The following is a 60,948-nucleotide window of genomic DNA, read 5'->3' on the forward strand; positions in this document are numbered from 1 at the left end:
ATAAAACCAAAATTGAACTTTTTGGCAACAATGCAAAAAGTTATGTTTGGCGTAAAAGCAACACCTCATCACCCTGAACACACCATCCCCACTGTCAAACATGGTGGTGGCAGCATCATGGTTTGGGCCTTTTTTTCTTCTGCAGGGACAGGGAAGATGGTTAAAATTGATGGGAAGATGGATGGAGCCAAATACAGGACCATTCTGGAAGAAAACCTGATGGAGTCTGCAAAAGACCTGAGACTGGGACGGAGATTTGTCTTCCAACAAGACAATGATCCAAAACATAAAGCAAAATCTACAATGGAATGGTTCAAAAATAAACATATCCAGGTGTTAGAATGGCCAAGTCAAAGTCCAGACCTGAATCCAATCGAGAATCTGTGGAAAGAACTGAAAACTGCTGTTCACAAATGCTCTCCATCCAACCTCACTGAGCTCGAGCTTTTTTGCAAGGAGGAATGGGAAAAAATGTCAGTCTCTCGATGTGCAAAACTGATAGAGACATACCCCAAGCGACTTACAGCTGTAATCGCAGCAAAAGGTGGCGCTACAAAGTATTAACTTAAGGGGGCTGAATAATTTTGCACGCCCAATGTCGTTCCACTTCATGATTGTGTCCCACTTGTTGTTGATTCTTCACAAAAAAATACAGTTTTATATCTTTATGTTTGAAGCCTGAAATGTGGCAAAAGGTTGCAAAGTTCAAGGGGGCCGAATACTTTCGCAAGGCACTGTATATATATATAAATATATATATATATATATATATATTTAAGTTTAAATTGCTACACACCTTTACAGTGCCTTCAGAAAGTATTCACACCACCTTGACTTTTTCCACATTTTGTTGTGTTACAGCCTGGATTAAAAATTTATCAAATTGGTCACTGATTTTTGGTCACACAACACCCAACAATGTCAAAGTGGAATTATGTTTTTCAAAATGTTTACAATTCAATTATAAAACTAATATAAGTATTCAACCCCTATGCTATGGCAAGCCCAAATAAGTTCAGGAGTGAAAATGTGCTTAAACCTCCTAGAGTCGATCTAAGCGCCCCGTGGAAATCTAATTAGCATAATAATTCAAATCCCCATCAAAATCCATCTGTTTAAACTAGAGATATCTGTTTTTCTGCATGTGCTGTGTCTCAATCCACCGCATCCTCTACGACCCCCAAAAGTGTCACAGGACTCGTCTGATGTCAGTACCGCCGATCTGCCAGGTTCTGTCTGTAGCGTCCAAACATTTTGGGCTACACAATGAAGGCACACTGAAGGTAGCCAAGTGACAGTTTAAAAAATGAATGGTGGTATACACTGAGTATACCTAACATTAGGAACACCTTCCTAATATTGATTTGCACCTCTTTTGCCTTCAGAACAGCTTCAATCCATCGGGGCATTGACTCTACAAGGTGTCGAAAGCATTCCACAGGGATGCTGGCCCATGTGGACTCCAATGCTTCCCACAGTTGTGTCAAATTGGCTGGATGTCCTTCAGGTGGTGGACCATTCTTGATACAGTATATATTGGAAACTGTTGAGCGTGAAAAACCCAGCAGCGTTTCAGTTCTTGACACAAGCTTGTGCACCTGGCATCTACTACCATACCCTGTTCAAAGGCACTTCAATATTTTGTCTGGCCCATTCACCCTCTGAATGGCAGACGTACACAGTTTATGTCTCAATTGTCTTCAGGCTTAAAAATCCCTCTTTAACCTGTTTCCTCCCCTTCATCTACCCTCATTGAAGTGGATTTAACCCCCTAGAGTTGATTGAGTCGATTAAAAAATAAAAATGTGTCAGTTTAAGCTAGAGATATGTTTTCTTGCATTGGATGCGTCTCAATCCACCGCATGTGCCAGTGTTGCACTTCCACATCAGAGTTGAAAGGTGGCAGAGTTAGAGCGGTGTTTGTCAGACCATGAGACATTCCGAAATTGGTCTCCTCATGAAAATATCTGTAGTGTCCGAACGGTTTGTCCACTCTATGGAAAGGGGAGACACTCACGAACACAATGGTGGTCTCCGTTTTGCTCTACCACCCCAATGGTGGTCTCCGTTTTGCTCTACGACCCCCAATGGTGGTCTCTGTTTTGCTCTACGACCCAAAAAATGTCAGGGGAATCTTCTGTAGTCGGTATCATCGATGTTCCAACTTCTCTTTGTAGCGTCCGAACCGTTTCGGCTACAAACTAATGTGTCACAGGACTCATCTGAAGGTAACCGGTACGGTATTTTAAAAATGAATGGAAGTATGAAGGTAGTTGTGTGTCTACCCCAAAAAAACAGGTTAAATATGTCTAAAAAATGCATGGTCTCCCTCTGTAGCCCACACATACAATTGTCTGTAAGGTCCCTCAGTTGAGCAATGCATTTCAAACACAGATTAAACCAGAAAGACCAAGGAGGTTTTCAAATGCCGAGCAAAGAAGGGCACCTATTGGTAGACAAGTAAAAAAATAAATACAAAAATATCCCTTTAAGCATGGGGAAGTTGTTCAATTACACTTTGGTTGGTGTATCAATACACCCAGTCACTACAAAGATACAGGCATCCTTCCTAACTCTGGTGACTTTAAAACAGTTATAGAGTTGAATGGCTGTGATAGGAATAAACTGAGGATGGATCAACAACATTGTAGTTACTCCACAATATTAACCTAATTGACAGGGTGAAAAGAAGGTAGCTTGTACAGTATACAAATATTCCATAACTTGCATCCTGTTTGCAATAAGGCACTGATGCAATATTGCAAAAATGTGACAAAGCAATTAACTTTTTGTCCTGAATACAAAGTGTTATGTTTGGGGCAAATCCAATACAACACATTACTGAGTACCGTACCACTCTCCATATTTTCAAGCATAGTGGTGGCTGCATCTTGTTATGAGTATGCTTGTAATCGTTAGGGATTGTTGCGTTTTTCAGGGTAAAAATGAAACAGAATGGAGCTAAGCACAGGCAAAATCCTAGAGGATTCAGTCTGCTCTCCAGCAGACACTGGGAAATGAATTCACCTTTCAGCAAGACAATAACCTAAAGCACATGGCCAAATCTACACTGAAGTTGCTTACCACAAAGACCGTGAAAGTTCCTGAGTGGCCAAGTTACAGTTTTGACTTAAATCTACTTGAAAGTCTATGGCAAGACCTGAAAATGATTGTCTAGCAATGATCAACAACAAATTTAACTTAGCTTGAATAATTTTTTTAATAATATCGGGCAAATGTTGTGCAGGTGTGAAAATCTCTTAGCGACTTACCCAGAAAGACTCACAACTGTAATCGCAGCTGAAGGTTCTTCAACAAATAATTGACTCAGGGCTGTGAATTATTATGTAATTAAGATATTTCTGTATTTAATTTTCAATAAATTGGCAAATTTTTCTAAAAACATGTTTTCTCTTCATCATTATAGTGTATTGTGTGTAGATGGGTGAGAAAACCAAAAGTTATCCATTTTGAATTCAGGCTGTAACACAACAAAATGTGTAATAAGTCAAGGGGTATGAATACTTTCTGAAGGCACTGTATAGGGTTAGGTTTAGTGTTCCCACACAGCTATATCTCCATGTTACATCATTTGTTTACGGAAGACCTAGGCGGCCACTAGTGTTAATTTGCTATCCAGCGTGCTCAGAACACCTGTGTGTAAGCATAACTGGGGAGGAAGTGCAGTTTGTTAACTGGAGGCACACACAGCATGTGGATCTGTGCAAAACTGCTACAGTAACTATGCATTTTTATTTGAAAGATTATTTCTCGCTGATATGAAAGATAAGGTAGACATCAGCATATGTTTTTTTTAAACGGTTTAAAAACAATTATTATTGCTGTTTATAAACTTTAAAACACAGCATCATAATTGTAGTTCACATGGAGCTAACAGTGGGTGAATGTAATCACTAAAAACCCTACATACGGAGAAGACATGTTTTTGAGAGCTAGTGGCTAACTAGCTAGCTAGATGACAGGTATTGTGTACATTTAAATCTTGCCCAAGACAGATTTCAGAATCGTCTATTTAAACCAATTTAGACAATTTATTAATTACTAAGTGTAGCTAACATCAGATAGTTCATCCAGATATTCTTACCTTTGCCTGTATTTGGCAAACTTGTCAAATCAAATCACATTTTATTGGTCACATACACGTGATTATGTCACACAGCCTGGAGTGGTGGGTGCGGAGTCAAGCGCAGAGAGCAGAGGATAATGGGGTAAACCTGACTTTATTGCGGCATCCAACACAAACGCCCAAAACAACAGGCGAATATCAAAAAAGTGTCCAGCCCAAAACAGGGCACAAAAAGACAGGGAACACTACACGCAACAACCTCGACTAACAGATAACAAGCCGGCACAAAAACAGGTGGGCCAAACAGGCTTAAATAGTCCTGAATCAAAACTAAAACAAGAGACAGGTGCAACCAATAAGACATAACAAACAGAAAAGGAAAAGGGGATGATCGGTGGCAGCTAGTAGATCGGCAACGACGACCACCGAGAGCCGCCAGAACAGGCAGGGGAGCCCCCTTCGGTAGGAGTCGTGACAAATTAGCAGAAGTTGTTGAGGGTGTAGCGAAATGCTTGTGCTTTTAGCTCCGTCAGTGCAGTAATATCTAACAAGTAATATCTAACAAATTACACAACATATACCCAATACACACAAATTAATTAAGACTATATACATATGGACGAGCAATGTCAGAGCGGAACGGACAAAGATACAGTGAATAATATAGAATATAGTAAATACATATGAGATGAGTAATGCAAGATATGTAAACATTATTAACTGAATGAGATACCATAGAATAGCATAGGAAACAGTATATACATATGAGATGAGTAATGCCAGATATGTAAACTGTAATGAGGTGCGTACTGGCGGCAGAGAAGTCAGGCGCAGGAGAGCGAAAACTGATTTACAATGGTGTCGTTTAATATCCATAAACCACCGTCAACAAGACAATACATGAAATGGGTGAAACAAAAACCCGGTAATACCAGCATACCGTGCACAGGCACTACCAGAAACAATTACGTACAAGGACAGGGGCCCCCTCGATGGAACCTCCCACACATCAGACTCCTGGAGCGGGCCAGCCACCTCCGGCCTGAGGAGAGACACATGGAACGAGTGGTTAAAACAGTAATCGGGTGGGAGCTGTAACCTATAACAAACCTTGTTCTCTCTCCTCAGGACTTTAAATGGCCCAAACTACCGGCAGGGCAGGCGGAGGGGCAGGTTTCGGTTCGATGGCCAGACCCAGTCCCCCGGTGCAACCACCGGGGCCTCACTGCGGTGGCGATCTGCATTCTCCTTTTGGCGCATCACGGCCTGCTGAAGGTGAACACGGACAGCTTCCCATGTCTCCTCCGTGTGCCTGAACCAGTCGTCCACCGCAGGAACCTCGTCTGACTCTGATGCCAAGGCGCCAGAACCGGCTGGTAACCCAGTATGCACTGGAAGGGAGAGAGGTTAGTGGAGGAGTGGCGAAGCGAGTTCTGTGCCATCTCGGCCCAGGGCATGAACGCCACCCACTCCCCCGGCTGGTCCTGGCAATAGGACCGCAGAAACCTGCCCACATCCTGGTTCACTCTCTCCACCTGCCCATTACTCTCGGGGTGAAACCCTGAAGTAAGGCTGATCGAGACCACCAGACGTTCCATGAACGCCTTCCAGACCATAGACGTGAACTGGGGAGCCCGATCAGACACTATATCCTCAGGCACCCCGTAGTGCCAGAAGACGTGTGTAAACAAGGCCTCTGCAGTCTGTAGGGCTGTAGAGAGACCAGGCAGAGGGAGGAGATGACAGGACTTAGAGAAACGATCCACAACGACCAGGATCGCGGTGTTACACTGTGGAAGATCCGTCAGAAAATCCACCGACAGGTGCGACCAAAGCCGCTGTGGAATGGGTAAGGGGTGTAGCTTACCTCTGGGCAGGTGCCGAGGAGCCTTACACTGGGCGCACACCAGGCAGGAGGAAACATAAACCCTCATGTCCTTAGCCAAGGTAGGCCACCAGTACCTCCCGCTCAAGTCCACGATCATCTCTTTTGTTTTGTTGACGTTGAGTGAGAGGTACCACACTCCCAGAGCCCTCACCTCCTCTATGTAGGCTGTCTCGTCATCGTTAGTAATCAAGCCTACTACTGTTGTGTTGTCCGCAAACTTGATGATTCACTTGGAGGCGTGCTTGGCCACGCAGTCATGGGTGAACAGAGAGTACAGGAAGGGACTGAGCACACACCCTTGTGTGTTGAGGATCAGCAGAGTGGAGGTGATGCTTCCTACCTTCACCACCTGGGGGCAGCCCGTCAGGAAGTCCAGGACCCAGTTGCACAGGGCGGTGTTCAGACCCAGGGCCTCACGCATAATGATGAGCTTGGAGGGTAGTATGGTGTTGTCCAGATCATCATGGCCCTGGTGCGTGACGTGAAGCTTGTGACAGGCATTTGTAGTTCTGTATGATAGCCATATTAGCAGCTATTTAGCATTTCATTTTTGGGAGGTAAATACAGGCAAATACATCATGCCAGGGTAAGCCTACATGAAACACAGACCTTATTTTAAGTGTTGCTAAAATCCCCAATGGAAAAAATGAATGCTAGAAAAATTATTGCAACCATTTCCGTGTTTGGCTAGGTTTTATGGGTATTATGACTCATACTGTGGTACCACAGCGTTTCTAACCCCTACTGTAATGCCTTTGGTGATATTCTATAAATGATTCACAGACAGTGCTGACATCATCTTGCGTGGACTTACCGTTTGTTGTGATCTTGCTGCAAGTCTCTCTTTCAGGACATCCGCCTCTCTGCAAACTGTTCTTAAGGTCTTGGACCTCTGGTCAGATCGTCCATTCTTTTGTTAGTTGAGTCCACCAGTATTTGAACAAAGCTCTTGAAGCTATTTTCCTGTTTCTGTAACAATTGCTTTTGACATATTTTTGTTGATTTAAAAGATCATGCACCTGTGACAGCAAAACACTGTCCTCTCCATTATTCCAACCCTCTTTAGCTTTAGTATAGTATCAAAGTAGGCTAACGCTGGTACTCCACAAAATTCCAGCCAGCACAACTCACAGGGCCGATGGAAACAACAACAAACAAACAATCCTGCAAGAGTTACTTTTCAAAAAAGGAGAAATTGAATATTTAAAGAGGACTTGGGTTAGAGAGGCCTATGCTGCCATCTACTGTAGTAACAGCAGAGGTGTAGGCATCCTGATAAATAAGAATACACCCCTTTCCCTTATATCCCAGCACACTGTGTCACTCCCTGACCTTAGTTATCTTTGTTTTCTTTATTATTTTGGTTAGGTCAGGGTGTGACGAGGGTGATATATGTGTTTTTTCCTGTCTAGGATTTTTGTATGTTTATGGGGTTGTTTCTAGTCTAGGTGTTTTTATGTCTATGGTTGCCTAGATTGGTTCTCAATCAGAGGCAGCTGTTTATCGTTGTCTCTGATTGGGGACCATATTTAGGTAGCCATTTTCCTTGGGTATTTTGTGGGTTATTGTCTATGTATAGTTAGCCTGTGTCTGCACTCGGTTTATTATAGCCTCACGGTTGTTTTTGTAAGTTTGTTAAGTGTTCTTCACGCTGCGTTCTTCACTCTGCCCTTTGGTCTCCTTACGGCAAACGTGACACACTGACCAAGAAGGCAGTTTTCTAATGTTGAATTGTACCTTACATGGTGAACAATGTACATTGATTTCATTGTATATTCCACCAGGGGCACATCTGGTGTTTTTAGACAGAATTCAAGCTATATTAGATCAAATACAGAAAGGTACTATTATTTTAGCAGGTGAACTAAATCATACATTCGATAAGATTGACAGATTCAAGGAACCTCCAAAGAAGCTGAAAAATGCCATGTCTACAAATAATTTACAGGACACCTGGAGACTACTACTCCCAACTACAAAAGACTACTTATTTTTTCTCAATTCAGAAAAGCTATTCAAGAATTCACTACATTTTTAAAAATTTTAAATGCTCAACAATTTACTGGGTTAAAAAATCCATGACATAGTGATCTCGGATCATTCTCCGTATCATGCTTAATTACACCAACAGAAAATACACTTAGCGACAGAATATGAAGAATGAACACAGCGTATCTTCAAGACCCGACATGTATTAAATAAATGATAATATTTAAACCTTTACCATTACAAATGTAGACATAGAGAAAAGCCGACACTCAATATAATTTTGGATACTTTTAAGTTGTACATTAGGGGAATGATCATACTCAGCAAAGGTTAAATCTGATTTAGAAATTAAAATGAAAGAAAAATGAAATAATTCACTATTTTAGAAAAAAGGCCATGAAAAATCTTTACCAAGTAAAGAATAACATTTAATTGCTGAATTTGAGCAGGAATATGATATTTTACTTTTGAAGAGAGCCAACAGGTTCAACTCAATTAAAGCATAGGCTACTATTAAGCATACTACTTATTGGCAAATAAACATCTTGCAGCCCTCTCACAAAACCAATACATCGAACCACATCAAATCATTTTAAAAGGTAAAGTTACAAATGCGTTATTTAGAATTAGACAACAGTGAGACTGATCCTACAGTCTTTTTAGACTCAACAAACAACAACACTTTCAGTAGACTGACTATAGCAGCCTTGGAAAGTGGTCCAACTCACGACATTCTCAATAGTGGAACAACAGCTGCATGAGGCGCGCGGTGTCTTTAAGGTAATCCGGGCATTTTCTTATGGTCTGTGCTGAATGACATCATTGATATTGTCAATGGTGTAACTGAGACGAGAGATAGGGGAATAGCTGGATTTCTGAGTTTACACCTAAATATCTGTCATTCGCATTGCAGACTAGACCAGAGTATACCGCGGGACGCTTACATCGGGATCAGCAGGGCGGTGAGGAATGGTTCGTCAAGCGCATCGGCCGTCTTTCGCTGTCCATGGTGCTGTTTGAATGACAACGTCCTGATCAGCACCTCGGTGGAAGGAAGGCAGCAGTCCCTGAAGAGCTTGATCAAAAACGGTGAGCAACGGAGGGGAGGAAAGGCACGGGTCCATTGGTAAATAAGGGGGAATTGTGTTTGTCTGTTTGGGGTTTGTACAGGGACCCAAACAAGAGAGTGAGAATCCGAAGGTAGGGACGTAGGGTTTTTCTCGACCGAGAAGGTTTTCCCAAGCCAAGGGTGCGGCTTTGTGCAAATATTGACAATAAACACTGAACGTAAATTCGAATGTGTCTAATATAGGCCTAATTATATTGATTAGACTTTTGGATAGGTTTAATCTAGCTTCCCAGCTCTGTCGACTGGATGATTTACTATTTTAGATCTGCAGCAAATGACGTGGCCCCTGGCATCTTGCTATGGAGCAGCGCTACAACCTTGCTACAAGAATAGGGCTCAATTTTGTAATAGGCTTATAGGGTAGGCTACTTACCTAACACAAACGTGAGCTGTTTCGTATATGCATTCATTAACAAGAGTTTGACCTTAACTGAGACGGGTTTACAGTGTGAAATGATCATGGTAAGATTGCATGTAGTTCTTGTCATTTACCTTGCTTCAAAATGTTCTATCTCTGTTGGGATTTATCCCATCTCATCCACCACCATTATGTACGACTGTAGAATATGTATTTTTTAATAGAATAGAATTATATAATATATTCTAACTTTATTAGTTCATTTTTAATAATATTTTTAGTGTTCCTCAGTTACACATTATATTTTGCTCTGCTCCCAACCTTTACAGACTGGACACCAGCAGGCCATCCTGAGTGCACTGCCCTTACAGAGCATGAATATAAATGCAAATTAAAAATATTTACCATCTTTATAATCAGTCTGTCTTTTCTATGTATGTATTTCAACACAGCCATTTTCACATCACAGCCATTTTCCAAAGTAAACCTCTTCCTGTATTGTGATGGGAAAAGCATGCACGCAGCATGCTGGAAGAAAATGTGTTTCGCTTAATTTAATTTGGGACTCTGAAATGATGAGGTTATTCTAAATATTTGTTTATGTGCTGGTTTCCTTTGAAGTGAGATGGAGTGTATGAGATGCCAGCTGGTTCAAAGTGCTGGATTTATTAAATCAGATTCACACTGAGTTTTCCCCTGCACATGCCCTCTCAGAGAAGCATAGTACACAGCTTTTTCAAATCCATAGTTAAATCATCCAACTTTCGTATAAGAAGTTAAAAAACGTATTTTTTTTAAATCAACATTTTAACCACACTATTTTACACTCCCATTCCAATTATTTTGGCTTAAATAATGTTTCCTTCTTTCTCCATCCCTGACTTGGTCTTCATTTTGTCTTCTCTTGTCCCGTTTCTTATTTTGTAACCAATTCTCCCATTTGTAACATCTTATTTGAGTTGGATCCCCATGAGATTGAGATGGAACTGGGTTGCGTCACAACGTCCTTCAGCTATATCGATCTACAGTTTGATTGAGGACAGGGGGCAGCAGGTAGCCTAGCAGTTAAGAGCGTTAGGCCAGTAACCGAAAGGTCGCTGGTTCGCATCCCTGAGTCAACTAGGTGATAAATTAGTTGATGTGCCCTTGAACAAGGCACTTAACCCTAATTGCTCCTGTAAGTCACTCTGGATAAGAATGACTAAAATGTAAATGTATGTCCTCCTGTATGTTTGCTCCCTCAGTGAGTTGGGAAGAACAGCAGGAACCATGGAACTGAGAGTGGGGAACAAGTACCGCCTCGGCAGGAAGATAGGGAGTGGCTCTTTTGGAGACATTTACCTGGGTAAGACCTTTGTTTTAATGTAGCTCTAACTCTACTTATTCTCACAAACCTCTAAATAAACATATTCCAGAGTAGACTGCCTTCCATACTAACTTTAAAGGGATACTTCAGGATTTTGTCTACTTTTATTTACTTCTTCACAGTCAGATGAACTTGTGGATACAATTTTTATGTATCTGCGTGCAGTTTGAAGGAAGTTGCTAACTAGTGTTAGCACAATGACTGGAAGTCTATGGTAACTGCTAGCATGTTAGTAGATACCATAGACTTCCAGTCATTGCGCTAACGCTTGTTAGCATTCGGCTGCGGAACTACCTATAACTTCTTTCATACTAGAAGTTAGAGATAGAGAAAGGGTTTCATTGCCAAAATCCCAAAGTATCCTTTTAAATTCTGTCCGAACACATTTCATCATTGAACACATCAAAGCTGGCCATAAAAAGAAAAGACTGTGTCAGAGTAGACCATGGTGATTGCATCATCAAAAAGGTGGTCATGGTATGTGTCCCTTCCTGTGTCTCTGTCAGGCATTAACATCGCCACAGGTGAGGAGGTGGCCATTAAGCTGGAATGTGTGAAGACCAAACACCCACAACTCCACATCGAGAGCAAGTTCTACAAGATGATGCAGGGAGGAGGTGAGAGAGGAGTAGGACAAGAGGGTGTGGTCAGGGGTGGGGGTAGTGGGCGACTATGTTGGGAAACCCTAACCTGAAACCTGAAGTTTTGCATGAGTTTTCCAAGCTAATGCCTAGGCTTTAACTTAGAAGGCTTACTCTGGACCTGGGTTCGAACCACAGTAAGTGACACTAGCTTATAAATCACACTCTCCCTTCCCTTCCCTATAGTGGGCATCCCATCCATAAAGTGGTGTGGAGCAGAGGGAGACTACAACGTGATGGTGATGGAGCTGCTAGGCCCCAGTCTGGAGGATCTGTTCAACTTCTGCTCCCGCAAGTTCAGCCTCAAGACTGTCCTGCTGCTGGCTGACCAGATGGTACAGCACGCCTCCTCCTCCTCCTCCAAAACCTATTTTTATCATATCATATGCTTCTCTATATGCTTTATTGTGCTGGCATTTTCAAAGAATACCCTTTGATTATATATAACGTTATTGGCTTTAACCAAGAACTGGAACTGATAATGATAGTCAACCAGTCCCTCTCTCCTTTCCCCCTCTTCCTCCACTCCCTTTCTCCTCTCCAGATCAGCCGTATTGAGTACATCCACTCTAAGAACTTCATCCACAGAGATGTGAAGCCTGACAACTTCCTGATGGGCCTGGGCAAGAAGGGCAACCTGGTGTACATCATTGACTTTGGCCTGGCCAAGAAGTACCGCGACGCCCGCACACACCAGCACATCCCCTACCGCGAGAACAAGAACCTGACCGGCACAGCACGCTACGCATCCATCAACACACATCTGGGGATAGGTACAGTACTAATTGTAATATTAACCGTGTGTGTTCACATTTGTTTGACCCTTCATCGGCTGTGTGTGTAGTGAGAGAGTCGATAGATTTTACGTGATTGCGTCGGTATTGATCAGGGGTTGATTCACAGAACTACTGCAGTAGGAGTATTGACCCTTCTTCATCTCCTCTCTCTTCCTCCCTCCCTCACTCCTGTTCTCTCCTTTCCTTTACTCTATACTCCCCTGTCTCTCCTTTCCTTTACTCTATACTCCCCTGTTCCCTCCTTTCCTTTACTCTATGCTCCTCTTCTCTCCTTTCCTTTACTCTATACTCCTCTTCTCTCATTTCCTTTACTCTATGCTCCTCTTCTCTCATTTCCTTTACTCTATACTCCTCTTCTCTCATTTCCTTTACTCTATGCTCCTCTTCTCTCATTTCCTTTACTCTATACTCCTCTTCTCTCATTTCCTTTACTCTATGCTCCTCTTCTCTCATTTCCTTTACTCTATACTCCTCTTCTCTCATTTCCTTTACTCTATGCTCCTCTTCTCTCATTTCCTTTACTCTATACTCCTGTTCTCTCCTTTCCTTTACTCTATGCTCCTGTTCTCTCCTTTCCTTTACTCTATGCTCCTGTTCTCTCCTTTCCTTTACTTTATGCTCCTCTTCTCGCCTTTCCTTTACTCTATGCTCCTCTTCTCTCATTTCCTTTACTCTATGCTCCTCTTCTCTTATTTCCTTTACTCTATGCTCCTCTTCTCGCCTTTCCTTTACTCTATGCTCCTCTTCTCTCCTTTCCTTTACTCTATACTCCTGTTCTCTCATTTCCTTTACTCTATACTCCCCTGTCTCTCCTTTCCTTTACTCTATGCTCCTGTTCTCTCCTTTCCTTTACTCTATGCTCCTGTTCCCTCCTTTCCTTTACTCTATGCTCCTCTTCTCTCCTATTTCTCCTCTAAAGGTATACACGTTATTGTTTTTTTGTGTGTCTAAATAAGATCAGTATAGTGTCTCCTCTCTCCATGTCTCCTCTCTCCCCCCACAACCCCCCACTCTTCTCCCCCTCCCTCTCTCTACAGAGCAGTCTCGTCGTGATGACCTGGAGTCTCTGGGTTACGTCCTGATGTACTTCAACCTGGGCTCTCTGCCCTGGCAGGGCCTCAAGGCCGCCACCAAGAGGCAGAAGTACGAACGCATCAGTGAGAAGAAGATGTCCACCCCTATCGAGGTGCTCTGCAAGGGATACCCCTGTAAGTAGCTAAAGTCTGTTTCTTTATCCTGGGTTTACAACACTAACCATGAGTGTGTTTGTGTTAGTGTTGTTAGAAACACACTTCAAGTAGTCTTTCAACGCCAAGCTAAATTAATGTGCATTTGACCCAAGTCTTTGGTGACACTTTGGTTACCCTCTGTCACCCACTCTATCCACAGCTGAGTCTCTCTATCACACACTATCCACAGCTGAGTCTCTCTGTCACCCACTCTATCCACAGCTGAGTCTCTCTGTCACCCACTCTATCCACAGCTGAGTCTTTCTGTCGCCCACTCTATCCACAGCTGAGTCTCTCTGTCACCCACTCTATCCACAGCTGAGTCTTTCTGTCACCCACTCTATCCACAGCTGAGTCTCTCTGTCACCCACTCTATCCATAGCTGAGTCTTTCTGTCGCCCACTCTATCCACAGCTGAGTCTCTCTGTCACCCATTCTATCCACAGCTGAGTCTTTCTGTCACCCACTCTATCCACAGCTGAGTCTCTCTGTCACCCACTCTATCCATAGCTGAGTCTTTCTGTCGCCCACTCTATCCACAGCTGAGTTCTCCACCTACCTGAACTTCTGTCGCTCTCTGCGGTTCGATGACAAGCCGGACTACTCGTACCTGAGACAGCTGTTCAGAAACCTGTTCCACAGACAGGGCTTCTCCTACGACTACGTCTTTGACTGGAACATGCTCAAGTTTGTGAGTACTGCATCCCTATTAACCATTATTATTACACTATTAATAATTTATTAACAATATATCTATTTGTTGACCTTATTTATCATTACATTTTCATTTTAAATGCAATTATACATTAGTGGATTACATGTGTATTATAAATGTATAATATATGACGTTTACATAGTTGATTATAGAAACGTGGTTCCCTATGAGTTTATTTTGAATCCCTGGCACCTTCCTAACCTGAACATACATCTTTCTGCTTCAGGGGGCCAGCAGGACAGCCGAGGATGGGGAGAGGGAGAGGGAGAGGGAGAGGAGAGAGGGAAAAGAGGGGGATGAGAGGATCGGCGGGGGACCTAGGGTACCTCGTGCCCTACCCCCGGGCGGCAACCCCCCGGGTGGTGTAGACAGGATCAGAAATGGCCCCAATGCAGCAGCCTCTAACCCTGCTTCCAGAGGAGTCGCACAGTCAGGTGAGTCATGAGGCAAACAGTAGTTGAAAAGGTCTGCATTCTTAGAATGAAAGTGAAATATCAAATAAAATGTTTATTCCATTTGGACTAAAACAAATCTAAGAGTCCGGACCTTCTCTTTTTCTACTACTGACTATTTCAGATCTATGCACCAACTATTTAGGTTTTTTAAAGAATCTCTCTTAAAGAATCTGTTGTGTTTGGACTTGGCTGAGGAAACTTTGAGGAAAGTCCAAGGTGTGCAGGCATTTGTTCCAGCCCAGCACTAGATTCCATTTGACCAATAATGTGTGTGTGTGTAGGGAACCGGTCCCCACAGGCCGTGTCCCGTGCGGAGCGAGAGAGAAAGGTGGCCATGAGGCTCCACCGTGGCGCCCCCGCCAACATCTCCTCCTCTGACCTCACTGCACAGATGGGCCAGTCACGCATCGCCACATCACAGGTAATTTACCTACCATTGTATCTCTCTCTATTTTGCTCTCTCTTTCTGCTATCGTGAACCCCACTGCTCCCCCACTCTTCCTCTTCTGAAAGGGATTGAAGTTTGTCTGCCTGTGTATGTGAATGTATAATATGTCTGTTGAATGCACAGCACCTTATACTAAGCCTATGCTTTCTGTTAACCCCCTCTCCTCTCCACCAGGTCAGTGTGCCATTTGAACACCTGGGGAAGTGAGCTGCTCCTCTCTGGCCCTCTGGACTGGCAGGTAAGGACACGTCAGAGGGACAACACTATGTGAACTATGGACCAACCCTAACCTGTAACATCATTGCATGATTTACTCATGCTAGTGAGTTGCATGCACAGATCTCAAGTTCGAATTTGGCCCTAAGTATGTTTATGCTTTCTTGAATGACATTTTTTGAAAATGTGTGTAAAAAGTGAAGTAAATAATATTAATATTTTTTTGCAGCCATGGCATTGTATTAAATACCTACTCAAGTACTTTTGAAATTGTTGGATAAAAAAGAAAGGAGTGGGTCAACAACACTGAAGAGGGATGAAAGATGGAAGAAAAAAGGGGAAGGAATGAAGGATTGAAAGAAAGTGTGAGAAGTGAACTCCTGTCCACTATGACTGTAGTTAACTGGAAGAAATTGTGAAAAGATGAAAGATTGACAACTTAAAGACACTCTCATGGTCTAGGCTTGCTTCCCGGGCTTGTAAGACCTTTGCCTCGGCTGGTGAATGAGACTTCGGTACTACTGTCCTGGTTCACTCTCATTACGCCGGCTATATGATCAGTGGGACCATACACGTCTCTCAGAAGCTCAATGCGCATAAAAACATGCACATGTCAGTGCAAAATGGACAAGCTCTGATTGTTCTAGATGTTTTCACCGCTGAGGTGGTTGTGTGGGCTCATGTGTAGCTTAAAAAACACAGTCGAAACCGTTTGTCTCACATTGAATGTCCAATTTATGACAGCTGCATTTACTGCTAATGGTGTATGTTTATAATCAACAACAACAAGAACAAAATCAGAGGTTTCCTGTGGTCAAGTAAAAAGGATTTATTCACTAGTAGGCAAGACGATCTCAGTTGAGAGGAATTGTGTGCAAATGAAAGAAAGAGAGATAGGAAGAGATGTGGTAAAACATTGTTCAGGAATGGGAAAAGATGAATGTGAATGAATGTGAAAGTGTTTGCGTCAGAGTTGCTTAGAGAAGTGGAAGTGTTTGCATCAGAATTGCTTCGAGAAGTGGGTTTGCATATAGTCAGTGTATGTCAATGTCTTATTGTCTTACTGTTTGTTTTTCGTACTTTTGGTTTTAGCAAGCCAAGGACCGACCAAGAGTCAAAGGAGGAAGGGGATGGTAGGAGACTTAGAGAGATGGACTGTCACCCATTTTCTCTTTACGTCTTCGCTGTTTAGGAATTCCAGGATAAGAATAATTATGAGTAGATTTTAACCTAGCGTTAAATGAGGAAATTTTGGTTCTACAACACTTACTGTTAAGATTATTGACACATTTCCATTGAGGTTCCACTCCCCTCTGCGGTGTATGTGAACACAGTATTGTATTACATTTGTCAACAACCAAGAGCTAAAAATGCCCCTTCAAATGATGGTGGCTCATATAATAAAGAACCGTTTCTTCTTATCATTATGTGGAGGAAATTAGTTATTTAATCAATTGATTGTTTTTGTTCTGGTGTTTTTGTCAACTGGTAAGTCAAGGCAAGACACTAACCTCTCATGCCAGGCTTCGCAGAAGGGAGAATAATGTTGAACAATACCTGCGTTCTTGGTTATTATGATATTAAGAAAACAAGCCGTATTATCCTGGCGATGCGAGGAGGAGCATGGGAGAAATGGGGAGGATGGATTTCAAAGTTATATGCTCAATAACTTTTTTTAAATATTTTTTTATCTCTTTAAATATGTTTTTGTGTAAAGCAAAAATGTGCTAGGTTGTTTGTTTGAAGATGTCAATGTAGTAACAGAGATTTATTGACCTGCAGGAGGGCTTGGTTAGGTGCAAAGGGAGTCAAATGTAAGGTAGGCCTACACCTGAGCAGGCAGATAATAATAAAGATGGAATATATGGTTGTGTGGGTGCACTGATATCTTGTACATTTCTTTACCATGCTTAGATTTTATTACAACAATATTGTGTATTATAATAATAATAATAATAATTAATAATAATAATTGTATTGTGTCCCTTTCCATAAAGTTGTCTTGTTGCATCTCAAACTCAACAGCACAGCATCACCACATATAGTGCATAAATACATAGATACATACAACGATGTAAATTACGTGCAATAATGCAACAAAAAACGACAGATGTGGATAAAGTTTACGGAATAGGCCTGCGCTAGTTCATACCATTTTGATTCATGGGAGGGGGGCTATATTTAATGAGTCAATAAAAATATGCACAACTTATAATATTGTCTGTTGTGTGTGTGTGTGTGTGTGGATAATTTATTTTAGAAGTCATTTTGATAGTTCTTAGATACATTTTCAATTCTTACCTTCGCTGTTAGGATGGAAAATAATGTAAAACTATACTGACCTAGGATCAGCCCGTAAATGCGATTCGAGTCAAATTAGACATGCGCATTGCCACATATCACAACCAGAGAGAAAGAAGCTAAACGAGAGATTTCGCTCGCCAAAATTGTCCAATATAAACCCAAAGCTTTTCTCTGGGTTTATTCTGGACCTACAGTAAACGTGTCGTCTGCCTTCGAGCCTTTTGGACAACGACTCCCATTGTTAGGGTGGAGACATGAGCATCTCGTCATTATAAACTCATCTCTGTCACGACTCTGTCCACTTCCTGGTGCTCGGTGTTCATTGGCTGTGATTGGTGGAAACAGCAGGCTACATATCATTCGAGAGAACCTACGGAGAGTACCGAACGGAGTTGATCAATGTAGCTAATCCTAGAAGATAGGGTCTGTTACAAACGCCGAGGTAGGAAAAAGGAGAGAAAGGAATGACGGAGTTTATAGAACAGGACAAAACTGATATTTTACCTGTATTGTTCATAACGGAATGAAGAAAGGACCAAGGCACACTAAAATGAGATTAAAACCTTAAACTGAGATTTTTAAAAACGGATTTAACTCTTGGTTAGAATTGAAAGATTTCCAATCGAGCAGGACTGGAAAATAAACATGGATGTCGAAGTAACGATCGCAGTTTTGTGGAATTAAATACATTTTTCTCTCATTTCTTGCTTTAAAACTGCACTCGCCGACTAAAGTTTGTTCAGAAACCATCAATTGATGAAAGGTAAAATTATTTTACTTGCTCGTTTGAATGCAAATAAATCAGATTAAAGTTATGTCTAAAATAACAATCGTTTCTAGTTGTCTACCCTTTAAAATATAATTAGAATAAACGTATGTTTCAGTTTTTTTTCTCCAAATCCATTCTTCAGACAGACGTCATCTTGATTCAAGTTTACCTATAGATAATCGACTGCAAAGGTGAGAGTGACTGTCTATATACAGTATGCGTCTGTTTACCACCCTGTCATTCATACATTCATTGTCGAGTTCTGCTTACATTAGTGGCTACTATGTTTCTCTACTGCAAACAATGTTTTTCTGCCAGTTTGCTTGAATGGTTGCTGCTGTGTGCTGGTAATCACTCGAGCTTCCTAATCTCATTTAATCGTTTTACCTTTAAATAAATGTTTTTTACCTGACAAGTAATTGAAGTTAGTAGCATTTGTTATGGATTATGTTTTGAAGCGTTTAACCTTTTTTGATCGTTTTTAATATTATTAGCTTCCTCACAAACCCCAACACACACACATTCCAGTCATGTGTCTCTCTCCCTGTCTGTCCTACTGTCTGCCGTTGATGCATTCAACCCAGCCCTATTCTACATGTTAATTTGCTGATTCTCTGCAAACCAATACAAATGACCCCCATCACACACACACACACAGAGAGAAACATGCACATTCATAGACATTCATGTGACTCAAGCTCCAATGCCCACACAGTCAGAGACACAAGTCACATAATCAATGTAATTGGATTCATTTAATTTCATAGGTGTAGTGAGACCCAGGATTACACCTGTGTTTGCATGCCTGTGTGTGTGGAAGCAACATAATACTGCCTCAGTCTGTCATGCTGCTGTTAATATGACTTGCTATGCGGTTTGGCAGCCAAGCCATGATATGATAGGTCAGTTTAGACATGTCCTATAACATGCTGTCCACTGTTGCTGTCTCTGATTTTGCTTGAGAAAGGCTTTGAGTCACAGCGGGCTATTTTTAGTCTCACTGTGTGTGTTATTGTGTGTGGCCTTTGAAGTGGACAGTATTTCTTATTTTTGTTCTATGATAATGTCAATGACAGCAACAACTGGCATTGAGGTTATCGCGTGGCAGATACAAACATGCCAGCAGGATATCTGATACTAAATTCTGTTTTGAAATAGGGATTCATAATGACTAAATAGAAATGTTTACAGATGCCATTTTTGGCTTTTCCTTGTGTTTGGTCCCTCTTCCATAGAAAAATACTGTAGTTAACCAAACCGTACTACTCTATGCACAAGAACAACTTAAAAAAATGTACAAAAACACATTTACTTCAAGGACAGTGCAGATGCAAAGTTTGGTAACAGCATGACAGTTTGTGCCGTCATTCTGTTACCACACTTTGTGTCTGCACTGTTCTTCAAGTAAGTGTTTTTGGAGAGAGAAATAAATCTGTGGAAATTATTCAAAGTAGGCCTTGTGTATAGAGTTGAATGGTTTGTTTACTTTGCAATCATTGACGTACAAAAAGCATCAGTCTCAGCAGCACTCTTTTATCGTGAAATTGCCCATACAATACATGCTTTCAGAACAACCTGTTTAACACAAAACTGTCAAAAGAAACTCAATTATTTTAGGCAGGAAGGAATGCCCTGTCTATCAGTAGCTGTGCATTGGTTTCCCTGGTGATTTTACCCATCACTATTCCAGCACAATTTCAACATAATCAAATCCCCTCTGCTTAATCTAATATAGTGACAACTAAAAGATACACAAAAATGATTTAGTCTAATCAACGTAAGCTAAATACAGTTGAAGTCGGAAGTTTACATACACCTTAACCAAATACATTTAAACTCCGTTTATCACAATTCCTGACATTTAATCCAAGTAAAAATTCATGGTCTTAGGTCAGTTAGGATCACCACTTTATTTTAAGAATGTGAAATGTCCGAATAATTGATTTATTTCTGATTTTATTTATTTTATTTATTTCATCACATTCTCATTGGGTCAGAAGTTTACATACACTCAATTAGTATTTGGTGGCATTGCCTTTAAATTGTTTAACTTGGGTCAAATGTTTCAGGTAGCCTTCCACAAGCTTCCCGCAATAAGTTGGGTGAATTTTGGCCCATTTCTCCTGACAGAGCTGTTGTAACTGAGTCAGGTTTGTAGGCCTCCTTGCTCGCACACGCTTTTTCAGTTCTGCCCACACATTTTCTATGGGATTGAGGTCAGGGCTTTGTGATGGCCACTCCAATACCTTGACTTTATTGTCCTTAAGCCATTTTGCAACAACTTTGGAAGTATGCTTGGGGTCATTGTCCATTTGGAAGACCCATTTGCGACCAAGGTTTTACTTCCTGACTGATGTCTTGAGATGTTGCTTCAATATATCCACATACTTTTCTTTCCTCATGATGCCATCTATTTTGTGAAGTGCACCAGTCCCTCCTGCAGCAAAGCACCCCCACAACATGATGCTGCCACCCCTGTGCTTCATGGTTGGGATGATGTTCTTCGGCTTGCAAGCCTCCCCCTTCTTCCTCCAAGCATAACGATGGTCAATATGACCAAACAGTTCTATTTTTGTTTCATCAGACCAGAGGACATTTCTCCAAAAAGTACGATCTTTGTCCCCATGTGCAGTTGCAAACTGTAGTCTTTTTTTTATGGCGGTTTTGGAGCAGTGGCTTCTTCCTTGCTGAGCGGCCTTTCAGGTTATGTCGATAGACTCATTTTACTGTGGCTATATATACTTTTGTACCTGTTTCCTCCAGCATTTTCACAAGGTCCTTTGGTGCTGTTCCGTGATTGATTTGCATTGATTTCCCACTGGAATTGTGATACTGTGAATTATAAGTGAAATAATCTGTCTGTAAACAATTGTTGGAAAAATTACTTGTGTCACGCACAAAGTAGATGTCCTAACCGACTTGCCAAAACTATAGTTTGTCAACAAAAAAATGTGTGGAGTGGTTAAAAAACGAGTTTTAATGACTAAGTGTATGTAAACTTCCGACTTCAATTTACGTGGTTGTCCATGGTTCTGATTTCTCTCTCTCTCTGTGTGTGTGTGTGTGTGTGTGTGTGTGTGTGTGCGCGCGTTCATGCAAGTAGAAAAACATGTTGACTCACCATACTTGTAGAGAAATGCCAATGCCATCCTCTCTTTCATGTTGACGAAATGGTTTATCACTGTCATATAGTACACACTGTATGACAGTGTTGTCCTAGGCTACCTGGCTAAAATGCTTGCAAGCTAGCTTAACTTGCATTCATGGGCAACGTTAGCTAGTTAACATTAGCCTTCATCATTTATCTACATATTGAACTTCCATCCTCTCAGGCCAGGGGCACAACAATGTATGACATAGTTGGATCAGAATTGCCATTATAGTCATTGGTCAGTACGGAGAATTAAGTAAAACCCCAAGTCCAAATTCCTATCTCCATCCATGGCTAATTTAGGAAAGGGACAATTTTAGCTAGCTGGCTAGCTTGCTGCCAGAGGACAACAACACAACGAGATGCAACAATTAAATGTTTCTATCAATGATGTATGCTCCTAATGGAATTTGATAGGATTGACACCAAATCCAAGATGGCTTCCCTTGACACTTTTTTTTTTTTTTTTTTTTTTTTTTTTTTTTTGGTGCACCAGGACCATTCACAGTTGAGATCGCTCAGTTTAGCTCAACGCTGATTGGCAAAAAAATGTTCTACTTTTTTTTGTCAAGGGAGGTCAGATGCTTGCTGGCTTCCCTTGCTTTTAATGGTACAGGCGGCAACAATGTCATACTCGTTAGAACCAGGCCGCATCAGATAGATGGCCTACACGTAGAGAGACAGAGGAGCACTGTTTCACTTGCTCGGATGCTTTGTCCTGTGAGAAACATTCAGCCTCTTGCAAATTGAAGGAAAATTATTAAACAGAGAGACAAAATAATGTATTCTTTATTTTTTTTTGGGGGGGTCAATATTTTTGGGAAGCCTGGGTTTCCTTGGCATCCATGAACACATGCCACTGCTGTCTATACAGTCAGTAGCCTAGGAGGGGGAAACATTGGTTTGACTATCAGAGATTATACAGTTATCTCCCCCTCCCACTCTGGAATCTATTGATTCCCTCACTCTATTCAGTAAACAGTACAACACACCTGACTCATTGTCTCTGCTCTTCCTTTATCAGATGCTCTCATCAACATAAATTACATTATTGATAGCTGTGGTTGATGGTTACAGTATCTCCAATAATGCTCTGGAAAGTATCAGACTGAATGTCTGCACTGTTTTATGCACGGTATCATTAATGTGGACATAAAGGATATGTTTTCTCTCTGTACCCTTTTCTCCAGATGAGTCGTCTGTGGAGGCGTGACGTGCCCCTGTCTGAACGACTAGGTGTTGGTGTTGGAGAGGAATACCCCCTGGGTGGGGCCCCTGGTCCCCCTCCCACCATGGACTCCCCGGGCCCCAACATCTCCTGGTTCCCAGAGACCCCCCTGCTGACCCTGGACCAGCCCACCTTCCTGATGACCCCCGCTGCCCAGGCAGTGTCGGGCTTCTTCGTCTGGACTGCCCTGCTCTTCACCTGTCACCAGGTAATAAAATACATATTACACACGCACACACAGATGCACACTTCCCCACATCTCAAAACACACTCATTCCACTAAAACTGAACACCATTTAGAGTTTCTATTGAATCTCCAAATGGTATGCCCAGGCTTGGGGGTCTAGGTGTTGTCTTCCCCTGTAGGCCCTACAGTGTGAGGAGCTTATTCAACCAGAGGTTCCACCTGGGGTGATTCTGGAGGAATAGATGCATCTGCTCGGTGCTCAGTCAGAGAGCATAGGTTGCCTAGCAACAACACACAATCCCTGTTTGTTTATCTGAAAAACCCAACACACAACTACACCCACCTTATGCAAGGTAATCCCTGTCCTACTGTCTGAAATGAGAATGTCTGGTGGCTTCTTTGTTTGGGTAGAGAAAAGGGGGCTAAACTGAAATGATGCCAAGGATGGTGTGTAGACCATATAATTAGGAATTTGAATGCTAGAATGAACATGAACCTTTTTATGGCGGTCCAAAGATCAGCCATGTTGGTCAGGGAGTTGGCCAACCATGGTCTGCCAGTGCTGTGATAAGATATTGTGTAAAACAATGAATGCGAAGAATTTAGCTGCACTATATGTCTGTTAGCTAGCCAGACCGTTTTAGAGGAATGATTCCATATATTTTTTTAATGAACTGCCAATATTCCAACATTCCATTCAAACAATCCTGTCAATCCACAGCCATAGCCTGGCTCAAAAAAGTATTGACATTGTATCATACACTGCTCAAAAAAATAAATGGAACACTAAAATAACACATCCTAGATCTGAATGAATGAAATATTCTTATTAAATACTTTTTTCTTTACATAGTTGAATGTGCTGACAACAAAATCACACAAAAATGATCAATAGAAATAAAATGTATCAACCCATGGAGGTCTGGATTTGGAGTCGCACTCAAAATTAAAGTGGAAAGCCACACTACAGGCCGATCCAACTTTGATGTAATGTCCTTAAAACAAGTCAAAATGAGGCTCAGTAGTGTGTGTGTGTGGCCTCTACGTGCCTGTATGACCTCCCTATAACCCTTGGGCATGCTCCTGATGAGGTGGCGGATGGTCTCCTGAGGGATCTCTTCCCAGACCTGGACTAAAGCACCCGCCAACTCCTGGACAGTCTGTGGTGCAATGTGGCGTTGGTAGATGGAGCGAGACATGATGTCCCAGATGTGCTCAATTGGATTCAGGTCTGGGGAACGGGCGGGCCAGTCCATAGCATCAATGCCTTCCTCTTGCAGGAACTGCTGACACACTCCAGCCACATGAGGTCTAGCATTGTCTTGCATTAGGAGGAACCCAGGGCCAACCGCACCAGCATATGGTCTCACAAGGGGTCTGAGGATCTCATCTCGGTACCTAATGGCCGTCAGGCTATCTCTGGCGAGCACATGGCCCCCCAAAGACATGCCACCCCACACCATGACTGACCCACCGACAAAACGGTCATGCTGGAGGATGTTGCAGGCAGCAGAACGTTCTCCACGGTGTCTCCAGACTCTGTCACGTCTGTCATGTGCACAGTGTGAACCTGCTTTCATCTGTGAAGAGCACAGGGCGCCAGTGGCGAATTTGCCAATCTTGGTGTTCTCTGGCAAATGCCAAATGTCCTGCACGGTGTTGGGCTGTAAGCACAACCCCCACCTGTGGACGTCGGGCCCTCATACTACCCTCATGGAGTCTGTTTCTGACCGTTTGAGCAGACACATGCACATTTGTGGCCTGCTGGAGGTCATTTTGCAGGGCTCTGGCAGTGCTCCTCCTGCTCCTCCTTGCACAAAGGTGGAGGTAGCGGTCCTGCTGTTGGGTTGTTGCCCTCTTACGGCCTCCTCCACGTCTCCTGATGTACTGGCCTGTCTCCTGGTAGCGCTGACAGACACAGCAAACCTTCTTGCCACAGCTCGCATTGATGTGCCATCCTGGATGAGCTGCATTACCTGAGCCACTTGCGTGGGTTGTAGACTCCGTCTCATGCTACCACTGGAGTGAAAGCACCGCCAGCATTCAAAAGTGACCAAAACATCAGCCAGGAAGCATAGGAACTGAGAAGTGGTCTGTGGTCACCACCTGCAGAACCACTCCTTTATTGGGGGTGTCTTGCTAATTGCCTGTGTAACAGTATAACTTTAGACCGTCCCCTCGCCCATACCCGGTCGCGAACCAGGTACCCTCTGCACACATCAACAACAGTCACCCATGAAGCATCGTTACCCATCGCTCCACAAAAGCAGCGGCCCTTGCAGAGCAAAGGGAACTACTACTTCAAGGTCTCAGAGCAAGTGACGTCACCGATTGAAACACTATTTAACTAAGCTAGCGTTTCACATCCGTTACACTTATAATTTCCACCTGTTGTCTATTCCATTTGCACAACAGCATGTGAAATTTATTGTCAATCAGTGTTGCTTCCTAAGTGGACAGTTTGATTTTACAGAAGTGTGATTGACTTGGAGTTACATTGTGTTGTTTAAGTGTTCCCTTTGCTCAAAAAAATAGTGTATAATAGCACTCACAGCTTTCCAAGAAAACAACATTTGAGACATTTATGGTCTGTTTACATATATTTTAGAGGCTACTTATACAGAAAATATGTATAAAACCTGTATTTAAAATTTTACACTTATTGTACAAAACATTAGGGACACCTTCCTAATATTGAGTTGCACTCCCTTTTGCCCTCAGAACAGCCTCCATTAGTCGGGGCATGGACTCTACAAGGTGTTGAAAGCGTTGCACAGGGGAGCTGGCCCATGTTGACTCCAATGCTTCCCACAGTTGTCAAGTTGGCTGGATGTCCTATGGGTGGTGGACCATTCTTGATACACACGGGAAACTGTTGAGCGTGAAAAACCCAGCAGCGTTGCAGTTCTTGACGCACTCAAACCGGTGCGCCTGGCAACTACTGCCATAATCCGTTCAGAGGCACTTAAATGTTGTCTTATCCATTCACCCTCCTGAATGGCACACATACACAATCCATGTCTCAATTGTCTTAAGGCAAACGCCTTCTTTAACCTGTCTCCTCCCCTTCATCTAGACTGTGGATTTAACAAGTGACATTCATAAGGGATCATAGCTTTCACCTGGATTCACCTGTGTCATGGAAAGAGCAGGTGTTTCTAGTGTTTTCTACACTCAGTGTATGATAATATTTTAGGTTGAATATAATTCCATTACACATTTTCAGATGCATCACATACTTTAGTTTTCCTGCATAAGTAAAAGCAGGAAAAGCATCACCTATGGCACTACTGTCATTCATTCCAATTAGACTCATTTTGAATTTCTCCCTGACCAAGATGGCTGCCATTTTGCCCCATTTTGGAACGTTGGAGGGTTTATGACCTAGTCCCTCTAATTGAATAGGATCTTTGTGGTGTAGGCATCACTGTGTTCTTCTGTGAATTCCCACTGCTCTCACTCCCATTCCTGTCTCCCTCAGAGATAGGATGTTAATTAGTAACAGGTTTAGAAAGTATGCAATACTGCTTTTGTGTCTTGTAAAATGGGACAATAGAAATTGATGTAAACATTAAACTCTATCCCTCTCTATTTGTTTCTCTCTCTCATGTATATATATAATCTCCTTTCCATCCATCGTTGCTTCTCTCTCGCCCTCTCAGATCTACATGCACCTGCGGTACTACAGTTCTCCTAATGAGCAGAGACACATCGTGCGGATTCTCTTCATCGTGCCCATCTATGCTTTTGACTCCTGGCTCAGCCTCCTCTTCTTCACTAACGAGGAGTACTACGTCTACTTTGACACCGTCCGGGACTGCTACGAGGGTAAGAGACTACACATGAGTTGAACAGAAATGAATGGCTTTACCATGCCGATCAGCTTTGTTGTGATACTTCCTCACCCAGTGAGCCAAACTGGTTGAAAATATGTCTTTTCAATCAGTTTTGCTCCCTGGGCAGGCTGTCTTTGGCCTCCAATGTCCACACATGTGGCTGTTTATCTAATCCACAAGGGTGTGTGTGCGTGTGTGCGTGCGTGTTGTTTACCAGTGTGTGGGAGTCATGGTGCGGCCCCATGGACAGATGGCTAACTGCTGATCTGCCTCTGTGCTGCCTCTTGTTGTTCTGGGGCCTGCCCAGATTTCTGGGTAGGAAGAACCTGTTGCATAGCAACCGTGTTCACTGCACAAGGCAGCCCTAATGATGAGGTCTCACCCAAACATGCTGGTACACACACAGAGAACAGAAGACAGAGTCAGCTGTTTATCTGATATGGCTTATGCAATATTCATAGTCACAAGGGATACAATGGTGAATATCACACATTTTATAAAGGCCTAATGTACTTGTAAAATACCTTTCAACTTCTAGATACTGGTACTCTGTTATCTATGAATTTGGTCTGGCAGTCTGTGTGGGCTAGTCTGGTCTAGTGTGTGTGATGTGGTGTCACCCCAGGTCGGTTCTGATCCTTAATGTCTATGGTTCTGTCTGTCTGTGCATGTGTTAGTAGAGCTGTGCTGCAGAGACAAACAGAGAGTGAGGGTGATGATGAGAGTGAGAGACAGGGTGCGAGTGATGGAGAGAGATGACAGAATAGCTGATGCCAGTGCTTCTGCTGCAGAGAAGAAGGTGTGTTTGGCAAATGGGATCTCACAGCAGCTCTGTTCCCCTGGGTGTACAGGCTAAATATAGAGCTGTACACTGTAACACACACTCCCACACATTCTCATGCAAGTACCATCACTCACTACACAGTCACACACACCCTTACTTAACGCTACAAGTCACCAACATCCACTCTGGCACATACCCTCCAATATGTTATACACCAACACACTCGCTTACTGGTTCAATACACACACGACACACACTCTCACAGAACTGCTGAGCAGGGAATGAGAACTTTAGAATCCCCCTGCAGGGGTTAATAGAGAGTATAATGGTGTATTAGTCATACAGTGAGTGCCTCAGGGTTGGACCTTTCCTCATCTCAGTCATACTAGTCACATTGATGCAATACAGACAGACACATACAGTAGCAGTCAAACGTCTGGACACACCTACTCATTCCAGGGTTTTTCTTTATTTTTACTCTATTCTACATTGTAGAATAATAGTGAAGACAACAAAACTATGATATAACATGTATGAAATCAAAGTTTTAAACAAATCAAAATATATTTTATATTTGAGATTCCTCGAAGTAGCCACCCTTTGCCTTGATGACAGCTTTGCACTCTCTTGGCATTCTCTCAACCAGCCTCATGAGGTAGTCAATTGGAATGCATTTCGATTAACAGGTGTGCCTTGTTAAAAGTTAATTTATGGAATTTCTTTCCATCTTAAATCATTTCAGCCAATCAGTTGTGTTGTGACAAGGTAGGGGTGGTATACAGAAGATAGCCCTATTTGAAGATGGTCTCTTAGCAAATAGGGCTAAGTCCATTATGGCAAGAAAAGCTCAAATAAGCAAAGAGAAACGACAGTCCATCATTACTTTAAGACATGAAGGTCAGACAATACGGAACATTTCAAGAACTTTGAAAGTTTCTTCAAGTTCAGTCTCAAAAACCATCAAGCGCTATGATGAAACTGTCTCTCATGAAGACAGCCACAGGAAAGGAAGACCCAGAGTTACCTCTGCTGCAGAGGATAAGTTAATTTAGAGTTACCAGCAAATTGTGGCCCAAATAAATGCTTCAGAGTTCAAGTAACAGACACATCTCAACATCAACTGTTCAGAGGAGACTGCTTGAATCAGGCCTTCATGGTCATATTGCTGCAAAGAAACCACTACTAAAGGACCGCAATAAGAAGAAGAGACTTGCTTAGCAATGGACATTAGACTGGTAGAAATATGTCCTTTGGTCTGATGAGTCCAAATGAGAGATGTTTTGTTTCCAACTGCCATGTCTTTGTGAGACGCAGAGTAGGTGAACGGATGATCTCTGCATTTGTGGTTCCCAGAGTGAAGCATGGAGGAGGTGGTGTGGGGGTGCTTTGCTGGTGACACTGTCTGTGATTTATTTAGAATTCAAGGCACACTTAACCTGCATGACTACCACAGCATTCTGCAGCGATACGCTATCCCATCTGGGTTGGGCTTAGTGGGACATCCTTTTTTTTTCAACAGGACAATGACCCAACACACCTCCAGGCTGTGTAAGGGCTATTTGACCAAGAAGGAGAGTGATGGTGTGCTGCATCAGATGACCTGGCCTCCACAATCACCCGACCTCAACCCAATTGAGATGGTTTGGGATGAGTTTGACTGCAGAGTGAAGGAAAAGCAGCCAACAAGTGCTCAGCACATGTGGGAACTCCTTCAAGGCTGTTGGGAAAGCATTCCAGGTGACGCTGGTTGAGAGAATACCAAGAGTGTGCAAAGCTGTCATCAAGGCAAAGGATGGCTACTTTGAAGAATCTCAAATATGAAATATATCTTGATTTGTTTAACACTTTTTTTTTTTTGTGGTTATTTTATAGTTTTGATGTCATCACTATTATTCTACAATGTAGAAAAAAGTACAAATAAAGAAAAACCCTGGAATAATGAGTTGGTGTGTCCAAAACTTTGCCTGGTACTGTAGGCCACAGACATGCTATTGGATGCATACTGTAGGATGTCGGTCAAAGGTGAGAATAAAGCACATCCATATGTGTTTACTTTTATTGTTGTTCCTTAAGAATAAAGCGAGTTGGTGTGCGTGCGTGTGAATACATTGTGTGACTATACAGTTTCATAGAGCCCCTGGTGTAGTGAGAGTTGGTAATCCCTTCCTGCTTTATTGACCTGACACAGCCCATCAGTCACACTGCAGACACACACACACACACACACACACACACACACACACTGCGTAGAACAGAACGTGCACATCCGGAACACAGACTGCAAAGTCACTGCCACCTGCTCCAGTATGACTGGTCTAAAGACATGACAATTATCACTCCCCAAGGAGGGCAGACACTGCTTCTCAGTCACTGGTTATATCATATGGATGGGTCAATGCCATTGCTAGTAGTGCTGGCAGGCCACTCAGATGATTTATAGCTCAGTGGGTCTGTGCAGTATGCACAGAGATCCTATAAGCTTTAGTATCTTGATTATACTGAACAAAAATATAAACGCAACATGTAAAGTGTTGGTCCCATTTTTCATGAGCTGAAATAAAAGATCCCAGAAATTTCCCATACGCACAAAAAGCTTATTTCTCTCAAATTTTGAGGACCAATGTGTTTACATCCCTGTTAGTGAGCAACTTTCCTTTTCCTTGACAATCCATCCACCTGACAGGTGTGGCATATCAAGAAGCTGATTAAACAGCATGATTATTACACAGGTGCTGGGGACAATAAAAGGCCACTTTAAAAAATGTGCAGTTGTCACACAACACAATGCCACAGATGTCTCAAGTTTTGAGGGAGCGTGCAATTGGCGTGCTGACTGTAGGAATGTCTACCAGGGCTGTTGCCAGAAAATGTTATGTTGATTTCTCTACCATAAGCCACGTCCAACTGGCCTCATGCCCCTGCACAGTCATGTGAAATCCATAGATTCGGGCCTAATGCATTTATTTTAATTGACTGATTTCCTTATATGATCTGTAACTCAGTCAAATTGTTGAAATTGTTGCATGTTGTGTTTATAATTTTTTGTTTAGTGTAATTCTATGAGTGTGTGTGGTCTGGTCTGATCAACCAGTTAGAACAACACATCTCCTGTGGGCAGGAAGTAGAGGCCTCTCTTGGGTCTGTGACAAAACTCAGCACAGGAAGTCAACGAGTGGCTGGGTGGTCTGGTGTTTGTTGCCTTTTTTTCCCATTGCCTTTGATATGACAGTCATTGGCTTATCTTGTCTCTTGGGGTAATGGAAGAGTGCTGGGTTTTAGATCTTTTTCCATGTCCATATTAGGTGGTTAATATACTGTACACGATATTTAGATGTAAAACATATGTCTGAGGAGTTGACTTCTTAAACGGCCCTTTATTGACTGTGTGTGTGTGTGTGTGTGTGTGTGTGTGTGTGTCTCCTGTGCAGCGTTTGTCATCTATAACTTCCTGAGCCTGTGTTATGAGTACCTGGGAGGAGAGAGCGCCATCATGGCTGAGATCAGAGGAAAACCTATCGAGTAAGTCTCTTCTTCCACTCTGTGTGTGTGTGTGTGTGTGTGTTCAACATGTATTTAACGAGCGTTTTCCTGCGCCCCCAGGTCCAGTTGTATGTATGGTACGTGCTGTCTCTGGGGGAGGAGTTACTCCATTGGGTTCCTGCGGTTCTGTAAGCAGGCCACGCTACAGTTCTGTGTGATCAAACCCCTCATGGCCGTGGTCACAGTCATCCTGCAGGCCTTTGGAAAGTACCGTGATGGAGACTTCAAGTAAGCCACTGCTTCTTGTTATGCAATCGTTGACTATCTCATACAAAAACAATTTATAAGATGTATACATCTATTTTTTTATTAAAAGACTTTGATTACCAAAACATTCAGTGCTTCTGTGTAGATGGTTGCAAATCCAGTGATACAGATTTGTCCTAATGTTGGTTTACTCTCAAATCTAATCAACAGTCTTGTCCCTGTCTGTCCTCCTAGTGTGAACAGTGGGTACTTGTATGTGTCCATCGTCTACAACATCTCAGTCAGCCTGTCTCTCTACGCCCTCTTCCTCTTCTATTTCTCCACCCGGGATCTGCTCAGCCCCTACAGACCCTTGCTCAAATTCTTCATGGTCAAATCTGTCATATTCCTCTCTTTCTGGCAGGGTGAGAAGCACAAATAAACACACACACACACACTAAAACATCTAAATACAGATATAAATGTTTAGGTCATTGAAGCACTGTAGGCAATTTGAATATGAGTAATGTCATTCATATCATATTACATGCCAAGTCAATATCATTATACTATAGTATTGTAGTCATTCTCCACATATGTTTATTTACCATCAGGCATGTTGCTGGCCATCCTAGAGAAGTGTGGGGCCATCCCCAAAATCAACTCACCCGAGGTGTCAGTGGGAGAGGGAACGGTTGCCGCCGGTTACCAGAACTTCATCGTCTGCATCGAGATGTTCTTTGCCTCCCTGGCCCTGCGTCATGCCTTCACATACAAGGTCTACATGGACAAGAGGCTGGACTCTCTCTCTCAGGGTAAGGAGACTGAGTTTTAGCTGTATTAAATACTGTGGTGACAAATTAATACAAATATTTCATTGAACCTTTATTTAACTGGACCTACTCGACATTGGTCCAGCTCATGGTACTCATATGGTATAGTATCTTTGCAGAACTTCTGTAGATAATATGATCACGTCTTCTCTTTTCACTGACTCACACTCCCTTTCCCTCTATTCCCTTGTCAACATACATTTCCCACTTTGTCCTCCTCCTCGCCGTACCCCTGTACTTCCTATGTTGTGGCACTTTTTCAAATCTTTGTTTCCTTTATCTCCTCCCATTCATCTTTGGTTTTGGAATACCTCCTTTTCCTCGTTCTTTTAAAAAACTCCCTCCTTGGTTCATTGGTCATCCCTCTTCGTATTCTCTGGGTCATTTTGTCTGTCTTATTCGTCCTTCCATATCCTTGTCCCTTTGTCTTTCCCCATGCTGCGTTATCAAGGCCCAGTTCCTATATACGGAGAGTATGGTAGGTCTACCACTGATTGTTTCTTCACCATCTTCATGGTTCTTTCTACTTTTTACAATCCTATGTTCAATGTTGTGCTCCTTTTGTCTTACTTTGAAGGAAATGTTGCTTTCTGTGAAATCAGTGGTTGTTATTTTTGCTGTTTTTACATTAAATGTAGCAAGCTTACAAAAGTGATTTTCCACTGTTTAGGTTTCACGTTATTCACAATTACTACACAACTCTTACTTTACCTTTTTAAAATATTTTATATATTGTTCTTTCCTCCACACCCCTTCTCCCAGGTCGCTGTGCCCCCATGAAGAGCATCTCCAGCAGCCTGAAGGAGACAATGAACCCTGGAGACATGGTCCAAGATGCTATTCATAACTTCTCCCCGGCCTACCAGCAGTACACCCAGCAGTCCACCCTGGAACAGGGTCACTCTGCCCCGCCTGTGTCCCGCACACACAGCACCATCAGCACCCGCGACAATGAGAAGACTCTGCTGCTCAGCTCGGACGATGAGTTCTAAGTTAAAACACACCAATCCCAGCCAATCACCTCTTTACTGACTGTTGCGGTAAGGTACTACCCCCTGGTCTTCCTCATGTAGTACATGTCTTATGGAGGATTGGCAGGGGATGTAAGGTGTGTTAGGGGTTGGTACGTCAATACAGGACCATGTGACTTAGCCTGGTCCATTTTAATATGCTCTACTACACACATACTATTTGCACAAAATCAGGACTATACAGGAACTATTGATAGAGCACACACTTAGTGGGAACATGCTGAGGTACATTTTGGTTGAAACCATTGTCTAGAAAAAAAACTTATAGGAATTTGAGGATTTTCTGAGACAGAATTGTACACTTATTAGAGATTTTATTTGGTGTTTGGATAAAATGGATTGTATGGTTAAAAAATGTGTGTGCTTATTAGCTAACATCCCCTGAAGAAGACAGCCCATACCAGATTGATATTAGAGTACTCTAGCTATGTGTGGCATTTGATTTGGCTTATTGGTTTTTAGTTTTAAGACCAGGCCATTCTCAGAGCTCTGTGGTGGCCATGTTTACAGTGGGTTTTAAATGGACGGTGTGAGGGGGTGGTTTAGGGCAGAAGCAGCTCTGTGGACTGGAGAATGGTGGTGTTGTCATTGATTCACTAGGGACATGGGATGGATGGGGGATGTGAGGGGAGGGCAGGGATAGTGGTTGGTTGGACAGCACTTGATCAGATTACAGATGAAGAGAGACCTGCTCCAGTGTGTAGCAGACAGGCAGGGTGAGGGCAATCGAGCAGCATGGTAGTCTGGATTATACTGTTGTAATTGGGGCATTATTCGTATGGTGAGGATTAGGCCATGCTCTAATCCAGCAAGGCTCATTCTGCCAACCAACCTCTCCTGGCCTCTAATGTATGTTAGGAAAAACACCTTTAGTGATATCTGTGCGATCAGAGTACGTAGACACCGCAGGAATATAGGTAAATGCTATTTTTAAATACTTACAATTCCAGTTGGACAATCTCAGGCAAAAAACGTGTAACTGGATGCAAAAAAACAACAACTAAAGATTCAGCTTTGTAATGAAGTGTGGGTCAATTTTAGACTGACTTTTAGTGTCAGATAGACGTTTCCATTACACAGAAGTGGACGTTAAGTGCTTACAGAGAAAAGGTATTGCGTTATACATAGTTTAGCTTTGAGGTTATTGTAGTGAGTCATACGGACAGGCTGCCATTATACAGTAAAGTCATAGTGAGTCACTGCTGCTCCATGCTCAATCCTGCCACCAGAGAGCAGCAAGGAGTCTATTATATTTGGTCAATTTATAGACACACACACCCTTATCTATCAAACACAGACCGATCATGGTCACACATTATGTTTGTAGCCTACACATTCTGTCTGCTAGAGAAAGGAATGCTTTATCTCAGTGGAGTCCCAGCCTCAGTCTATGCTGACCCCTCCCTCAACTTATACTGTGTGTGAGACAGCTAGGCCCTATACATGTAGGCAAGACATTGTCCAGAGAGGCTAGTAACTATTCGGGGTGTCAATATTTCCCATTAAAGTATAGTCAGAATGTCTGCGTTATTTATATTGTTGAGGCCAGTATGTACCGTGTTCTGGAACCACACTTATTATGGTTTGTCTACTGTAGCATTCTGTTGAATCCTTTGCCATGTTGAATAAATTATGAGGGTTTGGCCTCATCCCCAAACATTTCCAGTTTCTGGTACAAAGAGAAAGTCACCACAAGACCATTTCATTCTCCAGTTCTTCTTTTTCTGATATCTTCTCTCTCTGCGCTCTCTTTATCTAGGCCTAGGGTGTATTTTGAGATGTATAAGACTATTATTGCTAGACATAAGATGATGTACATACAGTTTGAAATGATATACTGGAGAAATATTTAGTGATGTTGATGTAATAATGACAATGATGTAAAACTCTGATTAAAAAGGCTTAGTTTTGTACTGTCGCTCCATAAACCATTTAGAAAATGTTTTTGATGACTGCTTTCTTTTGTCTAGTTCTTTTGTATTTTGTCAAAGCTGCTGATATGCTCCTATTTTTAGTCTAAATGAAATTCAGACAAAATAAAGATATTTAGTCTTGTCATATTATTCTATTTCATATTAAACGCAGGCTTTTTAGAACCTGGTTGTCTTTTAGATGTCATGATTATCTTAAATATAGCTCCAAATCACACATGTGAAAGGGTAGGATACCTCTCATGGGAAGATTTACTCATGTCTGCAAAGTTTTGCATGTTTGCTATTCTTCTCATTTTTGCAAGTACATTTTACATAAGTTGACTGTACAGTACATATTGCTTATTTTAACCTCCCCTACTCATCAGTATTTCTAGTTCCCTAAAGAAAAAACCTATCCCTGCTAATGTACACACACACTTCTCCTTTCTGCTTCCCTCTCATACATTGTAGCCTGACAGTTCGGAAGAACTGGCCAAAACAGCGTGATCAAAAACTACAGTGCATTCGGAAAGTATTCAGACCCCTTGACCTTTTCCACATTTTGTTACGTTACAACCTTAATCTAAAATGAATTCAATTGATGTCCTCATCAATCGGCACACAATACCCCATAATGACAAAGCAAAAACAGGTTTTTAGGAATGTTAATTTATTTCAAATATTACATTTACATAAGTATTCAGGCCCTTTACTCAGTACTTTGTTGAAGCACCTTTTGGCAGCGATTACAGCCTCTAGTCTTCTTGGGTATGACGCTACAAGCTTGGCACCTGTATTTGTGGAGTTTCTCCCATTCTTCTCTGGAGATCTTCTGAGACTGTCAGGCTGGATAGGGAGCGTCGCTGCACAGCTATTTTGAGGTCTCTCCAGAGATGTTCTATCGGGCTCTGGCTGGGCCAATCGAAGACATTCAGAGACTTGTCATGAAGCCACTTCTGCGTTGTCTTGGCTGTGTGCTTAGGGTCGTTGTTCTGTTGGAAGGTGAACCTTCGCCCCAGTCTGAGGTCCTGAGCACGCTGGAGCAGGTTTTTATCAAGAATCTCTCTGTACTTAGTCCCTGATGCTGAAAAACAGCCCAATAGCATGATGCTACCACCACCATGCTTCACCTAAAATGGCGTAGCAGTGCAGATCTTTGTCGTTCTCCCGTGTACATTTTTTTCCCCTGTCTTTCTTTGTGAAATATATCTATTTTTCCATGTTTTAAATTAAATATACCTTCCGGCCACCTGCCTCACCCAATGTGATACACCATATGCGCAAACTGTATATAGACTTTTTCTATTGTGTGATTGACTGTACCTTTGTTTATTTCATGTGTAACTCTGTGTTGTTTGTGTAGCACTGCTTTGCTTGATCTTGGCCAGGTCGCAGTTGTAAATAAGAACTTGTTCTCAACTGGCCTACCTGGTTAAATAAAGGTGAATTTAAAAAAAATAGTGATGGTGCCAGGTTTCCTCCAGACATGACGCTTGGAATTCAGGCCAGTTAAATCTTGGTTTCATCAGACCAGATAATCCAGTTTCTCATGGTCAGAGTCCTTTTTGGCAAACCCCAAGAGGGCTGTCATGTGCTTTTCACTGAGGAGTGGCTTCTGTCAGGCAACTCTACCATATAGGTCTGATTGGTGGTGTTGCAGAGATGGTTGTCTTTCTGGAAGGTTCTCCCATCTCCACAGAGGAACTCTGGAGCCCCAGAGTAGCCACTTATGAAACTCAGTGACCACCAGGCCCTTCTCTCAGGCCCGTCTCCCCCAATTGCTCAGTTTGGCTGGGCGGCCAGCTCTAGGAAGAGTTGGTGGTTCCAAACTTCTTCCATTTAAGAATGATCGAGGTCACTGTGTTCTTGGGGACCTTCAATGCTGCAGAAATGTTTTGGTATCCTTTCCCAGATCTGTGCCTCGACACAATCCTATCTCAGAGCTCTACGGACATTTCCTTCGACCTCATGGCTTGGTTTTTGCTGACATGCACTGTCAACTGTGGGACATAATATATATATATATACAGGTGTGTGCCTTTCCAAATGTCCAGTCAATTGAATTTACAACAGGTGGACTCCAATCAAGTTGCAGAAACATCAAGGATGATCAATGGAAACAGGATGCACCTGAGCTCTTTTTGCGCTTTGATTATTGGGTATTGTGTGTAGATTAAGGAGGACAAAAAATATTTAATCCATTTTAGAAGGCTGTAACATAAGTAGGAAAAAATCAAGGGGTCTGAATACTTTCCAAATGCACTGTATACAGTATAAATGATAAATCACACCATTTTATGTACAATATATACAACATTTATTTCAATTATTAATATATAAAATAGACAATGTACTTAATTTTCACCATAGAAAAAATACATGTAATAAATACAAAGACCATTTTTGTTTTGCGGTATAACAAAACATCCAGCACAATTTGACAATAATCTTAGATGAGACATTAGATATTACTGAGGATAAATGCTATGCAACATTGATATTGAGCAGATAGCTAAATATATCTTACAGAAGTAATCAACACAATGTCACTATTGACAATTTAAATCATATTGCTATTACTTTCCGAACATTAAGTCAACCCCAGTCTAATAAGAGTCAGCAGGGGTTTATTGATAAATCATGGATGTTACAAGGTTTTCAATTGAATTAAGCACCACCTCATATCGGTCCTCTTCTCCTTCCTCATTCACCTCCCAAATCCTCTTCTACCACCACATCTTTCCTTCCTATCCTGTTATCCCTTTCTTTTTCATCTCTGCCTCATTCTTTTATTCCTTTATCATTCTTTTCCTTCGTTCTTTCTCCTTACAGTGTTACTCTCCCTCTCGAGCCATTTCAGAAAACAAACGTGAAATAAAATGTATCATAAATAACAATACGTATCATCACCTTGGTACTTGATAGAAAAATAATATCCCTACAACAAGCCACTCGACTCACTATGAAATTAGTACAAATATGGTGTACACGCATACTAAAATCATCTTACAGCAACATGACCATCGGCTTTTAGCATATCTAAACAGCTCATTACGACAGTTAAACATTACACAAATAATCGTCACACACCCAGTACAACAATTAGACGTGAGAATTTCCCCAAACTAGTCATACGCAGGTATTTGAAACATACATTACACCACAGCACTCATTAGCTTTTGTAATATCTATTCTTTAAATACAAATAAAATAGAATACCTCTGAATAAATGTTCGCTCAAACATTTGTCTCTTGTATAAACATTACAAAATAATATAAAGGAATGTATCAATAGATTTTTGCATTGACATAGTATTCTACGAGATGTGGATTTTTCAACTGTTTCCAGCAATGACCAACTACAACCAAAGCCGTTTATAACAAACCAAAATGTGCACTGTGCAGTTGAAATACACCCATGTAGCCACTACAAACGGCAACACAGTGAAGCACAATAGTATCGACACACAAGAGTACAGATGAACAACACTCCAAGACATGTACAGATGTCAATTGTGATGCCGTTTAAAACGCAAAGCTTGCATTGGAAGAAGCTGCGGAAGAGTCTGATTAACCCAGACATTGTGTAGCGGGGCTAGATGCCATGCTAGAAGGCAGAGCGCTAGCCGGCTCAGCCTGTTGAGTAGCAGTATCAGAGAGCACCAGCAGCAAGACTGGCTTTGTCGAGGGGTGTTGTCTATGTCCCTGTTTTGCACGCCTGTCGTGCCTCAGCCGGACTCGTCAGCAGTCATGTTTCCTCAACTGCACATCTGTATGAGTCTGTATGTGTGATGGCTGGGTTTAGAGTGAGTATTTGTCACTGACTGAACACCTTATTTGTGTGTGTGTGTTTGTGACAGGGTTTCCGTTAGCCGGTAATAGCCGGCTTTTGGCCGATAACTAAAATTGCCGCCGGCCTATTGTCCTGGAGAAGAAGGAAAATTGCATTGTGAAAATGCATTTTAGCCTATTTATTGATTGAAATACCAGTCGATGTAGCGCAAGAGCTGCTTCTACAGCTCATCAAACAGCTTGTTTGTTGCTGCTGGAGTGAAACGTGCTACTATAAGCCCAATCACTGCACAACAATTCTATATGCAATCTTGTGTTAAAAACAGTTTTGATGGTCACGATTAAAAAGAGCTACTATTTTTATTTATCAACTGTTAATTGAAGCGCACTTCCCATTCGCCATTCAAGTGCATAGGCAAGGCAGGCTTCAGCGTGTCAACACACCACTTTGCAATGAGCAGGAGGCAGGTATGTATTTTGAAAACATATACTTAATTGTTTGAAACCGGAACATTTAACTACACATTATGAGGCATGTCTTACCTTGCTTCAAAGTAGCCTAGCCAAAATCCAACCAAACGTGCAGGCAATTATTTTCTAACGGCTTCCATATTCTATTGAAACCAGTAGCCTATTTCTCATGTTCTACTGGTTTTCAGATCAACCTTCTTTCATTGTCCAGTAGCCGAAAGGCACAATCCTAGTCATATAAGCAGCCCATGCTAGTTGTTGCACCTTTAGAGGTCCACTCTTTCTAAATTTCTAACAGATATTTTCAACTCTGTCTCATGAAACCGCTCGCATGTGTGGTGTGCTTTTGACAACTATTTTTTCCTAACAATTGTATTATGGAACGAATATTCGCACATAGCCTACTGCCTTGTGTGGAATTTCTGTGCTTATAATGTGAAGAAATTTGTTTATGAACATTTTAAGTTAAACTTTCAGATCTGTTGCATGAGCCTCATTGCTTTAAAAATTGGGATGTAAACTAGGCCTACTGGTTATATGAATTTGGGATCTATCGTCCCACAACTGTTCCAGTCTGTTTGGAATAGACTATGTTCATTACTCATCTTGTTGGCTGAGGAAAAGTAAATGTGGACAGTTATTCTAACATCTTCAAATTGCGCATTGGAATTCGGTAAGAAGTATTCACATGGTTGCACCCTCGAGTTCCATGTCCCGTTAAGAAGAATAACCATAATCGAAATGTGATTTGTCATTCTGAGCACCGTGGGTGGACGCACTAATCAGGTTACACACCCAATACATATGAGTCCGGTAAACATCTTAAATGTCCGGTAAATTAAAACACTGCCGTTCAAAGGTCTGGCGTCACATTTTCCTAACGGAAACCCTGGTGTGCGAGTGTATGTGTATCATCCTAAGCGCGTGAGTTTCATAAGTGCCTATTTGTCTGTGTTCCTCCAATCCTCCTGCGCTCTCCATGTGTCTGCCTGTGTGTGTGTGTGTGTGTGTGTCTGTCTATATGAGAGTATGTACGTGCATGAGTCCCTCCCCAGCCCGATCGGTTCCTCCTAGGAGCCCCCCTGCTCTCTTTGGACGTGGGCCTGTGGCGGGGTCTTCACTATGGTAATGACAGAGGCTGTGTTCAGTCGTGGGGCCGTAGCCAGGATGTTACCTCCTCCAGACTCTAACCCACGGGCGAACCTCTGCAGGGCAGCCAGCCTGGCCCCCAGGCCCTCCAGCTCTCTCCTCATCCCAGCGTTCTCCACACCCAGCCTCTCCACCTCCCTCTGGAGCTCCTTTTTCTGCTGCTCCAGGGCCTCACGCTGGGACACGCGCTTCACCCGGCAGCTGGCCGCGTAGCCACGGTTCTTCAGGGTGCGCCGGCGCTGCTTGAGCTTCTGGACCTCCTCGCGGGATAGACCCCGTAGGTGGAGGTTGAGCTCCCGTACAGACAAGGACATGAGCTCGCTGTCCGACAACACCGGAACATTCTCACCACACTCCCGCTTCACCTGGAGAGGGATGGAGAGTTTGACCATTTTCTTTGCAAAGTATGTGTAAAATGTACTTTCAAATTGAATAAACTCCCAACTTAAATGTTTTGTAATTCTACCTTCAGGGCTTTGCTGCTTCTTTCTGATGTCATGGTCTGGCTTTATCCTCTGTCTCCGACACCAGTAAACACTGATTTACAGACAATCTACAAGAGAGGGAGTGAGAGAAAGGCCATTCAATTAAGTTGAAGCACTTGAGAAATATTATTTCCCCTATATACTGCTTGGTATAGTAGGATATAAAGATATTCAATCTTGGACTGAAGATTTTCTTTTGGAAAAAAATAAATAAGAAAAAAAACATGCCACAATTTTTGAATGTTGAAGATTTCTCCCAGCTGGAATCGTGAAGGGAAGTTAGGCCTATCATGTGCCCATCCCACATTGCTCAAAGCAGGCGTTCCCCTCAAACACTAGTAACCACTTCTTCCTAACACTCATAGCAGAACTGGCCTCTCAAACATTGGTAATAATACAGTAATAACCTAATGGATTGGACATGGTGCTTTTCCAAATGCTCAAAGCAAGGTTCATTGGAGGCTGGCTTGGTTGTACTCTTGCATGTGAAACTCGGATTTCTGAGGATATTTTTTTAAACATTCTAATATCTTATCATCTATTCATGACAAATGGAATCCGTGTTTTGAGTGTTACTTTATCAGTTATTATTGTCTTTGATGTAAGCTATCCTCACCATGTTGTCATAATCACTCACAACCTTACATTGTCTAGTCTAAACCTGATAATAATGATTGTTCTAAACCTAAAGAAAGACTGAGTTTGCTTTCGGTGGATCCTTGACCTTAACGTTTTCTGAAATGCGTGGGAAGTGACTGTATACTCAACGACTGTCCTACCACGAGGCGCCGTTGTAAACCGATATGACCATTTCATAAAGTCATAGTGATTCAGCAATAAGCTGCGCACCGCTAGTGTCTTACGCGCGACTACAATCACTCTCTTACATGCAGTTTGTAAAAAAAAAACTATTAAATATTTAACATACATGTTTCCTCAAATTTTCAATTTAAAGCAGTATTTTGTGCCTAATATTAGTGTTGTAACACAATACAGTGCTGACGTTAGATGTCGACCAAATTACGTTTCAATACATAATTAAAAACTAGCTGAGAAGCAGAAACACAAAGCTATATTTACCGTTCAAAATATATTGTTGTTTCATAAACCAACTTTCGTTATTACCGGAATTAAAGATGCCTGCCTACCTAAACATTTAATTCGCAATAACAATCCACCCATTTCCTTATACGGAAGGGAGCTGGCGAGCTAGGTGCGCCATGCTACGCTAACTCGATGCGATAGTAAACACACGGCCATTGCAAGTGCGCAGGTGGCCACCCATTTCTTTTAGCAACGTTTAAAACGTAAATTTTATGAGAACCTACACAATTTTAAACAGAACACCAAATATCGAGTATAATACTTGACACGCATCTAAGATATGTAAATAGTGAATGTGGTCGTGTCTTTGTTGCCAAATTGTAACAATTTCGCAAGGCTGACTAAACAACATGCTAACGTTAGCTAGTACTCTAGCTAGCACATTAGCCAGCAACATGGATTAGCCAATGCTAGGTGGCTAACCAGAAAAGCAAACAGCTGCCTACTTACTTGTCCTTGGCTGTGTCGTTGGAGAGTACCAGCTGCCAGTCCTTCAGTTGTCAACACAATTAAAAAAACTAGCTGATGTTTTTAAAACACGGGGAAACGTCAAATACTGTGTTCAAGTCGAAGCGAGTCAAGCGACAAAATGTCAGTTCGCCTTTTCCCGGAATTACTCTGTTCTGTGGGGTTGGATTCTTTCATTCACAAAAAACACCGTTACAATGACGTGAACTCTAAAGAATGAGGGTGGATGCCCGCCCCCAGCGTACGAGATGGAAGGATGTAAACAATAAGGATTCCCTGCGTCCCAAACTTTTCCATGATGAAGACCTGCCTCTCCTTTCCTAACCTTATTGATTTTGAAAGGCACTGCATGGAAAAGGAAAATAGATTAGGGAAGAATGACATTCCAAAGGAATTAGTCAGCTGCATTTGCTTCTTGCTCACTCAGTGAATGTTAGTGAAAATGACTTTCATGTTTATAAAAGTGAAATAAAAAGCAACACCCTGAAATTCCAATAATGCTTATAGAAAGGGGAGATGCTGACTCCTTACGAATAGATTGCATTTGGAAATCAAAAATGTTGAGGCTGTTCTTATAGTGGATTACTAGCCCAAAGACCACAATTTCTAATACAGAAATACTATAAACTATCTTCATAACATATATATATTTTTATCGTTTTTTGTTCAATCCCGAAACACACTGGTTAGACCTCTCGTACAACAGAGGGCGCAATTTATTTTAGCTAGCCAGGCAAGTAACCATTTTTGCCGTCATCCAACGCACATGTAGCTTTTAACCGAGTGACCTCAGATTGTCGCAGGACCAATGCTCACCTTTTGGGTCCAATATTTATGCAAGCCGGGGCCAATGCAATAATTCCACGATAAAACATTAAAATACTGATTTGCCCTTCCACCAATTGAGGTACATTTTAAATTAACTAAACACACCGGCTGGTAAGCGGCGCGAGAACAGTTTTCCATGGCTGGAATCGAAGAGCTATCACCGGCTGCAGGCCCAGTCGAGACCCGTCCCCCAGAAGGCGAGATTGACGAAGATGAAGATGAAGAGGTAAAGATGAATGGAAACTTGACACATGTCACCCCATAACAGTCATGCACGATCATACGTACAGTTTCACTTGAGTGGTATGCCTATTTGACTAGCTAGCTAGCTGTAACTACTCAGGGTCATTCGTTATGCGAGTAATTGCTAGCTTGTTTGCTAACGTTACCGTGGTAGCTAGCTAGCTAACTTTCACATGTACATGTACAGCTATAATATCTGTTTTACATGTATCTGTACTGTAATTGACTGTAATGCAATAACATAAAATAATGTCCCATGTAGGAATTGTCTAAACGGTCATGTGGGGCGGCAGGTAGCCTAGTGGTTAGAGCGTTGGACTAGTAACCGGAAGGTTGCAAGATCAAATCCCCGAGCTGACAAGGTAAAGATCTGTCGTTCTGCCCCTGAATAGGCCGTCATTGAAAATAAGAATTTGTTCTTAACTGACTTGCCTAGTAAAATAAAGCAAAAAAAAAATGATTCAGTAATCTGTAGTGCTAACTAGTACCCCAACTGGTTACTTTTGAGACATTAAAATATTTAATTCATGTAGTTACTATATATACAGGAGTATGTGGACACCCCTTCAAATGAGTGGATTCGGATATTTCAGCCGCATCCAGCTCACCGCCATTGGACTCTGGAACAGTGGAAAAACATTATCTGGAGAAATGGATCATGTTATATTATCTGGCAGTCCGACGGACGAATCTGGGTTTAGCAGATGCCAGTAGAACTCTACCTGCCCGAATGCGTAGTGCCAACTGTAAATTTTGGTGTTTGGAGGAATAATGGTCTGGGGTTGTTTTCCATGGTTTGGGCTGGGCCCCTTAGTTCTAGTAAAGGGAAATGTTAATGCTACAGCCTATAATGACATTCTAGACGATTCTGTGCATCCAACTTTGTGGCAACAGTTTGGGAAGGCCCTTTCACAATTCAGCATGACAATGATCAGATGCGCAAAGCAAGGTCCATACAGAAATGGTTTGTTGAGATCGTTGTGGAATAACTTGACTAGCCTGCACAAAGCCCTTACCTCAACCCCATCGAACACCTTTGGGATGAATTGGAACGGCGACTGCGAGCCAGGCCTAATCGCCCAACATCATTGCCCGACCTCACTAATGCTCTTGTGGCTGTCTACCTAGTTTGGTGGCAGAATTTGGGATGAGCTGTTGTAACAAATATTCCATAACACTAGTGTACCTAGTGGAAAGCCTTCCTGGAAGAGTGGAGGTTGTTACAGCAGCAAAGGAGGGGACCAACTCCATATTAATGCCCATGATTTTGGATTGAGATGTTCGACAAGCAGGTATCCTCATACTTTTGGTAATTTAGTGTACCTCCATTCTTTTATTGGGTCTAAAATAACCATGTTATCTGTGTTGTAGTAACTTCCTTGTGTCTCCCTTCCCTCAGCTGGATGAGACTATTATGGAGAGGCTGTGGGGTTTGACTGAGATGTTCCCTGATACACTGCGCTCTGCGGCTGAGGTGACCGCATCGGGCTCAGTCACTGTGGCCAAGAAGCTGTACAGGTAAATGTTCTCCTAAAAACTGCTGTTGCTGCTCTGGGTGTATCAGCAGCCTTAGAGTAGACCTCTCGTTTTAGATCTTCATCTACCCCATTCATAGACGCTAACTACCTTTAGTGCCTATTGACGATAGTGTCTGGGGTAGTTTTGTAAAGTGTGCCGACGCTTGCCCTAAATGTTAACACGCATCGCTTGCGTTGAGAAACTTGCGTATGGTTGAGAAACATAAGAAAATTATTTTTCATATCAGCAAGAAATAATAATAGGAATAAAAGGTGAAATTACTACACCTTTATGGGGTTAGGGGTCCAACATGGCCAAATTTCCATGTTACAGCACTTGTTTACGGAAAACAGACGGAAGACAGTCCAAATACCTGTGCTAATGAGCTATTTGCATATCCAAACACCTGTGTGTAAACAGAAGATGGACGCCACAAACGTGAGAAATACTGTCAGCTCCAACTGTGTTTTAACAGTAAGTGTATATTTTGCATTTGTGAAATTATTTTGATGTGATATGATAGCAATTGAAAATCGATTCACGTTTAGGGGGATTAGATAATTTGCCTCTAAACAGAAAATGTAAGGTCCTTGGACTATAACGAGTAACGTTAGGCTCCTTTAGTCCATTATTGGGCTAATCTTCACAATACACACAGACAATGAAGACGGAGCTGTGTGTGGATGGAGCACTATATTGCATTCCCAGTTCTGAACAGCTCCTCTGTATTCCAAGGACTGTTTTCCCTGCCTGCCCCTGATCTTGCCAAGGACAATCAGTTAGGCCATCTCTGTGTTTATTATCTACTCCAGTTCTCTCTCCATGTCTGTTTTGTTATTTTACCCCCACCTTTCCATCTCCCCTCCTGCCTCTGTGTTTCTTAGTTTCTCCCGCACTGCCCTGTGGGTGGGCACTACCTCGTTCATGATCCTGGTCCTTCCGGTGGTGTTTGAGACTGAGAGACTACAGCTGGAGCAGCAGCAGCTACAGCAGCAGAGACAGGTACTGTACTATCCCACTGACAGACGCTGTTCAGTTCCAAATACACAACCTAGGCCCTACTATTATGGTCTTGGCTCTTGTTTATGTCTGAAGAAAAAAATGCAATATGGCCAAAAGTACACACAAATTGTCTAGCATATCAGACAGCAAGGTGGAGATATAATCATATAGCTACAGTGAACTCCAAAAGTAATGGGACCGTGACACAGCACCATGATTATGGACAGTGAGTGAATCGTGAATAATAATGAGTGAGAAAGTTAGACACACAAGTATCATACCCCCAAAACATGCTAACCTCTCACCATTACAATAATGGGTGGTTAGCATGTTTGGGCTGGTTATGATATTTATGCCTCTAACGTTCTCACTCATCATTATTCACGATTCATTCAAGATTATTCGTAATACTGGTAGCATCCACATGAATGTAGTTTTGTTTAGAAACATTCTATTCTTATTTACAATAAAAGTGACTCATGACACTACTTTATTTACCATGAATTGCTATTGGGCACAAAATAATCTTAAACAAAACCAAAACAAACAGCAAAAGCATCCAACAAGTTTGTAGGGTCACAAGCTTGATGTAATCATTGCAGGCTAGGAATATGGGACCAAATACTAAACTTTTGAGTACTTTAATGCACTTAAGTGAATTTGTCCCAATTCATTTGGTCCCCTAAAATGGGGGGGGGGGGGGCTTATGTACAAAAAGTGCAGTAATTTGTAGAAAGTTCACCCAATGTGGATGTAAATACCCTCAAATTAAAGATGACAGTATGCACTTTAACCTCATAGTCATTGTATAATTTCAAATCCAAAGTGCTGGAGTACAGAGCCAAAACAACAACAAAATTGTCACTGTCCCAATACTTTTGGTGCTCACTGTATACCTATCCTATACTTTTCGATCTACGTGAAAAGGGTTGGGTTTGGAATTGGGCAAATCACTCTTTCATTAGGAGTCATTAGGATCTGCAATGTTGTCAATGAACAAATGTTTTTGTAATGCCCCTTCCTTGTGTAGATCCTGTTGGGCCCCAATGCAGGGATGTCAGGTGGGATGCCAGGGCTGATGCCTCCCGCTCCAGTGAAAATGTGATCAATGTCCCTCCGACAGCCTTAGCGCTTCAACCAATGAGGGAGAGTGGAGACTTGGAAGGAGAGAGAGAGAGAGACACAGAGACAAAGAAGAGGATACAAAGCTGCATCTGGTCAGCACATGTGCTCCTTCCAACATCCAGGATTGTCCATTTAAGGAGATTAGAGGAGGGTGATGTCACTTCATGGGTGTTGCAATAACGAATGTCCCTTTCGCTGTCTCTCTTACTCAACATCCTGCAGAGACTTCTGCACACTGTCTTCTGAGCACTGTTTTTACTTAATTTCTTTTTTTTATACATAGCGATATAAATATGTATGTGAACCAGGGGATTTGGATCAGGTGGATAATTGAAGAAATTGGGATATTATTGTGGTTATAAGAGGTTACCAATAGTGGTGTGTGATCTGAATATTTTTTTTTCTTCATGTTGGTCTGTAGCTACATATGGCCTTGAAACTGTTGTAACCTGTGTTTGGTTTGGGAACGTGTTCATTCCACTTGTATGTGGGAAAATCATGGTAGAGCTATGATGTCAGTCATGTCTGTCATATTCACAATCACAGCTGGTCCTTGAGATCTATAGTGTCTGCTGGTTTTGCAAAAGCATTGGTGATAAGAGTATGTATGTCACATGTCGCTTGAGACATTGTTTCATTTGCGGGCATTAAAGCCATAAAAAAAAAGCATCACAAAAAGTATATTTTGATAAGATTCAAACAGCACTTTCCCTGCATACGGTATAACGCTAAAGATATTATGTCAATGTACACATAGTCCTGTCAAGCCTGAGAGAATGTCAGTAACTTTTTTCTATTGTCACTTTGGAATGTATGTTCTCTTAACTTTGCAACGAGCAAATTCTGTCTTGTGTGTTCAACCTGAATGCAGGAATAAAAACACCAACGAAATGGACATTACAAAAAAAGTTGTATGATCATATATGCTAGATGGGTGCAGGGAAATGTAACGTGCTGCTTTGCCCTCTTTACGGTTAACTTGTTTGATTATTTACATGTAGGTTACTTTCCTTCTCTATCAGAGACATTCCATTTGTATACTGTAGTAAAGTACAGGTATCTTACAGATAAATGCTACAAATTGACTGTGGCTTTTGTGCATCAAGATCAGTCACTACCAAAGATTGTTGCTGAGGAGATTGACATTTCACTTGATTGTTGCTGATGAGAGCATCTCGGTGTAAAGTTTGACATTTCACTTGATTGTTGCTGAGGAGAGCCTCTCCTGAGTAACTTTTATGATTGACAGCTCTCAACTTTCAGCACGAGCGTCAAACATTCCCGCCACCTCAAGAAGAAATCAGGTGGCAAGTAATTTTTCATCTTGATAAGGTCATCATTAGCTTTGCAACATTTTACAGGGTTGTGAAGTTAGTGAAAGAAGCAACCTCATTCTGTAGATGTTGATAACATCTTTCAGGAGCTATAGCTGACGTTGGGTAGCTAACAGATCGCTTGCTGACATCGCAAGAAATGTTATTTCCTCTGCCCCATTTATTAACTGGTAGCTTATAACGTTAGCTAGCAGCTAGCTCGCTGAAACAAAACAAAAAACTCAAGAGCTAACGTTACTAGTAGCTAACTACATTGCGCTAATCAAGATGAAAGCAGCCGAGGATCAAGTTGTGGAGGATGAGGCCGGATATCAAGATGATGAGGTAACCTGCCTAAACTAGCTAATGTTAGATTGCTTGCTAGCCTGGCTGTGGTTGTCAGTTTGGTTTGCCACTAGCATTCTCGTAGCTACTACTAGCTAGATACAGTACATGTTATTTTATCCCCAGGTAGAATGGCTTGTTGTAGCTAGTAAGTTAGCTGTCACTCATTGTTAATCATTCATAACATAGCTAGCTAATATATTGTTTGGTAGTGGTAACTCAATTTCTACACTACTTTCATCTAGCCTAAGTCAGTGGCAGAATATTTTACTTCTCAACATAGTTTCAAACACGTTTTGTCATGTTCTTTACCAACAGGAGTCATTTTTCCAAGACATAGATACCCTACAGAAGCATGGAATTGTGAGTATATCTGAAACCAAGGTCTAGGAAAGTAGTTTGCCCTGACCCTTGAGTGTTTAAAGAAACTTCGCCATGGGTCAGTTGGTAGATAAACTCAAGATTACACCTCAAAGCTAATAAGTAAAAAAAACTTTAAAAAAGCAACACTTTCTCTATTCTCTCCCACCACCACCCCTTTCTTCCCCCCCTTCTATCCCACCCTCCATCCATTCAGAACATGGCAGATTTAAAGAAGCTGAAGTCTGTGGGTATCTGCACAGTAAAGGGGATCCAGATGACCACACGCAGAGCCCTGTGTAACATCAAGGGCCTTTCAGAAGCAAAGGTGGACAAGATCAAAGAGGCTGCTGGGAAAATTCTGGTGAGAGACTCAGCTGAGACACCTTCAGCATAGAGGACTTTGGTGTCTCATGATTAGTTTAATTATCAAGTCCCTAAAGATTCGGTTTGGGGATGAGGTATGGAAGACATGAATCAAATTAACTTCAGTTGACATGTTTTCATTTGCTCTTGTGTTCATTGTAGACCAATGGTTTCCTGACAGCATTTGAATATAGTGCGAAGAGGAAACAAGTGTTCCACGTCATGACTGGAAGCCTGGAGTTTGAGTTAAGATTCGCCCCAACATGCTCAACCTTTCATATTAATACATTTTCCTGAGTCATATTACGGTATAATACAGTACTCCTATTTTTCCTCTTCATCCGTCGGTCTGCTCTGCAGTAAACTACTTGGGGGAGGTATGGAGAGCATGGCAATCACTGAGGCATTTGGAGGTGAGCTCTGTTTCTGACTGTGTCCCTCAGTCAAAGATATGATTAATCTCATGCTCATGATGTATAAGACCTGACCTGGGTCAAATATAAAACATGTTTTTATCACACTTTAACAGTACAGTTTTATCCCTCAGAGTTTCGGACAGGCAAGACTCAGCTCTCTCATACACTATGTGGTAAGTGAATGGCTGAGGGTCTTTTCGGTAGTCCCAGATTTTCCAGTCCTGGAAGTCAGTTTTCAGAAACGTTCAGATATTCTTCCATGGTTGGTTCTTGTCATTTAGTCCTTGTCTCTGTTGTTCTCCAGTCACAGCCCAACTTCCTGGAGAGGATGGCTACACAGGAGGAAAAGTCATCTTCATCGACACAGAGAACACCTTGTATCCAAATTTATCTGAGCTCTAATCTATAAAGCCAGATTTGCATCAATATAAACCCAGCTAATAATTCAGGGAGAGAGAATGTTTTTGTAATGTTACCCGTATATATTCTGTGTTGGTGTTAAAGTTAGGTGAACATTCAGTTAAAGTCGAGCAGAATTTATCTAGAACGTGGTTACAATGTTCTCAGAATATTAATATTGTAGACTCGTTTTATGGGAAGGTTCAAGAACATTCATGGGCCTATAGTATATGATTTAGAACAGACGAATAACTAGGTAGCCAGATGAAGAATATATTGTACCCTTTAGTTAACAGTTAAACTATTATTAGCAAGTATTGTTTTAGTCATGTCCCCAAAAAGTTTCCACTGACACTTGCGAATAAGGCCATACAAAGTTGCTAAACTTTTTGGGAGCGATTCATATGATTAATTGAAACAATTATTTTTGTGACAAAACGAACAACTCACTTAACCATTGTATAAGTTGGGATTGGGTTCAACCACGGTGAATCAAATAATTTGAATCAAAATAATAATTTGTGAAATGTGAACATTAACTTGAGGAAAAAATATTAGGCTACAAAACTTGTTTTGTAGATACTTCCAGTTGATTTTGGCATCTGAGCTATTGCAACTCAATAGGTGCTAGTCAGCCTGCAAAGTTAACACTAAGGTAGCTAAGATACAGTGCATTCGGAAAGTATTCAAAAACTATCTACACACAATACCCTATAGTGACAAAGCATATTTATTACAAAAAAAAACTTAAATATCACATTTACATAAGTATTCAGACCCATTACTCAGTTGTTGAAGCACCTTTGGCAGCGTTTACAGCCTTGAGTCTTCTTGGGTATGACACTACAAGCTCGGCACACCTGTATTTGAGGAGTTTCTTACATTCTTGTCTGAAGATCATTTCAAACTGTCAGGCTGAATGGGGAGCGTCAATGCAAAGCTATTTTCAGGTCTCTCTAGAGATGTTAGATCGGGTTCAAGTCCGGGCTCTGGCTGGGCCACTTGAGGACATTCAGAGACTTGTCCTGAAGCCACTCCTGCGTTGTCGTGGCTGTGTGCTTAGGGTCGTTGTCCTGTTGGAAGGTGAATCTTTGCCCCAGTCTGAGGTCCTGAGCACTCTGGAGCAGGTTTTCATCAAGGATCTCTCTGTACTTTGCTCCGTTCATCTTTCCCTCGAACCTGACTAGTCTCCCAGTCCCTGCCGCTGAAAAACATCCCCACAGCATGATGCTGTCACCACCATGCTTCACCGTAGGGCTTGGCATTCAGGCCAAATAATTCAATGTTGGTTTCATTAGACCAGAGAATCTTGTTTTCTCATGGTCTCATTGAAAACTCCAAGCTGGCTGTCGTGCCTTTTACTGAGAGAGTCGCTTCCATCTCCCCACTCTACCCTAAAGGACATATTGGTGGAGTGCTGCAGAGATGGTTGTCCTTTTGGAAGGTTCTCCCATCTCCACAGAGGAACTCTGGAGTGGCCATCGGATTCTTGGTCACCTCCCTGACCAAAGCCCTTCTCCTCCGATTTCTCAGTTTGGCCGGGCGGCCAGCTCTAGGGAGAGTCTTGGTGGTTCCAAACTTATTTTATTTAAGAATGATGGAGGCCACTGTTTTCTTGGGGACCTTCAATGCTGCAGACATTTTTTGTACCCTTCCCCAGATCTGTGCCTCGACACAATCCTGTCTCTGAGTTCTACGGACAATTCCTCCGACCTCGTGTCTTGGTTTTTGCTCTGACAACTATGAGACGTTTTATCGACAGGTCTGTGTTTTTCCAAATCATGTCCTATCAATTGAATTTACCACAGGTGGACTCCAATCCATTTTTTAAAATAAATTTGCCATAAAATTCTCAAAACCTGTTTACGCTTTGTCATTATTGGGTATTGTGTGCAAAGCTGTTATCAAGGCAAAGAGTGGCTACTTTGAAGAATCTCAAATATAAAATATATTTAGATTTGTTTAACACTTTTTTGGTTACAACATCGTTCCAAATGTGTTATTTCATAGTTTTGATGTCCACTATTATTCTACAATGTAGAGAATAGTCAAAATAAAAAAAAATGGAGCCTCCCGGGTGGCGCAGTGGTTAAGGGCGCTGTACTGCAGCGCCAGCTGTGCCATCAGAGTCCTGGGTTCGCGCCCAGGCTCTGTCGTAACCGGCCGCGACCGGGAGGTCCGTGGGGCGACGCACAATTGGCCTAGCGTCGCCCGGGTTAGGGAGGGCTTGGTCGGTAGGGGTGTCCTTGTCTCATCGCGCACCAGCGACTCCTGTGGCGGGCTGGGCGCAGTGTACGCTAGCCAAGGTGGCCAGGTGCACGGTGTTTCCTCCGGCGCATTGGTGCGGCTGGCTTCCGGGTTGGATGTGCGCTGTGTTAAAGAAGCAGCGGCTTGGTTGGTTGTGTATCGGAGGACGCATGACTTTCAACCTTCGTCTCTCCCGAGCCCGTACGGGAGTTGTAGCGATGAGACAAGATAGTAGCTACTACACAATTGGATACTACGAAATTGGGGAGAAAAAGGGGTAAAAAAATACTTTTGACTGGTACTGTATATTCTGAGAACATGACAACCATGTTCTGTATATGTTTGGTGGGACGTTGGGACGTTGATGGAATTTTATTTTAACCTACAGAAACTGGACACATGAATGTTCTTGCAACATTCCCATGAATTGTGTCTAGAACAGTAGTATCTTAAGTTCTGAGAACATGGTAACCACGTTCTATTTAACATTAAGGGAATGGTTTCTTGGAAACATTCCCTGCACATCACAGAAACATTCCCATGAAAACGTTAGTTAATGAGCCTCTTAAGGGAACATTCTCTAAAGTTGTGAGAACGTTTGTTGTTAGCTGGGAAATCACCTGTACCTTTGCAAGTAGGATATAGGGTTATGAGGATCAGTGTTTTTATTCACGACTCAGTCTCTTACGAAATCCTAGGTTTTCCTTAACCTAATGTGACCCTCTAGTCGTCCAGACAGACTGAAGGACATAGCAGACAGGTTCAATGTTGACCATGATGCTGTGCTGGACAATGTGTTATACGCCCGAGCCTACACCAGTAAGACGTCTAACTAAGTCATTAAACAGTACCTCTCTCATCATTACTGCCTAAACCTGAGAACATATTGTCTGAGGAAAGCAGTTTCACAATCTTAGATATACATTTTATTTTTATTTTTTTAATTTCACCTTTATTTAACCAGGCAGGCCAGTTGAGAACAAGTTCTCATTTAAAACTGCGACCTAGCCAAGATAAAGCAAAGCAGTGCGACACAATCACAGAGTTACACATTAAATAAACAAACGTATATAAAAATATATATACAGTGTGTGCAAATGTAGTAAGATTAGGGAGGTAAGGCAATAAATAGGCCATAGTGGCGAAATAATTCAAATTTAGCAATTAAACACTGGAGTGTTAGATGTGCAGAAGGTGAATGTGCAAGTAGAGATACTGGGGTGTAAAGGAGCAAAAAAATAAATATGTGGATGAGGTAGTTGGGTGGGCTATTTACAGATGGGCTTTGTACAGGTGCAATGATCGGTAAGCTGCACTGACAGCTGATGCTTAAAGTTAGTGAGGGAAATATAAGACTCCAGCTTCAGTGATTCTTGCAATTCGTTCCAGTCATTGGCAGCAGAGAACTGGAAGGAAAGGCAGCCAAAGGAGGAGTTGGCTTTGGGGATGAACAGTGAAATATACCTGCTGGAGTGCGTCCCACTGGTGGGTGCTGCTATGGTGACCAGTGAGCTGAGACAAGGCGAGGCTTTACCTAGCAAAGACTTAGATGACCTGGAGCCAGTGGGTTTGGCGATGAATATGTGGCAAGGGCCAGCCAACGAGAGCATACAGGTCGCAGTGGTGGGTAGTATATGGGGCTTTGGTGACAGAACGAATGGCACTGTGATAGACTACATCCAAATTGCTGAGTAGATTGTTGGAGGCTATCTTGTAAATTACATCACCAAAGTCAAGGATCGGTAGGATAGTCAGTTTTACGAGGGTATTGTTTAGCAGCATGAGTGAAGGATGCTTTGTTGCGAAATAGGAAGCCGTTTCAAGATTTAATTTTGGATTGGAGAGTCTGGAAGGAGAGTTTACAGTCTAACCAGACACCTAGGTACATTTGAAGTAAGAAGTTTACATACACCTTAGCCAAACACTTTTAAACTCAGTTTTTCACAATTTCTGACATTTAATCCTAGTAATAATTCACTGTTTTAGGTCAGTTAGGATTACCACTTTATTTTAAGAATGTGAAATGTCAGAATAATAAAGAGAGATTTGATTTCTTTCATCTTTTATTTATTTCATCATATTCCCAGTGGTTCAGAAGTTCACATACACTCAATTAGTATTTGGTAGCTTTAAATTGTTTAACTTGGGTCAAATGTTTCGGGTAGCCTTCAACAAGCTTCCCACAATAGGTTGGGTGAATTTTAGCCCATTCCTCCTGACAGAGCTGGTGTAACTGAGTCAGGTTTCTAGGCCCCCTTGCTCGCATGCGCTTTTTCAGTTCTGCCCACAAAGTTTCTATAGGATTGAGGTCAGGGCTTTGTGATGGCCTCTCCAATATCTTGACTTTGTTGTCCTTAAACCATTTTGCCACAACTTTGGAAGTATGCTTGGGTCATTGTCCATTTGGAAGACCCATTTGCCGACCAAGCTTTAACTTCCTGACTGATGCCTTGAGATGTTTCTTCAATATATCCACATAATTTTCCTCCTTCATGATGCCATCTATTTCGTGAAGTACACCAGTCTCTCCTGCAGCATAGCACCCCCACGACATGATGCTGCCACCCCCGTGCTTCACGGTTGGGATGGTGTTCTTCGGCTTGCAAGAATCCCCCCTTTTCCTCCAAACATAACGATGGTCATTATGGCCAAACGATTCTATTTTTATTTCGTCAGACCAGAGGACATCTCTCCAAAATGTACGATCTTTGTCCCCATGTGCAGTTGCAAACCGTAGTCTGGCTTTTTTATGGGGTTTGGGAGCAGTGGCTTCTTCCTTGCTGAGTGGCCTTTCAGGGTATGTCAATGTAGGACTTGTTTTACTGTGGATATAGATACTTTTGTACCTATTTCCTCCAGCATCTTCAGAAGGTCCTTTGCTGTTCTGGGATTGATTTGCACTTTTCGCACCAAAGTATGTTCAACTCTAGGAGACAGAATGCGTCTCCTTTTTGAGTGGTATGATGGCTGCGTGATCCCATGGCGTTTATACTTGCGTACTATTGTTTGTACATATGAACGTGGTACCTTCAGGTGTTTGGAAATTGCTCCCAAGGATGAACCAGACTTGTGGAGGTCTTGGCTGATTTCTTTTGATTTTCCCATTATGTCAAGCACAGGGGCACTGAGTTTGAAGGTAGGCCTTGAAATACATCCACAGGTACACCTCCAATTGAGTCAAATGATGTCAATTAGCCTATCCGAAGCTTCTAAAGCCATGACATCATTTTCTGGAATTTCTGAAAGCTGTTTAAAGGCACAGTCAACTTAGTGTATGTAAACTTCTGACCCACTGGAATTGTGATACAGTGAATTATAAGTTAAATAATCTGTCTGTAAACAATAGTTGGAAAAATGACTTGTGTCATGCACAAAGTAGATGTCCAAACCGACTTCCCAAAACTATAGTTTGTTAACAATAAATTTGTTGAGTGGTGGAAAAATGAGTTTTAATGACTCTAAGTGGATGTAAACTTCCGACTCCAACTGTATTTGTAGTTGTCCACATTTTCTAAGTCAGAACCATCCAGAGTAGTGATGCTAGGGGCGGGCCGGTGCGGGCAGCGATTGGTTGAAGAGGTTGTTTAGTTTTACTTGCATTTTAGAGCAGTTGGAGTCCACGGAAGGAGTGTGGTATGGCATTGAAGCTTGTCTAGAGGTTTGTTAACACAGTGTCCAAAGAAGGGCCAGAAGTATACAGAATGGTGTTGTCTGCGTAGAGGTGGATCAGAGAATCACCAGCAGCAAAAGTGACATCATTGATGTAAACAGAGAAAAGAGTCGGCCCTAGATTTGAACCTTGTGGCACCCCCATAGAGACTTCCAGAGGTCCGGACAACAGGCCCTCCAATTTGACACACTGAATTCTATCTGAGAAGTAGTTGGTGAACCAGGCGATGCAGTCATTTGAGAAACCAAGGCTGTTGAGTCTGCCGATAAGAATGCGGTGATTGACAGAGTCAATAGCCTTGGCCAGGTCGATGAATACCGCTGCACAGTATTGTTTTTTATCGATGGCGGTTATGATATCGTTTAGGACCTTGAGCGTGGCTGAGGTGCACCCATGACCAGCTCGTAAAACAGATTGCATAGCGGAGAAGGTACGGTGGGATTCGAAATTGTCGGTGATTTGTTTAACTTGGCTTTCGAAGACTTTAGAAAGGCAGGATAGGATAGATATAGGTCTGTAACAGTTTGGGTCAAGAGTGTCTCCCCCTTTGAAGAGGGGGATGATCGCGGCAGCTTTCCAATCCTTAGGCATCTCAGACGATACGAAAGAGAGGTTGAACAGGTTAGCTATAGGGGTTGCAACAATTGCGGAGGATAATTTTAGAAAGAGAGGGTCCAGATTGTCTAGCCCAGCTGATTTGTAGGGTTCCAGATTTTGCTTCTCTTTCAGAACATCAGCTATCTGGATTTGGGTGAAGGAGAAATAGGGGAGGCTTGGGCAAGTTGCTGTGGGGGGTGCAGAGCTGTTGACCTGGTAGGGGTAGCCAGGTGGAAAGCATGGCCAGCCGTAGAAAAATGCTTGTTGAAATTCTCGATTATCGTAGATTTATCTTGGTGACAGTGTTTTCTAGCCTCAGTGCAGTGGGCAGCTGGGAGGAGGTTCTCTTATTCTCCATGGACTTTAGTGTCCCAGAACTTTTTTGAGTTAGTACTACAGGATGCAAATTTCTGCTTGAAAAAGCTAGTCTTTGCTTTCCTAACTGCCTGTGTATATTGGTTCCTAACTTCCCTGAAAAGTTGCATATCGCAGGGGCTATTTGATGCTAATGTAGTACGCCACAGGATGTTTTTGTGCAGGTCAAGTGCAGTCGAGTCTGGAGTGAACCAAGGGTTATATCTGTTAATAGTTCTACATTTTTTGAATGGGGCATGCTTATTTAAGATGGTGAGGAAAGCACTTTAAAAGAATAACCAGGCATCCTCTACTGATGGAATGAGGTCAATATTCTTCCAGGATAGCCGGGCCAGGTCGATTAGAAAGGCCTGCTCGCTGAAGTGTTTTAGGGAGCGTTTGACAGTGATGAGGGGTGGTCGTTTGACCGCGGACCCATTACGGACGCAGGCAATGAGGCAATGATCACTGAGATCCTGGTTGAAGACAGCAGAGGTGTATTTAGATGGTAGGGTAGTCAGGATGATATCTATGAGGGTGCCAGTGTTTACGGATTTAGGGTTGTACCCGGTAGGTTCCTTGATAATTTGTGTGAGATTGAGGGCATCTAGCTTAGATTGTAGGACGGCTGGGGTGTTAAGCATATCCCAGTTTAAGTCACCTAACAGTACAAACTCTGAAGATAAATGGGGGGCAATTAATTCACATATGGTGTCCAGGGCACAGATTGGGGCTGAGGGTGGTCTATAACAAGCGGCAACAGTGAGAGACTTATTTCTGGAAAGGTGGATTTTTAAAAGTAGAAGCTCAAACTGTTTGGGCACAGACCTGGATAGCATGATAGAACTCTGCAGGCTATCTCTGCATTAGATTGCAACTCCACACCGTTTGGCAGTTCTATCTTGGCGGAAAATGTTGTAGTTGGGAATGGAAATTTCAGAATTTTTGGTGGCCTTCCTAAGCCAGGATTCAGACACGGCAAGGACATCTGGGTTGACGGAGTGTGCTAAAGCAGTGAATAAAACAAACTTAGGGAGGAGGCTTCTGATGTTAACATGCATGAAACCAAGGCTTTTACGGTTACAGAAGTCAACAAATGATAGCACCTGGGGAATAGGAGTGGAACTGGGGGCTACAGGGCCTGGGTTAACCTCTACATCACCAAAGGAACAGAGGAGGTGTAGGATAAGGGTACGGCTAAAGGCTAAAAGAAAGGGTTGTCTACTGCGTTTGGGAACAGAATAAAATGATCAGATTTCTGGGTGTGGTAGAATAGATTCAGGGCATAATGTTCAGACAATGGTATGGTAGGATGTGAGTACAGTGGAGGTAAACCTAGGCGTTGAGTGACGATGAGAGAGGTTTCGTCTCCGGAGGCACCAGTTAAGCCAGGTAAGGTCTCCGCATGTGTGTGGGGTGGGACAAAAGAGCTATCTAAGGCATTTAGAGTGGGACTGAGGGCTCTACAGTGAGTATACATTTGGTTAAGTATACATTTTGAGTCAGTTGTTTGTATTAAAAAAATACTGTGTACATTTGAAGCTGACTGCTGTATTTCCTAACTGGTATTATGACATCAGACGATTAGGCATTTGTACTGTATACATAATTGGATTTCAACTTCAGGTGAACACCAGATGGAGCTGTTGGATTTTGTGGCAGCCAAATTCCACGAGGAGGGTGGCGTCTTCAAACTTCTGGTATTAATGCAAAGAAAAGATAATCAATGTCACTTTGTTTTATGATAGTTATATTTTCATATTGTCAACTTCCATCACTGTACCTATCTTTCGTTAACACTTTAATTAATGCCGACGGGTATCATGCATTATGTTTTATACACATTTATAATGTCTTGTGTCTCTACGTCTTTTCCCTTTCTCCCCTCAGATCATAGACTCCATCATGGCTCTGTTCCGGGTAGATTTCTCTGGCCGAGGGGAGCTGGCAGAGAGACAGCAGAAGCTGGCCCAGATGCTCTCCCGTCTGCAGAAGATCTCTGAAGGTCTGGCGACTTCTCTTGCAGACATATATGCAAACTGCATTTAAGTCTGCAGCAGATGAACTGGCAAAAAAAAACTCTTGACTTTTGCGTAAACCTTTCATTGATGTAGACATATTGATATTCATGTATTCTGCTCTCTCCCTAGAGTACAACGTTGCAGTGTTTGTCACCAACCAGATGACTGCAGACCCTGGAGCTGGGATGACGTAAGTGACTGTAACTAGATGTAGGAAATAGGGATTGGTTTGAAATTAGACTGAAAGTCAGCAACTCACTCGGCCAAAGTTCTAACAGGTTTTGGCCTGGAGTTCTGATCAGAGGGTTTCTCTTGTTTCTGTCAGGTTCCAAGCTGATCCCAAGAAGCCGATTGGAGGGCACATCCTGGCGCATGCGTCCACCACACGAATCAGCTTGAGGAAGGGACGCGGAGAGTTGAGAATTGCCAAGATATTTGACAGGTAATTAGTCTGAAAGTTCACTCACTCAATATATGTTGTTCTCATTATTCCTTAGTAATAACAACCCCCCTTCTAAAGAAGTGGTCAAATGTGATTTTTCTTGCTTATGGAGAAAGATCTACCTCCTCATAGCTTCATTTTTTCTATGACCTCCTGCAGTCCTGATATGCCTGAGAACGAGGCCACTTTCGCCATCACTCCAGGGGGAATTGCTGATGCCAAAGAGTGAAAGACCCTCATGGATTTACCAGTAAAGGAGAGGAAGCACATACAGTTCTAGGCAGTTTTTAGAAAATCGTAATTTTTTGAATTCTGATGAAGACTATTTGTACTATTTGGTGTTTATATGTACAGTGCCTTCAGAAAGTATTTATATCCCTAGACTTTCCCCACATTTTGTTGTGTTACAAATTGTGATTAAAATATATTTAATTGACATTTGTTTTTGTTAACGATCTACACAAAATACACTGTAATGTCAAAGTGGAAGAAAAATTGTAACATTTGTAAAAAAAAATATATATATGAAAAATAAAGACTAATATACATTATCTTGATATGATAAATATTTAACCCCTGAGTCAATACATGTTAGAATCACCTTTGGCAGCGATTACAACTTGTGAGTCTTTCTGGATAAGTCTCTAAGAGCTTTGCACACCTGAATTGTACAATATTTGCCCATTATTCTTTTCAAAATTGATCATTGCTAGACAAAAGTCTTGCCATAAATTTTCAAGGAGATTTAAATCAAAACTGTAACTCAGCCACTCAGGAACGGCACTGTCTTCTTGGTAAGCAACTCCAGTGTAGATTTGGCCTTGTGTTTTAGGTTTATGTCCTGCTGATCGGTGAATTCGTCTCCCAGTGTCTGATTGCTAGACAAAAGTCTTGCCATAAATTTTCAAGGAGATTTAAATCAAAACTGTAACTCAGCCACTCAGGAACGGCACTGTCTTCTTGGTAAGCAACTCCAGTGTAGATTTGGCCTTGTGTTTTAGGTTTATGTCCTGCTGATCGGTGGATTCGTCTCCCAGTGTCTGATGGAAAGCAGACCGAACCAGGTTTTCTACGATTTTGCCTGCGCTTACCTTCTTTCTGCTTCTTTTTAATCCTGAAAAACATCCAAGTCCTTAACAATTACAAGCATACC

At 42.1% G+C, this 60,948-nt stretch overlaps 5 protein-coding genes across 8 annotated transcripts; 4 read left to right on the plus strand and 1 right to left on the minus strand.

The window, feature by feature from the left end:
- Nucleotides 1–8,763: 8,763 nt before the first annotated feature.
- On the plus strand, nt 8,764–17,530 carry LOC110499080 (casein kinase I). Its single transcript, XM_036955980.2, has 11 exons — nt 8,764–9,053; nt 10,696–10,796; nt 11,324–11,434; nt 11,645–11,793; nt 12,003–12,231; nt 13,293–13,463; nt 14,027–14,175; nt 14,426–14,633; nt 14,936–15,075; nt 15,277–15,340; nt 15,548–17,530. The coding sequence occupies exons 2-10, from the start codon at nt 10,721–10,723 to the stop codon at nt 15,307–15,309; spliced, it is 1,266 nt and encodes a 421-aa protein (XP_036811875.1). The 5' UTR covers nt 8,764–9,053; nt 10,696–10,720; the 3' UTR covers nt 15,310–15,340; nt 15,548–17,530.
- A 182-nt stretch (nt 17,531–17,712) lies between these two features.
- On the plus strand, nt 17,713–35,111 carry LOC149974479 (transmembrane protein 184B-like). Of its 4 annotated transcripts, none has more exons than XM_090211921.1 (9): nt 17,713–18,385; nt 18,534–18,582; nt 22,733–22,978; nt 26,620–26,785; nt 31,006–31,096; nt 31,178–31,345; nt 31,559–31,728; nt 31,918–32,118; nt 32,899–35,111. In XM_090211921.1, the coding sequence occupies exons 3-9, from the start codon at nt 22,733–22,735 to the stop codon at nt 33,126–33,128; spliced, it is 1,272 nt and encodes a 423-aa protein (XP_090068047.1). In that variant the 5' UTR covers nt 17,713–18,385; nt 18,534–18,582; the 3' UTR covers nt 33,129–35,111. The 4 variants fall into 4 exon arrangements, with proteins under 4 accessions (XP_090068047.1, XP_090068048.1, XP_090068050.1 ...); XM_090211923.1 differs by having other exon boundaries at nt 17,978–18,385; nt 18,507–18,582; XM_090211922.1 differs by lacking the exon at nt 18,534–18,582 and having other exon boundaries at nt 17,720–18,385.
- Nucleotides 35,112–37,373: 2,262 nt separating this feature from the next.
- LOC149974480 (transcription factor MafF-like) lies at nt 37,374–43,319 on the minus strand. The gene is made up of 2 exons (XM_090211926.1): nt 40,959–43,319; nt 37,374–40,857 (listed from the first exon to the last, which is right to left on the minus strand). Exons 1-2 carry the CDS (start codon nt 40,989–40,991, stop codon nt 40,414–40,416), a joined length of 477 nt encoding a protein of 158 aa, XP_090068052.1. The 5' UTR covers nt 40,992–43,319; the 3' UTR covers nt 37,374–40,413.
- Nucleotides 43,254–48,173, plus strand: tomm22 (translocase of outer mitochondrial membrane 22 homolog (yeast)). The gene is made up of 4 exons (XM_021575975.3): nt 43,254–43,603; nt 45,020–45,138; nt 46,023–46,140; nt 47,171–48,173. The coding sequence occupies exons 1-4, from the start codon at nt 43,514–43,516 to the stop codon at nt 47,243–47,245; spliced, it is 402 nt and encodes a 133-aa protein (XP_021431650.1). The 5' UTR covers nt 43,254–43,513; the 3' UTR covers nt 47,246–48,173.
- Nucleotides 47,486–60,346, plus strand: LOC149974481 (meiotic recombination protein DMC1 homolog). The gene is made up of 13 exons (XM_090211925.1): nt 47,486–48,923; nt 49,242–49,286; nt 49,501–49,647; nt 49,812–49,894; nt 50,010–50,062; nt 50,197–50,238; nt 50,370–50,442; nt 53,439–53,530; nt 58,959–59,032; nt 59,223–59,337; nt 59,483–59,543; nt 59,679–59,795; nt 59,955–60,346. The coding sequence occupies exons 1-13, from the start codon at nt 48,867–48,869 to the stop codon at nt 60,022–60,024; spliced, it is 1,029 nt and encodes a 342-aa protein (XP_090068051.1). The 5' UTR covers nt 47,486–48,866; the 3' UTR covers nt 60,025–60,346.
- Nucleotides 60,347–60,948: the final 602 nt, after the last annotated feature.

This window comes from Oncorhynchus mykiss, chromosome 20 (assembly GCF_057628025.1).
Source record: "Oncorhynchus mykiss isolate SJ-2025 chromosome 20, ASM5762802v1, whole genome shotgun sequence".
Lineage (NCBI taxonomy): Eukaryota > Metazoa > Chordata > Actinopteri > Salmoniformes > Salmonidae > Oncorhynchus > Oncorhynchus mykiss.

What these genes read in the sequence shown, in the direction of transcription:
- LOC110499080 (XM_036955980.2), top strand. Translation starts at nt 10,721, where the DNA reads ATGGAACTGAGAGTGGGGAACAAGTACCGCCTCGGCAGGAAGATAGGG. An exon ending in CAAGATGATGCAGGGAGGAG is followed by an intron (nt 11,435 to 11,644) that starts GTGAGAGAGGAG and finishes CCTTCCCTATAG; the next exon opens with TGGGCATCCCATCCATAAAG. An exon ending in CAACACACATCTGGGGATAG is followed by an intron (nt 12,232 to 13,292) that starts GTACAGTACTAA and finishes CTCTCTCTACAG; the next exon opens with AGCAGTCTCGTCGTGATGAC.
- LOC149974479 (XM_090211921.1), top strand. Translation starts at nt 22,733, where the DNA reads ATGAGTCGTCTGTGGAGGCGTGACGTGCCCCTGTCTGAACGACTAGGT. An exon ending in ATTCCTCTCTTTCTGGCAGG is followed by an intron (nt 31,729 to 31,917) that starts GTGAGAAGCACA and finishes ATTTACCATCAG; the next exon opens with GCATGTTGCTGGCCATCCTA. An exon ending in GCTGGACTCTCTCTCTCAGG is followed by an intron (nt 32,119 to 32,898) that starts GTAAGGAGACTG and finishes CCCTTCTCCCAG; the next exon opens with GTCGCTGTGCCCCCATGAAG.
- LOC149974480 (XM_090211926.1), bottom strand. Translation starts at nt 40,991, where the DNA reads ATGACATCAGAAAGAAGCAGCAAAGCCCTGAAG. An exon ending in GAAGCAGCAAAGCCCTGAAG is followed by an intron (nt 40,858 to 40,958) that starts GTAGAATTACAA and finishes ATCCCTCTCCAG; the next exon opens with GTGAAGCGGGAGTGTGGTGA.
- tomm22 (XM_021575975.3), top strand. Translation starts at nt 43,514, where the DNA reads ATGGCTGGAATCGAAGAGCTATCACCGGCTGCAGGCCCAGTCGAGACC. An exon ending in ACGAAGATGAAGATGAAGAG is followed by an intron (nt 43,604 to 45,019) that starts GTAAAGATGAAT and finishes CCCTTCCCTCAG; the next exon opens with CTGGATGAGACTATTATGGA. An exon ending in GTGGCCAAGAAGCTGTACAG is followed by an intron (nt 45,139 to 46,022) that starts GTAAATGTTCTC and finishes TGTGTTTCTTAG; the next exon opens with TTTCTCCCGCACTGCCCTGT.
- LOC149974481 (XM_090211925.1), top strand. Translation starts at nt 48,867, where the DNA reads ATGAAAGCAGCCGAGGATCAAGTTGTGGAGGATGAGGCCGGATATCAA. An exon ending in CCCTACAGAAGCATGGAATT is followed by an intron (nt 49,287 to 49,500) that starts GTGAGTATATCT and finishes CCATCCATTCAG; the next exon opens with AACATGGCAGATTTAAAGAA. An exon ending in TCTGCAGAAGATCTCTGAAG is followed by an intron (nt 59,338 to 59,482) that starts GTCTGGCGACTT and finishes CTCTCTCCCTAG; the next exon opens with AGTACAACGTTGCAGTGTTT.